Source organism: Triticum aestivum, chromosome 1D, assembly GCF_018294505.1.
Source record: "Triticum aestivum cultivar Chinese Spring chromosome 1D, IWGSC CS RefSeq v2.1, whole genome shotgun sequence".
NCBI classification, from domain to species: Eukaryota; Viridiplantae; Streptophyta; class Magnoliopsida; order Poales; family Poaceae; genus Triticum; species Triticum aestivum.
The window spans coordinates 379,352,625-379,424,185 of record NC_057796.1 but is presented as its reverse complement, the minus strand read 5'-3'; the positions used below and the strand labels follow the sequence as shown (position 1 = coordinate 379,424,185).

General features: G+C 46.7%; 2 protein-coding genes and 1 non-coding gene across 3 annotated transcripts; 1 reads left to right on the top strand and 2 right to left on the bottom strand.

The window, feature by feature from the left end:
- Positions 1–28,768: 28,768 nt before the first annotated feature.
- On the top strand, positions 28,769–32,747 carry LOC123182215 (phosphatidylinositol:ceramide inositolphosphotransferase). The gene is made up of 12 exons (XM_044594716.1): positions 28,769–29,188; positions 29,293–29,382; positions 30,445–30,531; positions 30,626–30,694; positions 31,057–31,137; positions 31,216–31,287; positions 31,402–31,462; positions 31,546–31,648; positions 31,754–31,849; positions 31,931–31,977; positions 32,074–32,219; positions 32,415–32,747. Exons 1-12 carry the CDS (start codon positions 29,156–29,158, stop codon positions 32,496–32,498), a joined length of 969 nt encoding a protein of 322 aa, XP_044450651.1. The 5' UTR covers positions 28,769–29,155; the 3' UTR covers positions 32,499–32,747.
- Positions 32,748–33,681: 934 nt separating this feature from the next.
- Positions 33,682–37,076, bottom strand: LOC123182214 (uncharacterized). The gene is made up of 3 exons (XM_044594715.1): positions 36,615–37,076; positions 35,972–36,509; positions 33,682–34,427 (listed from the first exon to the last, which is right to left on the bottom strand). The coding sequence occupies exons 2-3, from the start codon at positions 36,487–36,489 to the stop codon at positions 34,205–34,207; spliced, it is 741 nt and encodes a 246-aa protein (XP_044450650.1). The 5' UTR covers positions 36,490–36,509; positions 36,615–37,076; the 3' UTR covers positions 33,682–34,204.
- A 9,708-nt stretch (positions 37,077–46,784) lies between these two features.
- On the bottom strand, positions 46,785–46,856 carry TRNAD-GUC (transfer RNA aspartic acid (anticodon GUC)). Its single transcript has one exon. It is a non-coding gene; the product is annotated as a tRNA-Asp (tRNA).
- Positions 46,857–71,561: the final 24,705 nt, after the last annotated feature.

Below are 71,561 nucleotides of genomic sequence, written 5' to 3'. Positions count from 1 at the left end.
CAAGAATAATCATAATCATAGGCTAGCTTCTAGGGTTTAGCCTCTACGATCTCGTGGTAGATCAACTCTTGTAATACTCATATTATCAAGATCAATCAAGCAGTAAGTAGGGTATTACCTCCATCGAGAGGGCCCGAACCTGGGTAAACATTGTGTCCCCCGCCTCGTGTTACCATCCGCCTTAGACGCACAGTTCGGAACTCCCTACCCGAGATCCGTCGGTTTTGACACCGACACTGGTGGCTTCGCCTCGGTGCCAAATGTTGGCAGGGAGGGGACCTCAGCTTCCCAGCCCGGCACTGCTAAGTCGTTCGGCTTTTGTCCCTGTTCTTTTTCTTTCTGGATCTTGGCCTTGGCCTTGCCTCATCCCCTTCTTGGTATCCAGATCGTCCGTCGGCGGACCAAGAGGACATAGACGCCATCATCGAGGATGTCGCCAAGGCCGCCGAGGCGGAGGCCGAGAAGATCGCCGCCAAGGGTGCTGTCGAGGAGGCCGCCAAGGGGCCTGCCAGGGAGCCCGGCAAGGCTACTGCCGAGGAGGCCGGCAAGGGGCCTGCCGGGGAGGCCGGCAAGTCCGCTGCCTAGGAGGAGGTGGTCGATGACCAGCAATCCTCCTCCGCCGCCTCTGGCTCCGGCAGGTACCTGAAGGTAGGTAATGACCTTTTCGTCCACCTTCCAGGGGCGTCGAGCTCCAGGGCGCCCGTCGAGGGGGAGGTGTTTGACGAGGAGGTGCTTGCCACCGCCGGGCTCGAGGTTGTTGACGAACCAAGCACCGGTGGCGATGGTTCTCAGGAGGAGCGGCTTCTCCAGGCCATGGGCGCCAATTTTCGGAAGCTCCAGGCGCTCCATCGTGCCTGCCTGGACAAGGCCAAATCCAGGATGGCAACAGTGGACAAGGTGAAGGCGGACCTCAAGGTGCGTGTCGCCGAGACGCAGACTTGGTTCCGCCAGGGTTGCGAGGAGCTGAAGGTCGCCCAGGGTGAGCTGGCCAAGCGCGACATGGAGCTCACCATGAAGCGGGCCGACATCAAGAAGGCACAGGAGACGGCGGAGAGCTTGGGTGCCACGGCCGAGGCCGCTCGGACCCAGCACCAGGCCGCGCTGAACTCCCAGGAGGAGGATCTTGCCGTGCGTGAGGAGAAGCTTGCCGCAACGCTCCGCGGCAAGGATGAGGAGGTGGAGAAGCTCGTCGTGTAGCGGACCCAGGAGCTGGAGCAGAGGCACAAAGAGGCGCTCGATACCCAGGCTCTGGTTCATGCCAGCAGAGTGAAGGAGCTGGAGGTGGAGCGGGATGGGCTGAAGAAGCAGGCCCTGGAGCTGACGGAGGAGAGGGACGCAGCCAAGGGCGCCTTGGCTGACGCGCAGGCCGCAGTCCTCGGCAAGGCCGAGCTGCTCTCCACAGCCAACAACTCCATCAGGGACCTGAAGCTGAAGCTGGAAGGCCTCGAAGGGATGCTCTCGGAGGCCAAGGCCCGAGAGGGGACCCTAGCCAAGGAGCTGGAGACCGAGAAGCAACTGCGGAAGAACGAGGCCGCCAACAACAAAGATTTTGTGGAGGGCGAGAATCGCTGGATCAGCCGTCTCGTGGACGTCGCTGGCAGGATCACCACGCAGCTGGCTACCATGGGTATGCCAAATGTGAGGTACGCCCCAGAGCGCAGCGGGACTACCAACGCCAAGCTGACCCTGTTCTTCGAGGGTGTTCTCGGGGCCCTGGAGCAGTTTCGCTCCAACAGGGCGGCCTCACTGGCTGATGAGGCCCGGCAGCTTTGCCGGGGTGCCATGACCAAGGTACTCACCAAGGTGGCGTACTGGTACCCCGACCTCGACTTCAACGCTGCACTGGAGAGCTTGCCGGAGGATGCTGACCTCGCGCCGCTCAAGGAGCGTATCAAGCCCGTCATCAGCAGTATCGACGGAATTCAGAGGGTGGAGGGCCAGCGCCGGGATTAGGCACCTCGTTTCTTATCGTCGCTGCAGGTTCATGACCAAGACAATTTCTATCTTTAGTTAGAGCCGCGGCGGCAATTGATGTAATATAACTCTGCAGTACTTTTGAATCAGTGCATGTTATTTTCCTGTCCGATCTTCCCTTTGTACGTTCACCCTACGCTAATCGGGTAGGCTTGCCGGCGCGTAAACCCAGGGCGGCACCTTGAGGACGGATCCCCAATGGCCTGCCGGGTGTGCTTGCTGCCGAGCGAACCACCTTACCGCTCTCAACGCGGCCGCTCGAACTATCGAGCTTGACTCGAGTCAGAATCGAGAGCGTTGCCAATTGCGGAAGACTACCCTGCCACTCTCGACGCGGCCGCTTGAGCTGTTGAGCGGACTCGAAACAGAACAAGGGTGTTGCCAATCGCGGAAGGGCCCCTTTGCGTGCAGGCTTTCATACATAGGGCAAGACCTTCGAGGACAATAACCTTATATAAAAAGGGAATTGCTTCAAGTTTCGCATGACTTAGCTTTTCTGTCGTCGCACGGGCATCCACCACATGCGCAGATGGTGCCGTCAAGCTCGATCGTCTTCTTCCTTGGAACAACGGCCGCCATGAAGCCCCCAGGTTCGATCAGACCAGATTTTCACAACTGCGCCCCCTACGTGGCGCGCCAAAGATGTCGGTGGGAACGACACCTATGGGATCACTGGAACCCCTTCTACGGTCAGCGAGCGTGGGGTTGTGAGAAGAGCAGGTCTGACAGAAAGCACACGGGTCGTTTACCCAGGTTCGGGCCGCGAGGATGCATAATACCCTAGTCCTGCTTTGGTGGATGTATTGAGTGTTCTTGAGCTAGCTACGGGGTGCAACTTGCCCAAAAGAGCCGAATCCCCCTCCAGTATGTCGTGGGCCTCCTTTTATAGTCGAAAGGGGCTGCCACACTGGCACACAGGAGGTGGAAAGGTCCACAGTGCTGCGAGCTTATCGCCCGTATTACAGGACAAGATGCATTTAATGCATCGCTTAGGTGTCCCTTAGCTTTATCGGGGACGGGGGCGAGGCCCGTCCCGTCCGTCGCCGCTCTCTCTCGCTTCAACAAGTGCCCAGGCCAGCGATGTGTGCGGTGCCATGTAGGCAGGCAGGCAGCTGAGGTGGCGCGGTGGTGGAGCCTTCACGAAGATCTGTATGCCACCATGTAGGTGCTTGCTGAGTTGGCCTGGAAGCCGCATGTTGCCACGCAGGTGCCTGCCCAGCTGGTTGGGCTGGCAGCTGCATGTGAACGGCGCCGGAGTCTTGGTCGACGCGGGCCTACCTGTGGCCCCGCTGATGTCCTCGGCAAGGGCCTTGCCGGGGGCCGGCAAGGGTCTTGCCGTGGCGTTGGAGTCGTCCCCGGCAAGGCGCTTGCCGGGGGTCTGGTGGATCTCCTCGGCTAGGATCCCGCCGAGGGTCGCCGTCTTCTGGTCCTCATCTGATCTCACGTGTTTATGATCTTGACAAAGATCTGCATGCCACCACAGAGGTGCCTCCTGAGCCTTGGTTCCAACGTAGTCGTTGGTGGTGTTTGGAACTCTTGGGCTCAAGGGTGGCTCACTCCGCTGGTGTTGGGCGAGCTGCCCCGGCAAGGCTCTTGCCGGGGTTGCTGAGGCTGCCCCGGCAAGGGTCTTCCCGGGTGAATTTGCTTCGCCCCTCTGCTTTTTGGGTTCTTGGTCTTGGCGTTGTCTTGTTTGTCTTGGGCTTCGGCTTCTCTTCGGCTCCCCTCCTCTGCCCTGCTAAGTGTGGCCGCGGCGCGTGGCTCTGACTGCCCGTGCACAAGTTAAGGGGACAAAAGGAGAGCCCCTATTTTTGTACACTAACACATACCCGTAGGATTTTTATATGTTCTATAAGCCCAAAGTGCATCATCTAATTTCTTAGACCAATTCTTCCGGGACCTATTGACAGTCTTTTTCAAAATTAATTTTATTTCTCTATTGCTAAGCTCAACTTGACCACTAGACTGAGGGTGATAAGGTGATGCAATTCTATGGTTAACATCATACTTGGCAAGCATTTTACGGAAAGCGCCATGAATAAAGTGTGAACCACCATCAGTCATTAAATATCTAGGGACTCCAAACCTTGGGAAAATAACTTCCTTAAGCATTTTAATAGAGGTGTTGTGATCAGCACTACTGGTTGGAATAGCTTCTACCCATTTAGTAACATAATCAACAGCAACCAAAATATGTGTATACCCATTAGAGGAAGGAAAAGGTCCCATGTAATCAAATCCCCAAACATCAAATGGTTCAAAAGCAAGTGAATAATTCATAGGCATTTCTTGACGCTTGCCGATATTACCTATTCTTTGGCATTCATCACAAGATAAGACGAACTTACGGGCATCCTTGAAGAGAGTAGGAGAATAAAACCCAGATTGCAATACCTTGTGAGCAGTTCTATCTCCAGCATGATGCCCACCATAAGCTTCGGAGTGACATTTCTGTAGGATTTGTCCATGTTCATGCTCAGGTACACAACGTCTAATAATACCATCTAGTCCTTCTTTATAAAGATGTGGGTCATCCCAAAAGTAGTGTCTTAAATCATAGAAGAATTTTTTCTTTTGTTGGTATGTGAAACTAGGTGATAAATATTTAGCAACAATGAAATTAGCATAGTCAGCATACCAAGGAGTATTATGAGCAACATTTATTGCAGCTAAATGCTCATCAGGAAAACTATCATCAATAGGTAGTGGGTCATCAAGCACATTTTCAAGCCTAGACAAGTTATCAGCTACGGGGTTCTCAGCACCTTTTCTATTAGTGATATGTAAATCAAATTCTCTTAGTAAGAGAACCCAACGAATAAGTCTAGGTTTACCATTTTTCTTCTCCATAAGATATTTTATAGCAGCATGATCGATGTGAACAATTACTTCTAAATCAACAATGTAAGATCTAAATTTATCACAAGAAAACACCACTGCTAGGAATTCTTTTTCAGTAGTAGCATAATTTCGTTGAGCACTGTCTAGAGTTTTACTAGCATAATGAATAACATTCAGTTTCTTATCAACTCTATGTCCTAGAACAGCACCAACAGCATAATCACTAGCATCACACATAATTTCAAAAGGCAAGTTCCAATCAGGTGGTTGAACAATAGGTGCAGAAATTAAGGATTTCTTGAGTGTTTTGAAGGCTTCTAAACAATCATCATCAAAAACAAAAGGGACATCCTTTTGCAAAAGGTTTGTAAGAGGCCTAGAAATTTTAGAAAAGTCTTTGATAATTCTCCTATAGAAACCAGCATGACCTAGGGGATCAATTGTAGCTCTTTTCGATAAGTAAGAGTGTCGAACCCAACGAGGAGCAGAAGGAAATGGCAAGTGGTTTTCAGCAAGGTAATGTCCGCAAGTGCTGAAATTGTAAGTAGCAGAATAGTTTGATAGCAAGATATTTTGTAATGAGCAAGTAACGATAATAGTAGCAAAAGTGCAGCAAGGTAGCCCAATCCCTTTGAGGCAAAGGACAGGCCAAAACGGTCTCTTATAATAAGCAAAGCGTTCTTGAGGGTACACGGGAATTTCATCTAGTCACTTTCATCATGTTGATTCGATTCGTGTTCGCTACTTTGATAATTTGATATGTGGGTGGACCGGTGCTTAGGTATTGTTCTTACTTGAACAAACCTCCTACTTATGATTAACCCTCCCGCAAGCATCCGCAACTACGAGAAAAGTATTAAGAATAAATTCTAACCATAGCATTAAACTTTTGGATCCAATCGGTCCCTTACGGAATAGCGCATAAACTAGGGTTTAAGCTTTTGTTACTCTCGCAACCCATCATCTAATTGCTACTCCACAATGCATTCCCTTAGGCCCATATATGGTGAAGTGTCATGTAGTCGACGTTCACATGACACCACTAAGGGAATCACAACATACATACTACCAAAATATCGAACACATATCAAGTTCACATGATTAGTTGCAACATGATTTCTCCCGTGACCTCAAGAACAAAAGTAACTACTCACAAATGATAATCATGCTCAAGATCAGAGGGGTATTAAATAGCACATTGGATCTAAACATATAATCTTCCACCAAATAAACCATATAGTAATCAACTACAAGATGTAATCAACACTACTAGTCACCCACAAGCACCAATCTATAGTTCCGGTAACAAGATTAAACACAAGAGATGAACTAGGGTTTGAGATGAGATGGTGGTGTTGAAGATGTTGATGGAGATAGCCCTTCCCAAGATGGGAGAGTTGTTGGTGATGATGATGACGATGATTTCCCCCTCCGGGAGGGAAGTTCTCCCGGCGGAATCGCTCCGCCGGAGGGCAAAAGTGATCCTGCCCAAGTTCCGCCTTGAGAGGCGGCGCTCCGTCGCGAAAGTCCTTCTCTTATTTTTTTCTAGGTCAAAATGACCTATATACCAGAAGATGGGCACCGGAAGTGGGCCTGGGTGAGCACAACCCACCAGGGCGCGCCTGGGCTCCTTGGCACGCCCAGGTGGGTTGTGCCCACCTGGTGGGCCTCCTCTGGTACTTATTTGCTCCAATATTCATCATATATTCCATAAAAATTCTCCGTGAAGTTTCAGCTTGTTTGGAGTTGTGCAGAATAGGTGGCCTGACGTAGCTTTTCCAGGTCCAGATTTCCAGCTGTCTGAATTCTCCCTCTTTGTGTATACCTTGCAAATTATGAGAGAAAAGGCATTAGAAGTACTCCAAAAGCATTATTATGCATAAAACATCATAAATAATAGTAAGAAAACATGATGCAAAATGGACGTATCAGCGCGCGGCGGGGCACAGCCAGACGCGGCTAGGGGTCGCGTGCGTGCAACCAGGGGCGTAGGTAGCACGGGTAGAGCCACGGCGACCGCGAGCTCATCGTGGGCTCGGGCACCAGGGGAGATTGCCCAAACAACAGTGATTCGTGATGGGGGAGAGGGAACGGAAGGGGGGCTCACATTGGTTCGGTTGGAGGGGCAGCGGGCTTGGGGACGGCGTGACGATGGCAGATTTGATGAGGTGGACGATGGCCGTGGCGGAGAAAGACGACGCGGGCGGTGTCAAGGAGGCTCCTCATCTTCGGTCCAGCGGCATGGGCGATGAGGACGACCATGTTGGTGCTCCTGGACGCCTTCTCGTGGCTCGGGGTCGACCTTGGCTGCGATGACGATGATGCCATGGCGGCGAGCAAAACAGAGAGGGCGAGGGGGGAGAGGAAGGTGGGGTTCTAGTGTGCTAGGGTTTCAGGGGAAGAGCGAGAGGGGGCAGGGGCTGCTCTTAACCAAGAGGGGGCCGGGGGGATGCACGTGGCAGGGGAACGGCTATGGCCGCGGCATGGCCGCCACGCCCTTCCCCGTCTCCTGTAGCGCGAGGAGGGAGATGAGGTGGGCTGGGCCTCCAAGCCCCACTTGGGCCTCCCCTTTTCTTTCTGACTTGTTCTTTTTATTGTTTTATTTTCTATTTTATTTAATTCACCAATGTTTGCATTTTTTTAAATACCATTTGAATCTTGTTCATCATGAAACTTGTCATTTAAATACTTCACCATATTTTGGAACGATACATAAAGTTTGAGGTCAACTGGAATTGTATAAATATTGGCTCCTTGGCAGGCTCTGGGTAGATGGCTTCGACAGACAGATCAACCTCTGGCAAGAATATCAGATGGTTGCGCGCAGATGGCTGATAGTTGACAACAGAGTGAAGCTTGATAAGGTGCATAACCCATGGAGCATAGAACTTCAGACCAAAGAGATCAGAGCCAGATGCAGCCAATTGCCTGATGAAGAAGTCGTGAGCATTGAAGCTGATGCCATTTAAGATATAGAAAACCAATGTCTTCATTGCTCCTTCAAGCTTCACTGCAGGAGAATGTCCTTTGACAGGTTGGCCGCGATCAAATGCCAACTCAATAGTGTGTGGCCTTGGAGGCGGTACAGGAGCATCGGCATTGACATGAGCTGCTAGTGGTACAATGGCTTCAGGTGCAATATTGACTTCAGGGGACACATTCACCTCTGGTGCCACATTTGCTTCAGCCATGACAACGTCATTGGCTTCAGTATTGGTGTTGGTGGCCGCCTCGGTATTATCAACCTCCACTTGAGTAGCTGGAGGGTCGGACACATTCTCCTCGAGAACAACTTCTTGGTTGGACGGGGGTGTAGCAACACGTTCTTCTTCTTGACGGGGTTCTTCTTGATCATCGGTTGATGCAGCCGGAATCTCTTCAGCAGCTTTGGCTTCAGACTCTGAGACGTTCGCAGTTGGAGTGGCTTCAGGAAATACTTGGCGTGATACTGAGTGGTGGTGCTCTTCTCCTTCTGGAACACTCGAAAGAGTGACTTGTGGCCGTGGTCCTTTGCGAAGCCTGCGAAATGCGGGCAACACTTGTGGAGAGGGAGTTGGCTGGGCCACAAAGTCGTCGTCATCAAGCACCGGAGTGGTGACTTGAGTTGGGGGAGTACGTGGCGATTCTTCTTGACGGGGGGAGACTTGAGGGTGATCAGCCCATGAATCATCCTGAGCAATTGGCGTCAAAGGACGACCAATGCTGATGAGTTCGTTGTTCGTGAGAACAGGCGATGATACCGTTTGGTGCTCAATCTGCGGAAGGACTTCATCATCATTTACATTGTCTTGGGGACCAATGTCTTCAGCTACGGTGTGGTCAACAGCTGGATCTCCCTCAGCTTCAGGAGCCTCTGTGGTAGCAGGCTCGTGAACTATTAAACGACGCTCTTGGTGTGCAGACGCAGGACGAGCAACTGAGATTGGCTCGACGACAAGGGGCTCTGTGGGAGCAGCCCGATCTTTCTTCTTTGTCTTTCTCTTCTTCGTCGGTGGAGCGTCGTCAGTGGTGTTCTTGGACTTGCGCTTTCTGGCTTCGGCTTCAGCTGCCCTTGTTTTCTTGTGTTCTGAAGCAACTGTGGGGACCTTAGGCTTCGAGCCTGTCATGCTGGCAGGGAAGATAATGCGAGGTGCTTCCTGCCCTGATGCTTCAGCTGGAGCCACAGTAGGCTTCTTCTTCTTGGCAGCCATCTTGGGGTCAATGCCTGGACGACCAAGAGCCTTGCGCTTCTCAGCCTCATTATGAGCTTGAACACATTTGGCAGCAAGGTGTTTCATTCGCTCTCGTGAACCTTTTGCTTCTTCACGGTTCTTGTGAAACGCCTCCTTGAGCTCATGCATCATTTGCTTGAAGTTTTGGACATCAATCACACTGAGCTTGGCCATGTGCTTCTTGAACTGGGCTTTTTCATAGTCAATTTTGTTCTTCAGTTCAACAATCCTCTGAGCTAGAGCCAACTCAGGAGCAATGGCTTCGTGGAAGGAGACGCTGAGGCCAATTGGGAGCTGAAGATCATCAAAACTGAGGTTTGGGCTGTCAAACCACTCATCAATGAAGTTATTCAATATGTCCATGTCAAAGAGGGGCAAATCATTGAAGATTTCCGCCTCTTGCTTGCTCTTTATCAGCAGCTCGAGAGCATCGTCGCCAAGATCTTCATCAGTTGACAGATCAATGGCTTCATTCTCATTCCTCAGAATGGCAGCTGGGGTCAGTGCTTGTCCAGAACTCTTGACAATTTTCTTCTGGGGCTTCTCTTTCTTCTTGGAGACGTGAGATAGATCTTCAGAATGCACACTTGGTGCAGGAGGAGCAGTGGCCAGAGGCTTCGCACGCGAAGTGCTTGGTGCAGCAGCAGGTTTCGAAGCCTTTGGTTTCTTTTGCTTTTGTGGCTTCGGCGGAGCAGGAGCTTCATCAAAATCAGCTTCATCTCTGGACTGATCCACTGTGGCCCTCTGAGCAGCGATGTAGGAGAGGAGACCATCAAAGTTCTTGAAGGGGCCGATGACATTGGGATTGGCATCACATGTGCCATCAGCCCGAGGAGCAGAAGGACCTGGATTGAAATTGCATCCGAGACTCTTCTTGTTCTTTAGGGCAGAATCCTTGGCAAACTTGTAGTTGCGCATGAACAAACTGTCTTCACGACACCATAACAGAGACGATGGGTCGGCATCAGCAGGTTGTGGTCCACGGACCATGCAAGGGTAGAAACCCTGAGCAATAGCTTCAGATTTGGTCTTGGGTTGAAGATTTTTATAGAGAATATCTCCCCAAGGACGCTTGATGGCATTCTTTTCAGCATATTCCTTGGTGACGAATCTGTACTTGAACCATTGCTCGGCCCAATATCTTCGAATCCATTGGATTCGTGTTTTGCGCTGACCATAGCTCTCTTCAGGACAGTTTTGTATAACTCATAAAGATCTCCAAGCAAATCCATTGAAGTGCCCCCACGGCGATGTCTGCCTCCCTTCCTTGCTGACTTTTCTGTGGCCATGTAGTTCAGACTGAATGGCTTCAAAGCTGTCAAAGGCTTCCGTCTGCTGGTCAGACAAGAACTAGCTTTGGGAGAATTGATGTGATGCTGTAAGAATTCTGCAAATGAATGCAGACTATGAGAACCAAGGGATTCTTCTCCCACGGACATGTACCTGTGACAGCATTAGAGATGCGAGGGAAGGGGAAGAGGTCATATGCATTCTTAGAAGATTTTGAAGATAAATCAGTTTTGAAGACATTGACCTCATAGCGCGAAGACATTCACTTATATGTTGGGAGTTGGTTCCAGATTTGTACGAATCCAAGAATAGGTAGAAGTGAGGAATCTAACTATGTGTGAAGCATAAGTGAACATACTAGGCATGTTATGAGATGCAGTACAGGATAGATCCAAATTTGTAGACACAGAAACCACTTTTGGTGGAGAAGGATGAATCTATCAGATCAAAAAGACAGTAAAAAGTGAGTTTTAATTACCACACGATGAACTGCTAGACGGAGCGGAGTAGGAGGCCGAGCAGTTCAATCTCCCGTGCCCTAACTTGGCGACGGAAGACACCTACGGCGGCGGAGGAGGAGACGAGGTCCGCGGCTGGTGTGAGGACGGCGTCGGTGAGGTCGCGGCAGCTAAGCGCTTCGTCGCCAGCGTCGTCAGGAGCTAGCGGTGGCGCTAGGGTTTGTCCGAGGTGGAGAGGTGGAAGAAGTATTTTTTACCGCGATGTGATGTGTATTTATAAGGAAAGGGACAGCACAGCGCAATTACGCAGGTGCCCCTGGCGGTTCACATCTGAGGGACACGTGGCGAACATGCAACACATTGGAAGTTGTTCCATGTTCCCATGCACGCCTAGACTGTCGGGTCGTCGTTCCGGCTTCTCCGGGTGTCAAGCAATAAGGATAAAGCTTTTAAAACAGATTCAATTTTTGTCTCTGTATCTTCTGCTGACAAGGACGCAGAGAAGACATTCGATGGTTTCAATAGAATGCATATGATTTGGATAGATAGAATTTGAGGTAGAAGCATAGAAGAGGTTAGGGTCCGATCACATTCACTTAGATCAAAAGATTCAAACAAGAAGACATAGCTATAAGTGAATGCTGTAGAGGACAGCACAATATGTATATTTTAGGATAAGACCAAATCAACATTGTGAAGATAATCATGAAGTCAAATCAATGTTGAAGACAAATCAAATGCGAAGACTTTGCAAATGTAACGCCAAAAGAAACACTTCAAACAAGAGTTTGGTGGTGGCGTTACCCACCGTATAGGAAGTATTAGACCCAGACACGGCGCACAATTATCGTGGCGCTCTGAAGTCAAATTCCGCATTAATGTATTCACACTCAGAGTGTAAGTCTTCATTGATTGAAGATATACATTACTTGTGTGTTGCACATCTAAGTCATCAACATGCATAAGTGTTAGGATGTGTGCCTAATCACAGGACATTCGAGGATTCCAAGATATTTAGCTCACACCGCAACTTGCAAAACCTTTTCTCATCCAAGGGCTTTGTGAAGATATCTGCCAATTGCTCTTCAGTGTTGACGTGAATGATATCAATATCTTCCTTCATGACATGATCTCTGAGAAAGTGATGACGAATTTCAATGTGCTTTGTCTTCGAGTGCTGAACTAGGTTGTTGGCAATCTTGATGGCGCTTTCATTGTTGCAGTAGAGTGGTACTTGTTTCAGATGGATGCCATAGTCCTTGAGTGTTTGCTTCATCCATAGAAGTTGAGCGCAGCAAGATCCAGCAGCAATGTATTCAGATTCAGCAGTGGAGAGCGATACACAGTTCTGCTTCTTTGAAGACCAACAGACAAGTGATCGTCCCAGAAAGTGACATGTGCCTGATGTAGACTTGCGATCCACCTTGTCACCAGCATAATCAGCATCCGAGAATCCAACTAGATCAAACTCTGAGCCCTTTGGATACCATAATCCTAGAGTTGGGGTGTAAGCCAAATATCGAAGAATTCGCTTCACAGCCAAGTGATGTGATTCCTTTGGTGCCGCTTGGAATCAGGCACACATGCAAACACTAAGCATTATATCAGGCCTAGATGCACATAAATAAAGTAAAGAACCAATCATGGAGAGGTATACCTTTTAATCGAACTCTTTACCATTGGCGTCGGGACTCAGATGACTTTTGGTTGGCATTGGCATCGTGTAACCTTTGCAGTCTTGCATTCCAAACTTCTTCAGGCAGTCTTTGAGGTATTTCTCTTGAGATATAAAGATGTCGTTGCTTTGCTGAAAAATTTGAAGACCAAGGAAGAACTTTAGCTCACCCATCATGGACATCTGATATTGCTCTTGCATCATGTGTCCAAACTCATCACTGTATTTCTGGTTAGTGCAGCCGAATATAATGTCATCCACATATATTTGGCACACAAACAGTTCACCATCATATGTCTTCGTAAAGAGTGTGGGATCCAGGGAACCAAGTTTGAAGCCTTTGCTCTTCAGGAAGTCTTTGAGTGTGTCATACCAAGCGCGAGGGGCTTGTTTGAGGCCATACAGTGCTTTGTTAAGCTTGTATACCATATCAGGATGTTTTGGATCTTCAAAGCTAGGTGGTTGTGCAACATACACTTCTTCTTCAATCTTGCTATTGAGAAAGGCACTCTTCACATCCATTTGATATAGAAGGATGTTGTGATGATTTGCATAGGCTAGCAGTATGCGAATGGCTTCAAGCCTAGCCACAAGAGCAAATGTTTCATCGAAGTCAATCCCTTCAACTTGAGTGTATCCTTGAGCAACGAGACGAGCCTTGTTTCTGACAACTTGACCATGCTCATATTGCTTGTTGCGATATATCCATTTGGTGCCAATGATATTGTGCTTACGAGGATCAGGACGCTTGACTAATTCCCACACATTGTTCAACTTGAACTGTTGAAGCTCTTCTTGCATAGCTTGAATCCATTCAGGTTCCATGAAGGCTTTAGCAACTTTCTTGGGTTCTGATATTGAGACAAATGCAAAGTGCCCACAGAAATTTGCTAGCTGTACTTCTTGGACCAGGTGCATTGATGCTATCAATTATCTTCTCAATCTATACTTCATTTGCAACACGAGGATGAACTGGACGAAGATTTTGCTCTTGCTGATCATTGTCATCATTTGGAGGATTGTCTTCAGGCTGAGCACTGTCTTCAGGTTGAATAGGTGCAGAAATGATAAGTTCCTCTTCAGCCCGAGCCTCAGAAGGTATGATATCTCCAGTTCCCATGAGCTTGATGGATTCACTAGATGGAAATTCATCTAGCACATTTGGCAGGTGCTCTCTTTGCGAGCCGTTAGTCTCGTCGAACCGCACATCCACAGTTTCAACCACTTTATAGTGAAAGAGGTTGAAGACTCTGTAGGAGTGTGAATCCTTTCCGTAACCAAGCATAAAACCTTCATGTGCTGATCCTTTGAGATTGCAACTCTACCTAGACCCAATACCTTGCTTTTACCAGTGTCAGCAAATGTGATGTGGCTCTTGTCAGATGGACGTAAGGTTGAGTCCATGAGAAGACTTCGATCACCAGTCATATGATTAGTGCATCCGCTGTCCATAATCCATTCTGAAGCATGTGGTGTCATACCCTACAGTACAGTTAGGGGGATAGGCTTCACCAAGAGTATTGTGAAGCATAAACATTTGACGGACAAGAGGATTATCAAAGCTCAAATCAAGGTTAGGACTGATAGGATGATTGGCAAGAGATTCGGGAACAAAATACATAGTAAGACCATTTGGGCATTTTATCTTGCGCCCCACAAGATGTTTTAGGTCCCCACCAATAGCATCGGACGCCTTTGATTTCCGGCTGGAGACCTTTCCCTGCAAAAGAGAGTTAAGTTTTCTTAACCACCCACATTTTCAGGGGTGGCTTCGAAGCAATGAGTCTAAGTGCAGCATCTGAGAACTTCGGCTTTGGAGCCCTAGCAAATAGCCTTGCAGGAGGAGAATAATACTCATATGAATAAGCAGAAAAGTTCTTAGTTTTATGAACATAGCGGTTTGAAGAAACACGCTCATATTCATACATCTGAGTATGATTTCCCTGCAAAACATTGGCGTTAGGGTGACTCGGGTGAGTCCTCTGTCTGTATGAAGCCTTTGGGCCATATGAAGCCTTTGGTCTGGTGTTTGTCTTCTTCCCTTGTGGTGTCATGATGACATTCATAGGAAGATTCTCAAGACAACTTTTGGGTACCCAGATCTTGTTCACAGGCGGTCCATTCCTGCAGTTAGTACCAATATACCTGGCAAACACTTCACCAGTCCGATTCTTAAACAGTTTATAGTTTGCATCAAAGGATTCATCAATGACAATTGGGTTAGCACAAGTGAAGCCAGATAAGGTGGATGGGTCCACTGAAGGTCCCTTCGCAGCAACCCATGTGGTTTTGGGGTACTGATCAGGCTTCCAGTAAGAGCCATCAACATTCATTTTCCTCTCGAACCCAACACCCTCTTTCCTAGGGTTTCGGTTCAGAATCTACTTTTTGAGGACATCACATAGTGTCTGATGCCCTTTGAGACTTTTGTACATCCCTGTCTCAAGCAATGTCTTCAACCTAGCATTTTCATCAGCAATACCAATGGCATCCTCAGCAGAGGGGTTAGTTACCACATCAACAGTTGAAGATATTGCAACAGTAGCACCAGTAGAACATTCAGCAACAGAAGTAGCGTTATCATGCTCAAGGCATTTTAGACATGGTGGTTCAAATCCTTCCTGAGCGGCACTGATCTGTTGAGCGCGAAGTGACTCGTTTTCTTTTTGAAGATCTTCATGGACTGCTCTCAATTTCTCAAGTTCTTGCTTCCTTTGAAGATAATCATAGGAAAGCTTTTCATGAGTTCCTCATACTTAATATGAAGATTTTTTTATGTCTTCAATTAAGGACTGAGATCGGGTCATTTCCGCGTCCAACAGGTCATCGCTTTTGTCTAACAGCTTTTGAATATGTTCCATAGCTTTCTGTTGTTTAGTTGCAATTTTAGCAAGTGTTTTGTAGCTGGGTTTGGATTCACAATCAGAGTCATCTTCACTTGATGTTTGAAAGTAAGCATCGCGTGAGTTTACCTTGGCACCACGTGCCATGAAGCAGTAGGTGGGAGCGGAGTCGTCCTTGTCATTAGCATCAGCATTGGTGACGGAGCCATTGTCGTCAGTGTTGAAGATGGACTTGGCAACGTAGGCTGTAGCTAGAGCCAGACTTGCAACGCCAGAGTCGGACTCCTCCTCAGACTCCGCCTCCGCCTCCTCAGAAGCAGACTCCTCCTCTGAATCCATCTCCTTCCCAACAAAAGCACGAGCCTTGCCAGATGAGCTCTTCTTGTGTGATGAAGACTTCGATGAAGACTTGGAAGAAGACTTTGAGGATTTCTTCTTCTTCTTGTCATCAGAATCATATTCCTTGCTCTTCTTCTTGTTGTTGTTCTCATTGTCCCACTGAGGACACTCAAAGATGTAGTGACCAGGTTTCTTGCACTTGTGGCATGTTCTCTTCTCGTGGTCATGAGTGGAAGCTTCATCATTTCTTGAGCTGGATCTTGAAGACTTTCTGAAGCCTTTCTTCTTGGTGAATTTCTGGAACTTCTTCACAAGCATAGCAAGCTCCTTTCCAATGTCTTCAGGATCACCAGAACTGTAGTCAGATTCTTCTTCAGATGAGGAAACAGCCTTTGCCTTCAAAGCGCGAGTTCGGCCATAGTTGGGACCATAGATATCTCTTTCTCACATAGCTGAAACTCATGTGTGTTGAGCCTCTCAAGTATGTCAGATGGATCGAGTGTCTTGAAGTCAGGGCGTTCTTGAATCATCAGGGCTAGGGTGTCAAACGAGCTGTCAAGTGACCTCAAGAGTGTCTTGACGATTTCATGTTTGGTTATCTCAGTGGCGCCGAGAGCATGGAGCTCATTTGTGATATCAGTGAGGCGATCAAATGTGAGCTGGACATTCTCATTGTCATTTTTCTTGAAGCGATTGAAGAGGTTGCGAAGGACACTAATCCTTTGATCTCTCTGGGTTGAGACGCCTTCGTTAACCTTGGAGAGTCAGTCCCAGACTAGCTTCGACGTTTCCAGAGCACTCACACGGCCATACTGTCCTTTGGTCAGATGACCACAGATGATGTTCTTGGCAGTAGAATCCAGTTGAACGAACTTGTTGACATCAGCAGGGGTGACACCTTCACCAGTCTTGGGAACGCCGTTCTTGACGACATACCAGAGGTCGACATCAATGGCTTCAAGATGCATACGCATCTTATTCTTCCAGTAGGGGTAATCAGTGCCATCGAAGACAGGGCACGCAGCGGAGACTTTGATTATCCCTGTAGTCGACATAGCTAAAACTCTAGGTGGTTAAACTGAATCACACAGAACAAGGGAGTACCTTGCTCTGATACCAATTGAAAGTGCTAGTTATCGACTAGAGGGGGGTGAATAGGCGATTTTTATGAAAGTCTTCAAAACATGGAAGTTTCGAAGACAAACGATAGAAATGAACCTATTAACATGCAGTGGAAGGTAGACTACACTAGGCAAGCCATAGTCAAGTATTCAATGAAGTGAAAGCACGAAGACTAATAGCAGCTAGGTAGAATGGATCAGGATGGAAGATAGTATGAAGCCAAACAACAATAGTCGTCACACAGTGAAGATAACAGATAATGCAAGCAGGCAATGACTTCACGAAGACAAACTCTAAGTAAAGAGAGGGAGAAGATAGAACCAGTCGCTTGGTGAGGACAAGGATTTGTTGGACCAGTTCCAGTTGTTGTGACAACTGTACGTCTGGTTAGGGAGGCTGAGATTCAACTCAGAAGACTGTGTCTTCACCTTATTCCCCTTGAGCTAAGGACACCTAGTCCCCGCCCAATCACTCTGGTAAGTCTTCAAGGTAGACTTCCAAACCTTCACAGACTTCGTTCACCGGCAATCCACAATGACTCTTGGATGCTCAGAACGCGACGCCTAACCGGCTGGAGGATTCACAGTCCTCAAGTGTAACAAGTCTTTAGGTTGCGCGGACAGAAAGACTTCAGTGATGCCTAACACACTTTGGGCTCTGGGTGTTTTGGGCTTTGTCCTCGCAAGGATCTCTCTCTCAAATGCTTCGGAGGTGGGTTGCTCTCAAACGACAAAAGCCGTGCACTAACTCTGAGCAGCCACCAATTTATGGTGTAGGGAGTGGGCTATTTATAGCCACTAGGCAACCCGACCTGATTTGTCCGAAATGACCCTGGGTCACTAAGGAACTGACACGTGCTCCAACGGTCAGATTTCAAACACACGCGGCAACTTAACTTGGGCTACAAGTAAAGCTGACTCATCTAGCTCTGGATAAGATTTGCTCTCATTGTCTTCGCTCGAAGACATAGGATTTGGTTGAGCATCACTTCAGTCACTCTGACTTTGTTCACTTGGAGCCCACTTAACAGTCCGGTGGTTCCTATGACTCAACAAAGAAGAAAAGGAAACTACGAAACAGCTATGTCTTCGCACTCCATAGTCTTCACGTGAATGTCTTCTCGAGTCATAATCTTCGTTGTGAATATTTTCACATGCCACCATTGTCTTCAATGTCTTCACACGTTTTTAGGGGTCATCTCCGGTAGGTAAACCGAATCAATGAGGGACTACTACGTGTGTTATCCTGCAATTCTCACAAACACATTAGTCCCTCAACCAGGTTTGTCGTTAATACTCCAAAACCAACTTGGGGTGGCACTAGATGCACTTACATCACTGCCTGTCGTTGCGCCACCTTTGCCTTCACGGCGCTACCGGATATCCATGCCCCATCGTTGGCTGACCATTGTCGCGCCGCTCCTCTGCATTTGGGTGCGCAGCAGCACGGTTTGACGAGCCGCTCGCCGCCGCAACGCTCCGAGTCGCCTTCCTGCCGTCCAACGTCATGGTACCTCCCCTGCCCGCGGGTGTGCCGCATGGGAAGCCTCTTGAGCCGGCCACGATCCAGTTACCACTGTCGGAGTTAGCTGCCACTGCCGTTCAGCAGCTCGCTGGCTCCCTGTTCGGCACTATCGGGGGGAGAGATGCATGTGTGTGAGAGAGAGAGAGGAAAAATATGACGCACTGACAGGTCTGTCGCATTTGTTAGGTTGGGTATCGGGGAAGTTGTATTCGGGATCTACTACATCACATCACCTGTGAAACCCAAAAAAAATATTGGGAGAGCACCTATAGGCACTTATAGGGAGAGATTTATTGGGTGGCTTCTAGAGATGCTTTAAGACATTAACAAAGTGGATGGTGAGGTTTGTTAGGTGAGAGGAGTGTGCCATTTGATAGATTGTTAGAGCGTACCCTGTTTGATGAATAAGGGCATCTCCAACATGGACCATCAAAACACCCCACAACAGTCTGGTCCCCAGACGCAATTTGCCATCCAAGGTCATACCCCCATTGGTCCATGGATGCGTTCGATTGTTCGAATTTCCATAAATCGGATGCAAAGGGGGGGAGGGAGGTTGCGGGAGTCTGGACCGTCGCGACATAGTATTCTGACACCCCCGACACACTCAAATCCCTCTCTCGGTCCACTTTACTTCCACTGTGCCCCTGCTCCCCCTTGCTTGTACCTCTCCGGTTCCGCTCAGGCATCCTCGGACATCCGCAATCCCCACCCACACGCCTTCCTTCCTTGGACTACGTTGTCGTATGGATCCATCCGCAGCAAGGTACCCCCCCCCCCGGGGGGGGGGGCGACGCCGACCATGGCGGACACCGCACCCGACGGGTGTTTGATCAAATGTCATTGTTCTTTTTTGTTTTCTATGGTAAAACGATGGCGGGGTACTCCATGATGGATGATGAATTATTGTGCGATGTGTGGAAGGTCATATCTGCAGACTTTGTGGGCATGATGCAAGGGGGCTTGACTTTTTGGCAAAACATGCATGCTTCATTTCATGAGCAAAAGCATGACACACCCTACAACTTGCACCTGATTCATGAACGCAATTCGAAGTCGCTAACACATCGGTGGTGCAGCATGTGCAACTCTGTCATGAAGTTTTGCAGTGCAATTGAACGAGTTGTGACAATGTGGCCATCGGGCTCGTCAACCATTGAGAACGTAAGTTCTGCTTCTTATTGTCCTACATGTTGGCCAATTCATTGATTCACACAATGTTGCAACTTGATAATATCAGATTGTGTAGCCCGGACGCGTTGCCATGATGTATTATAGGACCGGGGGCAGGCCATTTGTGCTCATACATTGTTGGATGAAGCACGAGGGGTATCGTACCTGAGATGACATATGTCGACTCTGACTCTAGTATCATTGTATTTGAAATCGATGAGCTCGAAAAACTTGTTGAACATCCGATTATCTCGGATGTATATTTACATTTAAACTATTGTTGTACTATGAATGTTTGCATATTATTTATGGATGAATTATGATATTTTCTGTAATAATTTTGAGTGTTGCGGACTTAAAAAAGCAAACATTTAGGGGAAAGGTTTGGATGACCGGCTTCAATATCAGTATTTGTGGACTAGTCCGGACGAATCCGCAGATAAATAGTGTGTTCGTTCTAGGGGATGGTGTACGAGATGGCCTGAGGACTGTGTGAGGCAGGGCAACAGATCACGCAGAGGGCTTCATCAGTTGGCTTTGATTAACGCCTTTTCTTTTTATGAAAAAGCAATAGGATTTAATTTTGTAACTCTCCAATGCTCCATCCAAGCACAACAAATCAAACAGCAAATGAGCGACATCATCTTGTTTCTCTTCTTATAATGGCTTGTTCATTCAGTGCGGCTTGCTTGCTGCTTTAGCAACAGCACTTTCTAAGCAACATCGTATAACATTTTTTTTTCTGAGGAGGACATCGTATAACATCTTGTTCTAGGCATGATACTCTATCCTACTACGAGTAGCTCTTTCCTTGAGACTTTTCAACAGGGGTACTACTAGCTTTTGAACTTTGACTTTCAAGGGCAATCATATGGGCATTCTTACCAAGACGACGCTGCACAAATTCGTTATTGCAAGTTGGGAACATGGAAGTTGACCATGTTTTCAGATCGAGTCGAAGCAGAGACTTTTCGCCCCGCCGCCACCACCCGGACATGTCAGACACCACGTCCACATGGCGAACTGCTGACTGGCATTTCGAGTTGACCCACCCAACAGCCGCGTCATGCCATGCCCACCAAAGACGGTCTTCTTTAGGCGCTGACAAGTCACAGATGAAGTGGAACGTGACACGCCAGCAAGGAGGACTCCCCGTGCGTGCGCCCATCCGTGCTCCCGCGTATGTGGCTTAAGTTGATGGGAACAAAATAAAGTCCAGCCCCACCCCTTTAAAATCAGGGGATGATTAAATTAGAAAGGAAAAAGAAAAAAAGACAACCGTTGGATGAAGTGGGAGCACGGACGAGAGCATGGGAGGAAGCAGGCAAGCCGGATCCAGCAAGGACGCAGTTCGATCGAGGCCACTGCCCACTGTTCACGACAGCATCACATGTGGCGGAATACGGTATTTTGCTTGTATTTATTTTTGCAACTAGTGCTGGGGCACGGGCTCGTCATGTCACTCGGGTCGGCGTCATCAGCTGCATCTACAATGGCCCGGATGGCCCGGCCGGGACCCACCCAACTGCCAGCTCCACTACGTCTGCATCTTGCGTCACCCAAAGATCTGACGGTTCAGTCTTGAAAAGATCTGACGGGAGCTCTTGTTTTCTTATCTAAGTTTATGGATCATTGTGTTACGCGGAGTGGACGCGGATGGATCGGATTCCATTATCTAAGTTTTCTTACACAGAGCGCCACTTGGAACAATGGCAATAGCGCGTTGTTTGAACGGGGGAGATGACATTTCCACGTGAATTTTGGGAGATATTTAAGGTGATTTTTTTGCAAGGACGGTCTAGAACGACAAGGACTACATACATGGACAGAAGGAAGGACATATCCTCAAAGCTCGTGTTCTCTTCTCATCTTGCCTTGAATTCCTATAACTTTTATGGGGTGTAAAAATGAATTGTTTTGAGAAAGAAAAAACATCAAAATATTCGTTCATGTACCAATCATGTTTTTTTTAGTTGGATGTACCAATCATGTTTCCACATTTTTATTCAATCCAAGTAGCGCCCATCAGGTTCTGCAAATTTGCTCCACCTATTTACCTACACAAGAACAATGTTGCTGGTTCCTTCCAAGCTTAGAGTAACTCTAGTCGATCAAAACCAAAGAAATGACTTTACGAGAGTTAAGTGGGCCAGTGGGAGGGCTCGTGCTCCGTTTTGAGATTTTTTAGGTCAACTAGGGTTTATGTCATGCTTAGAAAGACGACCTGAAAATGGAATAAGATTCTTTCTGCTTAGTCTCCGTCTTGGCAGTGCGTCTAGCATCATCAGAGGGTATGTGGAGGTGTGTCTCCGATGAATCTCATGGGATTCGTTCGGTGTTGGTCTTCAGTGGAACTCCATGGATTCAGTTTGTGTTCGTGCGTCGATACATTGGAGACTTCCATCTATACTTCTCTTCAACAACAATGGTTGTTGCTCTGATGCGCTGGTCCTACGGTCATAGTACGATGACTTTCACATTGTCTAGTACAACAAGTTTTGTCCGGCGGCGACGCGCCTTTGGCTCGTTCCAGTGATTGTAGTCGTCGCTAGGTGGTCTACGGACCTGGGTGTAAGTTTTGTTACTTCTGGTGTTCTTTGTATTCCAATGACAGTTGATGAACATATCGGAAGTTTTTTAGAAACAAGGTGGGGACAAAATAAACCCCTCCTCCCTCCCGCCCTCAAGATTGGGTTGAATCGCATGCACCCAAAACCCGTCCCGATAGCTTAATTTGCTTAATTTTTCAATGGAAGGAAAGTTTTCGTTTGTAACCATTGTTGGCCCCTCCAGTCAGGCCACCAGATGCTCTAATGTCCCCATTGTACCTGATCCCGCCCTCTTCGGAAGTTCACCGTTGTCAGAACCTCCGAGCAAGCCCACACCACTGTCGCCTCCCTCTCTCATCCCTACATTGTGCCTCGAGCTGTCTTCCAGCACGTACACATCATCTAAGCGCCATTATGTCGTCGCCCCATCGCCAGGTACTCATCGTTAGCAACCACGCTCAGCACCAGTGACAGTGTTACGGTCCAGGTGTGCCTAATCATACCGGAAGTCGGTCTGAATACGACAGCCATGCCCCCCTAGGTTGGTTCCCGCCTTGGACCACCAGGACGACCCATGGCCCTACAAACGGATGGAGACCGGAGATGTGGAGCATACAACAAGGCAACCGGAGTCTAGGAGGACTCCTCCAAACCAACTAGGATCGTATAACCCTAGACCCCGATATCCATATAAGTCATGGTCAGGATAGTTGATTAGACACAGAAACTCAGAGCTATTGCTTTGTCCTTCGATCTTTGTAACCCCTATACGCAAGCAATATATCTATACTCCTATATAGTGTACCAATTTTGAATCCAACTCAGAGTATCAATCCTAACCATTAATCTCATCAATCTAATGGCTCAGAGCTGAGGGTTTCGCAATGAACAGTAGCTTCTGTTGCCTCTATCATGTTCTGGAATCATCCAGTCTTCATTCCCCCAAAAAAGGCCCACGCATGCCTCATGGGCGTCATGGCCGCGTACCTTTTGAGCTGCAGCAAGTCTGCAATTCCCCCTAAAGAAAAAAGCAAGTCTGCAAGTGTAAAGGGGGTACATTTCTTCTGGCATGGACTAGCTTATCTTTGTTTATTTACATTAATTCAAATCTCTTTCACCAATAAATGAGGATTGCCCTTAAGTTCGTCCATCCACAATGTTCATTTGCTTTGATCATTTGTCAGGACACGCTATGATGTCAAGACGTGCATTGCACGTGTATGCAAACTAGTATGAGAAAAAGCACGACACGCCTGAGAACTTTTGGCAAAACATGCATGCTTCATTTCATGAGCAAAAGCACGACACAGCTGACAGCTTGCACGTGGTTCATGATCGCAATGTGAAGTCGATAGTGCATCGGTGGTACACCATCTGCAACTCTATCATGAAGTTTTGCGGTGTGATTGAACGAGTGAAGACAATGTGGCCATCGGGCTCGTCAACCATTGAGAACGTAAGTTTTGCTTCTTGTATTTCTACATGTTGGCCAATTCATTGATTCACACAATATTGCAACTTGATAATCATCATGTTGTATAGCCCTGATGTGTTATCGTGTCGTATTACAGGACCGAAGGCAGGCCATTTATGCTCATACATTACTGGATGAAGCTCAAGCGGTAGTGGTGAGACGACATATGCCGATTCTGACTCGAGGTTCATTGAATTTGAAATCGATGAGTTTGAAAAACTTGTTGAACATCCGGTTATCTCGGATGTATATTTACATTTGAACTGTTGTTGTACTATGAATATTTGCATATTATTTATGGATGAATTGTGATATTTTCTATAATAATTTTGAGTGTTGTGGACTTAAAAAAGCAGACATTTAGGGGATAGATTTGGATGACTGTCTTTTGTATCAGTGTCCGCGGACTGGTCCGGACCAATCCGCAGATAAATAGTGTGTCTGTTTTAGGGGACGCTGTTGGAGATGGCTTGAGGGCTGTGTAAGGCAGGGCATCAGATTATGCAGATGGCTTCATCAGTTGACTTTGATTAATGCCTTTTCCTTTATGAAAAAAGCAATAGGATTTAATTTTGCAATTGTCCAATGCTCCATCCAAGCACAACAAATCATCAAACAGCAAATGAGCGACATCATCCTATTTTCTTATAAATGGCTTGTTCATTCAGTGCGGCTTGCTTGCTGCTTTAGCAACAGCACTTTCTAAGCAACGTCGTATAACATCTTGTTCTAGGCATCCTACTACTACCAGTAGCTCTTTCCTTGAGACTTTTCAACAGGGGCACTAGCTTTTGAACTTTGACTTCAGAGGGCAATCATATGGGCATTCTTACCAAGACGACGCTGCACAAGTTTGTTATTGCAAGTTCGCAGCATGAAAGTTGGCCATCTTTTCAGTTTCAGATCGAGTCGGAGCAGAGACTTTTCTCCCCGCCGCCGCCGCCCTGACACGTCAAACACCACGTCCACATGGCGAGCTGCTGACTGGCATTTCGAGTTGAGTTGACCCACCCAACCGCCGCGTCATGCCATGCCCACCAAAGGCGGTCTTCTTCAGGCGCTGACAAGTCACACATGAAGTGGAACGTGACACGCCAGCAAGGACCCAGTTCGATCGAGGCCAATGCCCACTGTTCACGACCGCATCACATGTGGCGGAATACGGTATTTGGGTTGTATTTATTTTTGCAATTGCGTGGTGGGGGCACCGGGGGCACGGGCTCGGCATGCGGCCTGGCACCGTCGCTCGGGTCGGCATCATAAGCTGCATCTACAATGCGCGGCTAGCCCGGCTGGGACCCAACCAACTGCCAGCTCCACTACGTCCAGGCAGGTTTGCATCTTGAGTCACCCAAACTGCAGCTTTTAGAATTTTTCATTCTCCATTTTAATCAGGACGGTTCAGTCTTGAAAATATCTGACGGGGCTCTGTTCTTGTATCCTCGTGTGTTACGCGGAGTGGACGCGGACGGATCGGATTCCATTATCTAAATATCGATGAGCGGCAGCCGCGCCCACTCGGATTACATAAAGCGACACTTGGAGCAAAGGCAAATAGCGCATGAGTTTGGGTGATTAATCTTCCGTTGGAACTTCTGGACAAAGACAGTTTGAACGGAGGAAGCGACATTTCCACATGAATTTTGGGACATGTTCGGGATGAATTTTATGCAAGGACGGTCTAGAACGACAAGAACTATTATGAACAGAGGGAAGGACGTGTTCCACGTACAAAGCTCGTGTTTTCTTCTCATCATGCCCTGAATTACTTTGATTTTCTTTCCGATTTATCAAAATAAATCATTCGAGAAAATAACAAAATTTTCTTCATGTAGCAATCTTTTGCACATTTTTAGTGAATCCATGTATGCAAGCAGTTGCTGCAAATTTGATCGGACTATTTACCTAGAGAAATGGCCTCTTCCATTGCTCACCAAAGGCTCAAATAACATTAGAGCATCTACTACGGCTGGGCGCCCCAAATCCTCCTCATTGACCGGTCAAAGAAGTCCGACCCAGACGGGCGCCTCAAATGGCCCCAAACGTCCGGACTGACCGGCACCCCTCATATCCAACCCAAATTAAAGTCGGATATGGGGAGACTCGGGCGCAACCGAGCGTGTCTACCACGTCGGACTGACATTGGTCCCATAGGAAAACACTCTGAAACCCGGCGGTCCAAAACTCATCTCCTTAGTTGGACCGATGGCGCCGCGTGGAGCCACTCCGGCGGGCTGCGTAGTGCCCTAGCCCGGCTATTTAAGCTGATCGCCGGCATCGAAACCCTACCCATCCACATTCCCCTCTCCTGTCCATCGTCACTATCAGTTTCCAATCGCCTTCCGCCACCACTAGTATCCATGCCTCCATGCCGCCAGGTAAGGAGCTACCCATATCAAACGTCGGAACGCTGGCTGATCATCGCGGCTCCCTCCAACGTAGTGGATCCGGAGGAGGACTTGGAGGTGGAGGAGGAGGACACGGAGGACGCGGAGCAGGAGGAGGACGAGGAGGATGTGGGAGATGATGGGGACGCATATCTGTAGGCGAAGCAGCAGGCGAACCTCGATTCCCTCTGGTCGGATCAGAGCGGAGGCCAGACGCCGTCGTCTACAGGAGGCGGAGGCGGAGCACGTAGCGAAAGTTGACGAGATGCTTACATATACGGATGAGGAGGAGGAGCCGGAGCCCTTCTACATGCCCATCTACCCGCACGCTCGGCGCCGACATTGTGGACATCTCCGACGACGAAGCGTAGTTAGACTAGCGTGATGTGCGTAGTACGTAGGATTTCTTTTGTATTGTTTGTATGGATCTAGGGGGTTAAATATGAGAGACTCAGATGCATAGCACTAAGTATGAGGTGTGACTCGTAAGAACCTGCGGACGCGCCCGGTCGTGTCCGCGTGCGTTTGAGGAGCCGGATCTTTCAAGTCCCGTTGTAGATGCTCCCACCGTATGACCGCAAATTATATGTCATAGTTCATTTGCTGTTCTGACACATGTACATATATTGTACAGAGTTTTTCTTGAGGGGGTATATTCGGCGGACTACCACATTTTATGAGATGAAAGAGATCGTTGAATCTTTCGAGGGGTTCAAGTTTCTTTTCGTTCGTCGTCAAGCTAATGAGGTGGCTCATATAGTTCCGCTAAAGCTTTAAATTTTGATGTTTCTGTAATGAACTTTGATGTAATGTCTGGCTTCCTGACATGCATTTTGCGGCTAGATATGCCTTGGCCAATTGAATAAAGTGTCATAGGGCGAAGAGTTAAAAAACTAACGTCTAACAGGTTGCGATTTTTGTTTATGTAAACAAGCGTAATAACTTTTTTCAGTTGAAAAGGGTTAAACCACTCAAAACCTTTTTTCAAGATAATATAAATCATAATTACACCCAATAAAAATTGTCGAGGGCACGGCCCTTACAAGACCAGCATTACTAAAGCCGGAAATTAAACATAGGGCATGTGTAATGGCGAAGCTACGGCCCAGCAAGCCCGTGCTATGGCCCGCCCAACCCATTAAAGTCCCAATAGGATATGAGAGCAAATAATTGGCCCCTGAGAGTTAACTTGTTGGTCTTCCCTTCAATTTGGCCAGCACGGCTTTTCAAGTGTAGCATTGCTATTGGTCTAGGGTTATACCGACGTCGTCTTACTCATGCACTTAGCGGCGTCACCTAGTGAGCAAAGCTTGATACCGCCTCTGGATCGGAACACCCTAGAAGCCAAGGCTGCGACATAGCAGCCGAGAAGTGTTGGTCGAAGCCATAAGAAGTTGAGAATGGCGTACTAAGGACCAGATTGTTGTCCTAGAGAAGAAGACGATGAAGGGGGTTGGACAACCATCCCTCGTCTACCAGACAGAACCAGGGAGGCCTTACCTCACTAAATTCTTGATGCCGCCGAAGGCCGAATGTGCATCGTCGAAGGGAGAAGAAAATCAGAAGACCAAAACACTGTTCGTTGACGTCCACTTCGCCAAACAACGTTGTCTAAGACCACCTAGAATAAACATGGACAAAAAGTGAGGCACACGACCTGACCCTGACCGAAACTCCATACGCTGTCCGCTGACACCAATCATCATCACCCGGACGAGGACATGAAGGGAAGAACTTATTCCGTGTTGTGGATAACACCATCACCTTGCCAGCACCAGTTAGACACCTAGACTGAGCCATAACAAAAGTTAGGGTGACCCAAACACCACCTCAAACTAGGGTTTCCTGCACCTCGTTCTGCTAGAAGGCGTCTGGAGGCAAGGAGGACCAGTGGCGGCGACACTTATGCAGAAACCCTAGCCGCCTTTCTTTGGAGAGAGGTGGGAGACGATAGAAGAAAACATTGTACAACATAAGCTAAGAGAGTAACTCGGTGCAAACCTTTTGCTACGACATTATGCTGTAAATTGAACTCGGACTTTTTTTACAGAAACAACTTTCGATTCGAAGGCGCGCCACCATCACCGGTCCTCTTTCATCAGAGCCGGGAAAACCTCGTTGTAGTAGAGAGTCGGGGAGTCGTCAAGATAAGGTCCCAAAGAACCAACGCACCAGAACAACAACCACCGTCGATCAAGAGAAGCGTAGATCAGAAGAATTCAACATGTAGACACATGAACACACACTAACAAAGACTGGATTCAAGCAGATCCACCGAAGACAAACACTGATAAAATCTCGTGAGATTCGTCGGAGACACACCTCCACATGCCCTCTTACAATGCGAGGGGCATCACCGGGGCGGGGGCGAGGCGAAGAGAACCTTATTTCATCTTAGGATGTCGCCGCTGCCTCACCTTCACGAGCAGAACACAAACCCTAATCAAACTAAAAAAAACACCTAAAATCAAAGTGTGAGCCCTCCCACCGGCATGGGTCGGGATCCACCGCGCCTCCATGATTCTAAGGCCACAGGAGATGAGGCGGATCGGCAGTGACACCAATCGAGAGGCAGGAAACCCTAAACACCTAGTAGAAGCCTCCTTCTTTCTAGGGGGAAAGAAAACGACAATCCATAACTGAACCTGGATTTAATACCACTGTTTTTGAAAAGTTGTAAAGCTACACAAACAAGCTCCATTGAAACTTTCAAACTGGAAAGCCCGTCGCCGCGGCGGTCTCTCTCCGGGAAAAGAAGAAAGAAAAGCCACGGGCAGGCCAATATCACGTGCCCTCGCCATTTTTAACTAGACCGTGCCAAAAGGCGGTTGGAAAACTCCACGAGGCCACGACCCCCATCATCCCTCCCCCACCTCCGGCCCGCCTTTTCCCCATAAACCCCCTCGCTCTCCCGCATTTCACAAACTCATCATTATCTCGTTTCCCTTGATCTCCTCTCTTGAACTCCCTGCCGACTCCCAACTCCTCTCCCCCAGCCCCAGGTCTCACGCCGCCGGTCGCCGCCCTCCCGCCTCCGCCGCCCGCGAGATCCACAGAGCGACGGACTTTCAGCCTCCCCCATCCGGCCGTCTGCCTGCCGGAGGACTGGAGCCAGATTGCTGGTCCCGTCCCGTCCCCCCCTGCCTAGCGCCGTTCTCTGCTCCAGTCAACCGGCGACCCCTCCCGCGGACGCGGCAGGCCGAGGCGTGATGTGCGGATCGGAGCATGGACGTGATCGCCTCGCCCAGTAGAAGCTGCAGCAGCCGTCGTGGGAGCAGGGTGTGCGCCGTCTACTGCCATGACGATCTACCTAGCTCGGGAGGCTTCCAAGGTCTCCTCTCCGCTGGATTCGGCGATGCCTTCTGCCGCCTCCACCGCGTGTGCTTTTTTTGGTAGCTGCGAGGATTCACAATCCCTTCTTTTTGGGCTGTACAGGTATGGAGGAAGGTGTGCGCGGAGACGACGACCGAGCTGCCGCTACTTCGCGAGAAGTGGCCGCTACTCCTCGCTGGGATTGTGTTTCAGGTGAGCGCGCCCCGATCCAGCATCCCAGTCTACGTCGTGTGTGTGAACTTATTAATTTCGTTGTGGCTAGTGGTGCGCGTTTCAGTATTTAATAATGGCCTGTTAATATGGGTACTTGTCATAACAAATTTGCCCCTTTTGGTAACTTTCCTGCATTATCTAATTATTAATCTCGTTTCTTCCCTGGAATTGGGACGCCCTTAGGTTTGCAGGTTGTTAAGCATTTGTAGCAGTGTTTCCTGTTGCAGATTAGACTACATTCTAGCAGCTTTGCTGATCGGCAGAAAAATAGAGGGGAAATTTCTCTATGGAAACTGTTTTGCACCCACACATACGCCCTTTGAAGGACATATGCATTGGAAATATTTACCTTTTTACTGTTTAGTTTGAACCGCTGATACGATTCTTATGATCTGGTACGCCCCTGATAATTTGTCGCTTGCGTGTATGGCGGGAATAATTGATCGTCGAATAGTATAATGAGCGCGGGTAAGCATTTTGTTCAAATGTTTGTCGCTGCTGGAGCAGCATTGTTATGCGATTTATGTCGTGTTGTAGAGATGAATTGTCGTGTTCTGCATCGTTCTATAACTTATATGCATGGATAATATTCGGTTTGTCGACTTGCTGTCCTCTCTAGGTCATTCTCAAAATTAATTTAGATTTATGTTCCTGTAAAAAAACGCCTGGCATTGTGCATAGAAAATTAATCCTGCTCTGTATGTTGTGAATGTTCCATCGGGCTTTACCTTCTTCTCTGTGATTGCATTCGTTGAACCCTCCTTTAGTGTCAACAAGTTCTGCTGGTGTGTTCACAAGCTGCATATGTCTGCCAGAACCAGAATCATATCAAGTAACCTGCTTTGAGCATGCTCGGACTAACACAATTCCCATTGGTTAATATTTGTTTCTTCCCTTAGACTCCACTTACTATCTTTTCCTTTTTTAGTGTGATGGACATTTCATTATTGTCCACTTCAAATTTTTCTTCATTTAGTTATCTAGGATCACTTATTGTGTTATGATTGACAGTTGATTAACAATAATGTTCTTTATAATTAGTATATTCATGGGCTGGCTGCTCGAGGAGTGCATTACTTGCATCGGCCTGGACCACTGCTCCAGGACCTGGGATTTATGGCCCTTCCAGTACGTGGATTTCTTTTATCTTTTGAGAGTATGTCAATATGTCTATTAAGTTGATATAATTTCATTACAGTGTTTTTGTACTGCTTTGTTTTAGGAGCTTGGACAAGACAAAAATTATCTTAGTGAATGCACATTTGTTTTCATCTTCTTCTCCTTTTTTCTGGTAGGTAATTCTTATACTCTACTACTTGTTTTGACTACTTCTGCCTACCTTATATCCCTGTATTCCCATGTGTTTGTTTCTTTCCGTATGTTTAGTTAATAGTTCATTACACATAACCTGAAAAACTCCAGATTAGTCATTATTTCCTGAGTTTGCCATCTATGATTCCAACAAAAGGTAAGCATTATGTGTTGTTTGATATCATTGTTTTCCAAAAAGGACTAGGTGGTTAATATCCTACTTGTGTGTCATTTGTAGTTCTTCCTTATTTTAGGCTTCTATTATGAATTTCCCCTGTTTTCTATGATGGTGTTAATCAAGGCGGGTATTACAAGGATCATGACATTATCTTTTATATGCAGTGGACCTTTCATCCTTTTATTTATCATAGCAAGCGCTTCTACACCATCCTAATCTGGCGCAGGGTGCTTGCTTTTTTAGTTGTGAGTGCATCCTCCCTAACCATGTATGTATGCAGTATTTTGCATGCCCAGATAAGTTACTAAATATTGCTTCTGCAGGCTTCACAGGTTTTAAGGATCATTACATTCTATTCAACTCAGCTTCCAGGTCCAAACTATCACTGTCGCGAGGTAGCCCTTGTTTCACCTTAGCCAATTTTCGCATGAGCTCTTTCTCAGCATTACGGCCTGGAAGAACCTATCGTTTAGTCATACATGGAGTCATCTATAGCTTTGTATTTATAGGGCTCGAATATGGCCACTCTTCCACCACCCAATAATGTGCTTGAAGTGCTCCTAATTAATTGTAAGTTCCTTTTCATCATTGGCTTGACATTTTGTGCAAGTTCCTCTAACTTACCATCCAGAACTTTGTATTGTTCGTTGCAGTTCCTCGAGGAGTAAATCTTGGGTGTGGTGATCTTATATTTTCATCCCACATGATTTTCACTCTTGTTTTCGTTCGAACATATCACAAATATGGCTCAAAAAGGTTATTGTCCTACCCATGCTTGGCTTGAAATTTATGAATTTCCATCTGGGAAATCCCTGGCCATGCCCGAATCATAGTTGAACTGGTGGACCTTGTATATTGCAGGTTTATTAAGCTCCTTGCCTGGGTCATGGCTATAGTTCAAAGTCTTCTCATCATTGCCGCTCGCAAGCACTACACCGTGGATGTTGTTGTTGCCTGGTATGGTTGGTAGCTTACATTTCACCTATCAGCCATCTGGCTACTACACTACCTCTCTTTTAACAGTTGCTTTGCTCACAGGTATGCCGTTAATCTAGTTGTCTTCTTCGTGGACACCAAGCTCCCAGGTACTGTTTTTTATGCAGGCATATAGTATATGATTTGTTGTGATTTTCTATTTTTAGACACTTTGTAACAAGAGTCTTTGTGGACATCTTGTGCAGAAATGCCGGACCGTACAAACGGGTCGCCCTTGATTCCGCTGAGCAACAAAGATAAAGATGGGAGGCCAAAGGATGAGAAAGACGTGAGGCTGAAGGACGAGTTCCATAAGCTGTTGAACGGGAACCATGGGGATCCAACTGATCGGGTACGGCATTGGCTCTCAGCACTGAACACTAGATTTTTGAGCTGTTGATTTTATCGATCTTAAATTCGAACTTTCTTAAAATTTAAAACTCGTACTGTTGTTTATCTGTTGCGCTTGTACCCATGGAGGCACGCCGGACTGCCTGTACTCTTTCTGTCGCCACCTTTGGCTGACGCGTCTGTCTGACTGTTTCAGCGGCAGCGGGTGCAGATGAACGGGAGGCACCCCGAGGAGGACATGAGCATGCTGTCCGACGCCACACCCAACGGCGGCACATGAGCGCTTTTCCAGTCCGCCACCGGGAGTTTTGTCCCGGCGCGCCCGAGGAGAATCCTGTGGGCGGGCGACGGTCCAAACTGCCCGGCCCGTTCTGTATGCATGCATGCCGAGACCGAAGAAGCCCCACCCGTCGTTCATTGCGATGGCCTTCCCTTCGACAACACCACCAAAAAGATTGATGAATGTGGGTGTACATGTATATATCGTCCGACCGACCGGCTTAATTCTATTCTATTTTCTTTTTGCGAATCACCAGCTTAATTCTATGATCACCTATTGATGCATCCATATCGATTCTCCGGCCGCCGTTCATGCTTGTCGCGTGGCGCGGTTGGGTGGGTCTCGTTCCGTTGCGCGCGCGGGCAAGCGACGGGGCCCCTGCCGCGTCCCGTGCACGGCGACGACGTCGGCGCCGTATGGGCGGGCGCGGGTGCGGCACATGCGACGGATGCGTGGTGGCGCTCCTACGGACTATAGTAGCGTGTGGCCGCGAAAGACGTGCGGCGCCATCGAGTGCGCCGCGCAGCAGCCCGGCTGCCCATGCTCCCCATTGGAGTTTGCGTGTGATTTCCCTCCCCTCGCCTTGGGCCCAGAGATTCACCATTTCGTGCTGGGGAGAAGGGACCGCGACCACGCTGCACACTGCTGCTTCTCAGGTCTCAGCAACCAGCTCTGTTTCGATGTGTGTATATATTGGTAGGGTTTTCGCTTCTGCCCCGCACGCACCCGGCGCCGGCCATGGAGAGGACGCACAAACGCATGCAAGGGTACCTCTCAACCTGCATTTTATGCGCACAGCGTTTCAAAATTTTCACCGATCCTCGTTAGCATTTATAGCTGGCCCAGCTCGCGGCACAGTGCTGCCACAGCGCCTTCAAGTACGCTCTGCTACTACCACTGCATATCGTCGCGATTCATTGCGCGGTCCTGGGAATTCTGCAGCCTCATCTCACCAGATCCTATGCCTGCACTGCGCACCCACGATGCAAAGAGGCCAGAGCCTCTGCCCTGCACTCGCAGCGACCAAATTATGGCAGTGTGGGTCGTCGCCCATGTTGGTCCAACACTTGCAACTAAATATACAGCAACTGAACATATATCTAAAAAAACACAATTCTCTCCAAATAAAAACTCTAAAAAAAGAACACATGTTTCTATCATCGTTTCCATGTGAGCTCAAGCATTCACAACATTTTATCTTCATTATTTTCGGCAACATTGTTCGCAACTGAGCTGGCAGTACATTTTCCTTGCTAAAGACAGCTGCCACCTCGTCCTGTTTATCAGGACAATAAACACTGGAACAGAGGGTGGGCATATAGAAATCTGCACTGACTGCACACAGATCACACCAACTCACAAGGCAAAACATCAAAGCTAGGAAATCACAGCACTAACATAATCATGTTCTTCTTCAAACCAAGACAACAATAATCGAGGAACAAGCGAACAACACATCTTCTACTCTTCGCCGCTATCTTCACTCAAATCTTGGGGCGGGCGGGAGATCCTGATCAGGGTTCCTTTCGTACTGAACCGCGATCAGGGCAAATTTAAGGCCGCCGCGCCGACCATATATTTGTTTACCTCTTCACAGCTTAACTTCACCTTTTAGCCTGTTTCTCCAGATTTGTTGAACCTAACCCACATGTTTGCTGCCGTAATGGCCTTGGAGCTTTTTATTGAGGGACCGTCCGCTGCGAAACTCACCCCGGGACGTTGAAGTGGAAGAGCCATGAGATGACGAAGGCGAAAACCATGCATGCCAGAAGGAAGTTGAGGAACCGATGCCCTTGCCAAAATCTCCTGGTTTCGTTTGGAAATGCATGCCCGGCTGCTGTGGTGTTCGATTCGTTCGACTGCTCCACGAACTCCGGATCGCCTAACACAACCACGTTGCATGCGGTTGAGCTGCAGATCTCACAGGTCCTAGGCAAGGAAAAGGGGAGGGAAACACTTTAGGTTCATCATCCACATTCAAATTGCACATAGGTATCTTTGCACTGGAAAACGAAATAATTCTACAGGGTCATCATCAATGTTCAAAAGGTAATAGGTAGATGATGCTTAACCGTGCAATAGAACATGCTATTAACCGTAGGAAACCATAGGCAGATAGACACATCACTGAGCCTGGTCCTCTTATTCTCTTAACACAGGAACAACATAAAAGTTGCTAAATACTAGTTCACTACATGATCTGAAGTTCTCAAGATTGGAATGAAAAAAATCAACCCAGTAAGTTTTGATCCAGTTGCAATCACACAGCTATATAATTCCATTCATAAAACAATGGATTCTAAAATTGCCAACTCCTATTGAAAAAGTCAGCACTAGAAACTGAACTAAAATGATGAAAATGTTACGTGGCTAGCTTCACACGGTAAGCATTGAGTGCAATGATTCCTTGAGTGACAGCAACATTGTACGAGTATAGGGGAAATGTGCTGCTATGCTGTACTCTATATACCAATATGCCCCCCCAGTAGGTTACTCAAACTCCTCCTGTTAATGCCAATGTAATTAAGAAGCCACTAGTAATGTTCCTGTTGCCAGTTGTCCTCTTTTAAGGTAACGTACACTTGTACAGTGAGAACTCCTACAGCATAAATTGCATCGTTTGTGGAAATACCCCTATTAGCCTATTAGCAGTTTGCATAAATCATTTTACATCATATGATGAAGCTGTCACACCGAAGTAAAATTTTGAAAAATAAGCAAACAGTTAATTTTCTCTTTATACGAACTGATTCTACGACGAACGATCACCAGCCATTTGATAAATTTCATTTTCCATGATAGCTCGTACTGAGTGCCTTCTACACTTTGATATAAAACAAACACTTTTGTAGTGGGAAGTGTCACCTGACCTACACCACCAAACAAACAGAAACGCATGTCTCACAGACTAGCATCAGACCAAGTCAAACTAAAGGAACAAACTTGGTCAACACTCAACACAACAATTCACTGAGAGCAAACAGATGAGTTTCTGTGAGAACGACAGACTGAAGAACCAATCCTACTTTCACCCCCCTCCAATGATCTCAACATTTCCTAGCTCCTACAGCCCTCTATACATACCCCTACTAATCGATCCAGCACTTTGCCTTTTCCTCACCATCTGCCCCCCTTTACCTTTACCAATGTAATAAAGAAACAAAGAACTAAAGAAAACACCACCCCATAAGATTCCTTAACCATGTGTTCATCCACCCAAATGCACCGTCTTTCAGAAAAGCCAAGCAAAATTCAGTTCTTTACTGTTGTTGCACCGAATACATAAATCCCTGAAACGAAAACCCTGCCTGCAACTGTTCGAGCGTTATGCCTAATCCAGTTAACTGAACTTTAGTGAATTGGCAATTTATTCAAGTTAATTAGTGGGTAGTAAATGACTCGGCGCACTAACAGAGTAGCCATGGGGAGTGAATTACGGACAGAGCAAGCAGACTGACAGAGCAGGAGCTTACTTGTTGCCTCTGATCTTGAACCAGGTCTCGGCGCACTGCTTGTGGGAGTAGGAGAGGTCGCCCTTGCAGGAGCAGCCGAGCGTGATGCCGGCGCCGGACTCGGCCGCCGCGCTCTCCAGGCCGAGGTGGCAAATGCGGCAGTTCTTCTCGGCCTTCTCGGGGTCGGGGCTGCCCTTGGCGCTCTCGCCGCCGAGCCCGGCCTCCAGGTCGACGTCGTCCAGCGAGCACTCGGACACGCACGACGACTTCCTGAAGTGCCCGCCGCCGGCCTCGATGTCCGCGTCGCTGTCGGCGCCGCCGCAGGAGCTGGCGCGGGTGGAGGCGCACCGCGAGATGCAGTCCTCGAAGGCGGCGGACTCGTGGCGCGAGTGCGAGGGCCACGACCGGTCCTCCGCGTCCGTGAAGTACTGGCTGCCCTCCTCGTCGTCGTCCGCGAACTCGTCCGCGCGCCGCCGCTCGCCGAGCTCGATGTCCTCGACCTCCACGGCGCTCGCCGACTGTGCGCCGCCGCCGACCATTGTCCCTCTTCTCCCTCGACCTACCCAAAACAAAATCCCAAGAAACGGGGGGCGGAGCCATTTTCAGCCACCCACAAGATCAAATCCCACCAAACCCATCAAGAAACAGAAGAAGAAGAAAATACCAGCCAAAATGCCGCCGCCCCGAATCCCGCCGCCGGCAACGCGACGGAAATGAAACCAATCCGCGTCGAAGATCAGGAAGAGCGCATGCAATGCGATCGCGAGAAACGATCCGGCGAGGGCTGGGCCCCTACTAATGCGGCAACATACGGCTGAAGCGGCGGGGTTCTCGTGAGGTTTCTTGATCCATAACCGCAGGAGGGACACGCAACGAGACAAGGGCGGCCGGGGGAATAAAGAGTGAGCGGATTGTACTGGCAGTGGCCACGCCGCACAGTGAGGTGAGGTGAGGGGAAAAGAGGGAGGGGAGAAAGGAAAAGACGAGTTCTGTGCTTGTCGGGAGGAGGAGAGGGTGTGGACTGTGGAGGGGTTTGGCTTGGCACTATCAGCTCAGCTCACCGTGGTCTTATGGCCATGGCCATGGGTGATGGGTCTCATGGAGAGGAGTGCAGCTGAAGATTGCCTCCTCTGAATCTGTGGTGTACTGGTGTCTGGTCAGCAGCAGTTTTATTTTCTTTTTTCCTTTTTTTTCAAGGAGAAACCCTAGGCCTCTATCAGCCTGTCATATAGCATCTCCATGCACAAAATAAATAGTAGTAGTTGGATATTGCTTGGTGATGTGGTTTTATCATTACATGGTAAGGCTTTGCTAGGGCATATAATGGGACATGATAATTGCTTGTGAGATCAAACTTTGTTTTTTCTGGTAGACTCCATTTTTGGAAACATGATAAATAATTCAACAATGTTAGTTCGGTGTATAGATCTCCAACAAGCTCTCGTGTGGTCTAGCGTAATATATCGGTCTCCTCGTTGAGGGGTTATCTTAACCATTGACAATCTAGCGAAAAGTAACTATAAGGTGTAGTAAATCATGTTCTTCTTGAAATGGGGATGAGACAACTCAGTAGCACTTGTTTGAACATTAAAATGTCGTTTGATGTGTTTTACACATTATTTTCGTTTATCTCTATCCTATATTATATTTCTCGTATGTTCCATGAGTGGCTCGTAATGCCACAAGGTATAAGGAAGCAAGAAGCCGGAGATGACGAAATTTGTGTCCTAACATGGGTGGCAGTCTAGTAACATGTTATGTAGTTTCCAAAACCACTATGTTTAATGGTTTGTTGATTTTTCCGAAGTGAACTGAATTGTAATTTTAGTTGGATTTCATGACGCGGAAAAGAGAGATCGTAATATTTTATCGATGCCGCGTAATATGTTTTTCCTTCAAATGAATCATTCTAAGTTCTTCATATTCCATATTCTTGACTTTGTTACCATGACTCAAATATCGAAGATGTGTATCTTTTCTCCTTGTTTCAAACAAACCCTTTCCCATTGTGCAAAACAGTGCCCCCAAATTGCGAAAGGATAAGGTAGAATCATCCTTTGATTTTCTTCTTCTTCACAAGGGCATTGAGCTGCAATTGTAGTCACCTGGGTTCCACATGCCTAGAAAATATAAAATCATAGTAATATTTTTTTAGTACCACACATGACCTTTTTTCCTTGGAATGGATCTTGCTTGGTTGTCCTTTTTACCATATGTCTTCGGAGAGATTTTGTTACGAGGACTCAAAACATCCAAAACCCACATGTTTTCCCGTGTCCCAAATAAACCCTCTCCATGCCAAAAAAAAAACCTCTCCCATTCTGCAAAACACTGGCCGTGCAAATTTGGGAAAGGATAAGATGGAACCCGCCACTAATGCAGACGAGCGAAACATAGCGTTAAAGAAATATATCCACCGTGTCCTGACCCCAAGATTATCAATGATTCGGCAATGTCAGTGGCAGATGTTGAGTATTGGCTACTCCATCTCAGTTAAGTATAGTGTACGGGTCACTCCACGCTAGATCATCATCAATGATTCGCCAATTTTAGGGGCAAGTTATTATAATCAACGTCTCGTATTTTTTTGACTTTTTGTTCGTACGTACGTGCTCGATTAATTAACCGTACGTTGCAGAGCAGGTGTGTATGTATGATGGTCGTGTCAGGGTGTAGATGAGGCGTGCACCTAGCATAAATCATGGTGAAAGGAGCTCCGGGATGAACGATGAACGAATGAATGGCACGCCTCACCCATGATTTGTCTTGTTCCCGGAAGTGCCATCGCATGATCGATCTCGGCGAGGCCACACAGCCTGTTGAGGTTACTAATCTGGTGCGATAATGAAGGATGCTTTGCGTCGCACTGAAACCGTCGCCTGCCACTGATGCCACATTTGGGATGGAGGAGCTGATATCCGATTTTGTTTTCGCCAGCTTTCGCGTGGAAGTGGAAGTATCCAATCGGAGCATGACAGCCTTTGGTGTACGCAGTTCATGGGATTATTCCCTGCGGAGCCACTGGGATGCTCCCAGTCCATGATTGTCATGATCTGGTTTTTGGCACGCTTGAATCATATTTTTTTTTTCGATGGGGCAAAGCAAATATGTGCACCCCGTGTTTAGTTTTGGCAAAGGATGAGATGTGTAGGTTGCGTGAAAATTAGTTGGTGGGAATCTCTTAGGCCTTGTTTGATACTAGTGTATTTTAGAAAATTGGTGGGGACTATCCCGATCAAACCTTTAAATCCCTACATATGCCAAAATATCATTTGGTTCTAGTGTATTTAACATGTTTCATCCCCATATTTTCTCATAAATCCTCAAACTCTAGTGCATTTTTCTCAATACCCAATACACTACCTCTACCTAGTGGATTGGGGATAAATGGGGATTTGAGGAATTGGGTGAAGGTTGGGGTTTCACCCTGTCCATGTGGGGATTATCCCCATCAATCCCTTTAAAAAGCCTAGTACCAAGGCCTTATGGTTAAATTCCCGCAAAATATAAATTAGCCCAACCCTAAGAGCATCTTCAACAGCCGCGCCAAATAAGCGCCGCGCCGTAAAATTGCCCATTTTAGCGCACGCGCAACCGGTATAGTGGCTCCAGCGGGCGCGCAAAAACCGCGCACGGGCCGAAACTCCATCCCGCGCCGCTTATTTGCTGCGCCCGCTCCCGCGCGCTGAACTCTCGCGCGCTCGCTCACAACTCACCCCCCTCCAGCCACGGCGCCGCCGCCGCCCGCGCCACCCGGCGACCATTCCGACGCTTCCCCGGCCTATCCCCGCGCCGCGGCGGCTTCCTCCACCCCCCTCTAGTCACCGCCGCCCGTCGCGCGCGTCCGTCCTCCGACGAACAGCGCCCGGGCGCTCGCTGCCGCTCGGCACCCGCAAGGTGTTCGACAAAACGCCTGCAAGGCATGTATTGCTCAAACTTCATGAATTTGGTGCATGTTGATTGTAGTTTTTATAGCATAATATTGAACATTGTAGATGAGTTCGTCGTATGATTCTTTCGAAGAAGAATTTGATATGAAAGAGGAGGAGGATCTTGCAATGATCCTAGCTATGCACATCAATAAAAAACCGAAGCACGGTGGTTCGGTTATGGGTCGGCAGAAAATTTGGAGGGATAGGATCGATGCCCATAACAGATTGATGAGGCACTATTTCATGGAGAATCCCACATACCCAGAGTCGTAATTTCGTCGCCGGTTTAGGATGAGCACTGAGTTGTTCAGGCGCATTGCAGAGAAACTGGCGAGCCATGACCGGTTTTTTCAGCAAAGAAGGAATGCCGCCGGACAGCTAGGCATAGCACCTTTCAGAAGGTGACAGCCGCTTTGCGTATGTTGGCATACGGTATCCCAGCTGATCTAGTTGATGATCACTTGGCTATGGGTGAGAGCCAAGTCATCACGTGTTCAAGCGCTTCGCAGTCGGAATTGTGCAAGTGTTTGCCCAGGAGTATTTGAGATCTCCCAATGCTGAAGACGCCGCAAGGCTATTGGAGATGACCAAAGCTCACGGCTTCCCTGGTATGCTTGGCTCAATAGATTGCATGCATTGGAGTTGGAAGAATTGTCCAAAGGCATGGCATGGTCAATTCCACGGCCAAAAAAAGGGTTCCACTATAATCCTTGAAGCGGTGGCCGATCAAGAGACTTGGATTTGGCATGCATTCTTTGGAATGCCTGGATCTTTGAATGACATCAATGTTGTCAACCGGTCACCATTGATGAATAAGATTGCAAATGGTGATTTGCCACCGGTGCAGTTTGTAGCAAATGGCCGTACATACAACTACGGCTATTATCTAGCGGATGGCATCTATCCAAAGTGACAAACCTTTGTGAAGCCGTTGAAAAAGCCGGAAGGTAAGAAAACTCTTGATTTCCACAATGCTCAGGCGGCGGCTAGAAAAGATGTGGAGAGAGCTTTTGGGATTTTGCAAGCCCAATCTGCTATAGTGAAAGGACCGGTTAGATTTTGGGATCAAAAAATGCTTTGGTACATCATGCACGCTTGTGTGATCATGCATAACATGATCATCGAGAATGAGCGTGGCCAAGATGTAGACTACTCTCAGTATGAGCTCTTGGGACATCCCATGCGAGTGCGACTGAGGGCTGAAAGGGTCGCCCGTTTTGTTGCCTCCTACCATGCCATTCGACGTCCCGTAGCGTATAATGATCTTTAGAAGGATCTTATTGAGGAGTGTGGAGCCACTGCTGCAGCTCTGCCACAGAGAGAAGATCGATGCGATCCCTCGTTCCCCTAGCGCTGGGAGAAGAGAAGGTGGCAACCGGGGGGCAGGTTTTCCTCAGGAAGACGGACCCCGTCACCACTTTACTCGGGTGGAAGATCATTATGTCCCCCCCAAGCTCCACTGCTCCAGGTCGAAACGATGGGTGGACGTGGAAAGGGCAGACCGCCATGATCCGTTCACCTGCTACGGCCTTTGCGTCGCACGGAAACATGGCCAAGGGCACACGTGGCGGTACTACTACTTGTTAGCCTGGCTTGTCCGGCTAATCGCCGTTGTCCCGTAGTTCTAACCTCAGTGTTCTATGCGTGTACGTGAGTCAGTGTTGACGTTTACTGGCGCCGTGTTGCCATCCACCGAGACTGCGAGAGCGCCAGATCTCATCGGCATTCCAATTATGGAAGGAAACGCGGCACATGCGTGTGGGTTTTCCGGGCCTCGTGATCTGCTTGTGTTTGTGTGCACCTTTTATTGGGCTGATCTCCTCTTGGACTTGTAAGACAAACTTGAGGGCAAGCACTTGTTTTCTCTGCTTTACACCGTGGTTTCCGCGACACTGATATAACCTTTTCGAAAGCGAGGCTTGGTGATTTGTTCAAGTGCCAAGGACGAGCAAAAAATGATGGATGCTTGTGAAAACTAGGAGATGGCATGGCATGCATGGAACTGGTTGAGTGTGGCAAGCACAACTGCCCAAGTGCTTGATAGTTAAATAAAAAAGAGCTAAAGTACGTAGCAGGAATCTAGGGAAATAATTCTTGCTACTCCTCTATACTTAACTACCCACAAACACAAAGCACCACCAGCTCGATCCGCTAATATCTTAGCTGCAAAGCGTGTGGTATTTTAAGCCGCTTCCTGCTGTCCCCATTCACTCCACCCATGCCCCATGGTCCCTGGAGGAGAGCTGAGTTCTCTATGTTATCATCATCATCTTCTCTGCATTATCCAACGCCGACGGCTAGGCCCCACCGGCCAGTGACCGCCCTAAGAAGCATCGCGCATGCGTCCATGCATCATCATCAGTTCAGTACTTGCTGTAAGTGTTGTGGTAGTAGTAGAGGCGTGTGAGTTGTGACTGTTGTTGTCAAACAAAATGCAACATGATGCTACTGACCACTCTCTCTCTGAGGCCATCGAGTACATAATGAGAGAGGATTAGGTGTCGCCATTGCACTACTGGCGGCATTGGCAAAGCACCAGGGCACATACTGCACTGGTATGCAAGCATCAATTAGTCCAGGGTGGTGTCAAAGCAAGTGCTTAGACTTTTCTTCCGGACAAAGCGCTTTCGGGGGCTTGAGACCTACTCCTACTCTTCAGCCCTGCCACCATGTTCGGTTGTTCTAATCACTGCTAGAATCCTCGATGCTACATGACAAATCGAAACAGCTAATAGCCTGTGTACACCGTGACAGAGAGCCAAGAGGAGCTAATGGTAAGAAGAAGAGGCGCCCAGTGTTCAGAGCAGCAGGATCGACCGAGTTATGTTGCCCAGGGCCGTGCGATCCATTATCTATGGCGTCAGATCAATGCATGGCCAGGAGAGGGAAGAACTCCTCCTGCATCTCCATAACTTCAGACGGCAGCAGGCAGCGGTTGGATTGGACCAGGCCAATTAAGTAGTGCAATGTACTACCGTCACTGTGGACGCAGTCTATAAATAATGGCTAGAGATTTTGCCAGGGAGTACCGAAGATTGTACTGCAAACAGTCTGCAGATCGATCTTGGATTCAGGACAAAGCATCACACAATTGGTAGTACTACTGGTACGAGCAGCGGTGGTACTGGCGAGCGTACTGCCGTCGAGATTAATGTCCCCTGACAGTGAGCATTGCCTCCCATTTATACTGTGCCCAGGATACGGCGTCGAGGGTGCAGGCTAGCGGAAGCGGATCGTATGGCAGCAGCGCATTAACCGCGAGCTGGAGCGAGGGGAGAGGAGACAGTAGAATCGCGGGGCAGGATTAGGCTGCTTCGTACCACCATAATAGGGCATGGCCACTAGTAGAAAATATGCCTTTAGTCCCGGTTCGTAAAGGCCATTAATCCCGGCTGTGCAACCGGGACTAAATATGCGCGACTAAAGGCCCCCCTTTAGTCGCGCCTCTTACGAACCGCGACTAAAGGCCCGTCCACGTGGGCGCCAGGAGTCCGTCGGGGCGGAGGACCTTTAGTCTCGGTTCTCGTGGCTAACCGAGACTAAAGGCCTCCTCCGCAGGTTTAGGGTTTTAGCCCCCCTAAACCTGGTTTCTTTTTAATTTGTAGTGTTTTATTTCTTTTATTTTTTATTTTGTGTTTTATTTTAATTTTGATGAAGTTTCAGTACACATATTCTACGCTACTATATACATGCATATGAAATTTCAAACAAGAAGAATTCAAGAGGAATATATAATATATATTCAATCTCGGGTGACCATATACAACTTCGAACAAGTTTCCATACACAATTAGGATGGATGACCATATACAACTTCGAACAAGTTTCAATCTCGGGTATGCATATAAATTTCTTCGTCCTCGGTATAGTGTTCTCCTTTAGGATTGATGACTTCCCTCATGAAAAATCCTGCTAATTCATCTTGAATTGGTCGGAAGCGAGCTTCTGGACTAAGCCTCCTCCGCAAGTTATCCGTCGCCTTTCGCACGCTATCCGATGCCTTCCGCTCAGAGGTGTGTCTCCGGATGTTCTCACAAACATAGTATCCACATAGATTGGTCCCCGGTGGCTGCTTATCCACATTAACTAACCTTCTAAAATCTAGCTCATGTTTGAATTCACCGACAATTTCTTCTGAGAACCGTCTCCAAACCCTACAGGGCAAAGAAAATTAAATGAACAAGGGAGTTATTAGTTACTTGATATTAGGAAATGAACGAAAAAGACCGATCGATATAGAGCTCAAATGATTGAAAATAATTACTTTTGCAACATTTTTCTCATGTCGGCCCAACGCTTTGGATCCGAATCCATAGAGTCCATGATTAGAACTCTGGAGGTGTGAAGTTCAATATTTAGCAGAATCCAGTGAAACCTGCGGACACGTTACATGCACAGTCATGCATAACTCATCGATTAGACATACCATGCATGGAGTAAACAAAAGAGAATGGGCACAAGAGAGAAACACTTACCCAAAATGGTAAGGAAATAGAATATGACTTTTGAGTTGATGCTTTCTAAGAAACTTGTACAAGTCTTTCTCCATGTCTTCGGGGTGATTTTGTAACACATGTCCATTAACGATATGTGGGTCAATGAACCCAACATCATGGATGTTTCTTATTTTGCATTCCCAAATCTTCAATCTGCATAATAGCGTACGCAACAATATAGTTAGGACAATATATATATATATAGTGCAGGCAATGAAGAACGAGATGAGGTAGAAATAAATCACTTACAGAACGTAGCAACTCAGGATAGATTTGTCGAGCTCGCGCAGATTGAACAGCTGGAACAATTCACTCATATGAACTTGTACAGAGTACCGTTTGGTGTGATGCTCCTCTGTAACATCCGCATAAATATATTCTTTGTCGGCCCATGTTATGAATTGCTTGTACCAACGTAGCAGATTTCGCATTTGTGGTGGTAGACTCTTTTCCCGCGCAGGCTCGACGAGAGGCCCATTCCGCACATATTGTAATGCTATCTCACATACTGGCGCATCCTCAAGGCCTAAGAAGGCACGAAGAGTCAAACCCATCTCGGACGCTTGTTTCATGGCACTCGCTACAGTCAATCCAAGTGCTGCCGCAGCTGCTATGATCTCGGGGTCCTCTTCCGGACCGGCTTTCACTATGAGCGGGGGATCGATTGTTTATTCTGCATCCCGAGCTGGTCAACTTGTTTCCCGCTTTTTTTACTTTCTTCTTTCTCCTCCTTCAATATTTTTGCTTGCCTACGAAGTTCATGTCCATAGTCGTCAGGCATATTCAGCTCGGCTTGGGACGGTGTCGTCAAAAAAATCCTTAGCCCACTTCTTTTGCTTCTCAGTGAATACTTGCTTGGGCTCAGGCTCTTTTATCACCTTCGTATCCGCCTTCCATTTCTCATAATGAGCAGACGCGGCCAATTTGGTTTCAGCTTCACTAAGTTCCCAAGGCCTTGGGAGGAGAGGCTTCAGTGATGGCTCCGGTACCCTTGTGGTCTTAGGTACATAAGGGTCCGGGTTAATAGTTCAGGAGCGGGTTTCCTTGCTGTCCGCCTGCTTCTGGTTCTTCGCCAGAGATGGATTGGGGGGCGTCGTACCCGCCGGAGGAGGATTGGGGGGCGGCGGCTGCTTACCCGCCGGAGGTTGTGGATCGGGGGACGGCGTCGAATGGCGTGAAGGAGGTGTAGGTGAACCACCACGACCACCACCACCGCCGCCACCACCACCACCACCATCGGAGGGGGGGGGTGGACTTGTTAGCCTTGGCGCCTCGCCTGGAAACACTATGTACTTCTTTTTCCATAGAATGATCTGGCGCTTGACATCTCCAAGTCTTCTCTCCCCTTCAGGTGTAGCTTTGTCAATCTCCAGGTCCTCAAACTCTTGGACTATGTTTTCCACCGTGACACGAGCATAGCCATATGCAATGGGGTTGTTGTGGTGGAGTGCTCCAGGTGTACAGGGTCAACCGCAACTAAAGGCCTTCGGGCCAGCCTGAGGACCTTTAGTCCCGGTTGGCCAGGCCAACCGGGACTAAAGCCCCTCCCGTCCGCCAGCTGTCGACCGAGCGCGCTGGGCCCAGATAGTTGGTCGCGGGTCTCCTCCCGAACCGCGACTAAAGACCCCTTTGATCGCGGTTCGATTATTTTAGGGACTAATGGGGGCGTATGAAAGCCTCTGTTTCTACTAGTGGGCAGACGCTGTGGAGAAGAGTCTAGCAAGGGGCCAGCATTAAGACTCTACTAACGGCGGCATCCGTGGCATGCACGTGCCATGGGTATGCGCGACGCGGCACATGGATTCTCATGTCCATCTTGCTCCTCTGTGGCCTGTCTAGAACGCATGATTTCTGCGAGAGCTCTCGCAGCGCAGAGTAAATGACATAACCTGACAACCAAACAGGCAAACACGTATACTTCTGTTTCTTAGTTGATCGGGAATTGGTTATTATTGGGTCGGCAATTAGACGTTTAGTAAGTAATATTTGCAGTAGTAGTGCATAGCTCATAAACAGTCTGTGGATCGGCAATTAGAGCGAAGCATCATGAAATGGTACGAGCACTTGAAAGTGCACGGCAAGGTCGATTCATTTTGCTGACGGAGACAGTTCAATAACTGGTCTTTTATCTTTGATCTGCATATGCTGCAGAGACACACCATTCATCCCTGTACAAGCAATTTTTTTCATGACCTTCATCATAAGTCACGGAAACACTTACAGAAGCAATCATGTGCGTACACATGAGTGTGGCGCAGTCGCAATAAGTTACGGAAACACTTACAAAGAGAAGCTATCTAATTCTTTTTACTGGTGTGACAGATACAAGGATTTTTTTTCCTCAAAAAAAAAAAAGCTACAAGGATGAACCAGAAACGTGATACACACAGAGAGCAACAAAATTTGCGCCGTTGCCGGGGATCGAACCCGGGTCACCCGCGTGACAGGCGGGAATACTTACCACTATACTACAACGACTTGACAGATTAATACAAAATCTAACACCTACTGAACGGATGCAGGAAAAACCAAGGCATAACGCACACCAGGCTGGGCCGCAGAAGCCTCGATCAATAATCAGGTCTTGCAAGAAAGCCCACCTCCTCAGACTGAAAGCCCCATGGTGGCTTGCCCATCATCTCCGTACTACGGGCTCGCACGTGTCAGAAACCGCGAATGGTAGGTAATTCCCATTCGTTACACCAGGCTGGGCCGCGAATGTTTGCTTTATCCTTTTTTCTCCAGCTCAGTGTGTTTTGCTCGGGTTTTCTTTTCGGTTTGCCCAGTCTATTATTCTTCATCATCTCATTTTTTATTCTTTATATATTTATATATTTTTTCATTTTCATTTATCCTTTTCCTTTTTTCTTTCATTCCTTTTTGTCAGTAAAAATACATTTTCTTGTGTGTGTATGAATGTTTTTTCTTCTAAAATATATGGTGATAATTTATTAAAATGTATGGTGAATATTTTTCAATACACTAGAAGTTTCTTCATATAGGTTATTTCACATAAAGGTTGCATTTCAAGGCCTACTGAACCAACAAAACACATAAGGTTGCATTTCATATAACATTTCATATTCACACCGTCTCTAGAATATACTAATTTGATGAAAAAATAGTTGCGTATTCGCCCCTCGAGTCAACACCATGGAGAAATGACGGTGCTACGGGAGCTCCCAGTGTTTCTAAAGCTTCCTAACCATTAGATCGTGGAACCAATGGTCATCTCTGAAGATTTTGGGACTGGGCATAATTAAGGGACTCCACCCGGAGGGGGGGGGGGGGCACAAATTTGTGTGAGATCTCCTTGTGTCCGTTCCATCCACGATTCGACTAGTAGGAAGGTCCTGGAGCATGGGACCTCCCATAGCACCAACTATTCTCTCTCGACATCACCTTCCCTCTATTCCACATAGTTGATCTTTCAAATGCTAGTATGCTACCATGTCCTCCTCCCTTAACACCATAACCCCACCATCTATATTCATCTCCAAGATAAAAATTCTCAGGATGCTCTATGTTGTAAGGGAATGCAAATATATTGTGTTTCCTATCATCGTGTTTCATTCAATTGACATAAACGTGTTGGCACCGATATGTACCTCTCGGATCCTCCGATTCTTTTCTTACTCACACATGTCTTGGAATATTCCTATACCTCTCCATCACCTTTCTCGATCCACCGATTTGTTTGCTCAAGCCTCCCAACACGTTAATGCATATATAGATGGATTTTGTGTGTGAACATTCACATGTCTTGCAATGAGGATTGTGTGTGTGTAAAAGCTATTACATCACCTCTATTGCTGCTAGATAATGCAACGATCTTTCTCTTAATTTTATTCGTTTTGAATTGGTGGTCAACTTGGGTGGTACAATTGAACGGTATTCTTCAAGTTAACTTTTGGTTGATCATGCATTACGGCCCTCCATGAGATGGGAATATTCAAGGATAAACCTATGCAAAAAAACTAGTGGGGGGCCAAATGAGCTGAAACTTCACGAGGATTTTAATGGAATATTTGAGAATTTTTATGGAATATTTGAGAATTATAGGAGCAAATAACTACCTGAGGGGGCCCACCAGGTGGGCACAACCCACCTGGGCGCACTAGGGAGCCCAGGCGCGCCCTGGTGGGTTGTGCTCACCCAGGCCCACCTCCGGTGCGCATCTTTTGGTCTATATGTCATTTTGACCCAAAAAAATAAGGGGAGGACTTTCAGGACGGAGCGCCGATGTCTCGAGGCGGAACTTGGGCAGGAGCACTTTTGCCCTCCGGAGAGCGATTCCGCAGGGGGAACTTCCCTCCCGGAGGGGGAAATCATCGTCATCATCATCACCAACAACTCTCCCATCTTTGGGAGGGCAATCTCCATGAACATCTTCAACAGCACCATCTCATCTCAAATCCTAGTTCATCTCTTGTGTTCAATCTTGTTACCGGAACTATAGATTGGTGCTTGTGGGTGACTAGTAGTGTTGATTACATCTTGTAGTTGATTACTGTATGGTTTATTTGGTGGAAGATTATATGTTCAGATCCAATATGCTATTTAATACTCCTTTGATCATCAGCATGTTTATCATTTGTGAGTAGTTACCGTTGTTCTTGAGGTCACGGGAGAAATCATGTTGCAAGTAATCATGTGAACTTGATATGTCACTGGTGCGCGTCGGTCCTAAACAAACGGTTTTTTACCCCTTTCCGCGACGGCATTTGGAACCGTCGCCAAGTGAGTGTGGGTGATAGGGGGGGGGTCCTTCCCACACGACCCAGAGACCGTCGGGGATATGCCCTCCTGGCACACACGTTCGGCAAAATGAGGTCATGTGCGACTGGCGAGCACTCAAATATGGAAATACGTATAGTAGAGTTAAAAAAATACAATTATATGGCAAAATTGTTTCCGGTCGCAAGTACATCCCACACAGTCAGTCCCCGCTAAACGTTTCCGTTCGTATGCACATCCCACACAGTCGCTTCAAGGAAAACGTTTCCATTCACAGGTACATCACACACAATTTTCCCGTTAAATCGTTTGCGTTATTGAATGTAGCACACATGGTCCGTAGAAGAAACTGTGTGGTAAAGGCTGTCTATGACACAGTTTTTATGTGGTAAACGTTTGCGCAAGGTGGCCTAACACAAACAGTTTTCAAGAGAAAGTCGTGTGTGATTGTTCATTGATCCAACACGGTTTATTCCTAGAAACTGTGTGCGTTGCCTGATGTCATCGCCCAAGGTATTTTTTCAACAACCGTTTGCAATATCAAAACCCAATTAGCAGGCTAATTCGCCATTAGCAGGCTAATTGCCCTATTATTAATAATCCATTTATTAATCTAATTGACATTCATATTAAGCACACAACTTATTTCATTTCCATATTAAGGAAGCAGAATTTCATAATTGAAATAGATCAGAGTACAACATGATATAGCTTCAACACTCAGCTACCCCATTACACAACTGCACCAACAACAAGTTCCACATGCAACATGTAGAACCTTTCGAAATTAGCATCATAGACGGTATATAGACAGATGCATCTCATCTGGAAAACTGCTGAAGCGGAAGGCGAATATTGAGCCTTCATTCATGTTGAAGGTCCTTGCAACTTTAGGCCAGTGCCTGTGGATGATTGACCATCCGTCCTTCGACCTCTTCAGGAACACTTCAATATTGAATCGTGGGTGTTGTATGAAAACCTTCCTCGCCTCCTGACCATAGAGGTGGTTTGAGAGGTAATCATCAGTGAACTGCTTTGGAAAGGCCTGAAAACAAGGATATGCATAAATATCTTCTCTATATTGGAAATGGGGCAAAGGAATAAAAAAAGGCAACGTATAATAGTTAGTACCATCTTGTAGTGAACTGATGTCTTCTTCATTGTGCAGACAAAGATCTTGTTGTTTTTTGTCACTAATTTCTTTGTCCTAACAATCTTTCTGAGTTTCTTGATTTGATTGATATTCATGGACAACTCATTTCCCCATATGCAAAAAGGGTCGAACAGTGGGTCAAAACCTCTGACAGCAGGACCTACATGTGCAAAACCAAATTGTTAAAAACCAAAATATTAGAATGGTTCCTGCAATTGCACAATAATGTGCTATTAGACAACCGACCATGCACGTGCTAACCTCGATTGTAAACCTCGGTGCTTCCCATTGTTTCCCTGTAACACATATAAGGTAGTTAGTCATCAGGTTAAGTAAGGGTTCGCATGCTATCAGTAAAATATGTTGATGAAAAATAAGCACATTGCAGATTCATCAGATTAATTGAAGCCACACAGAAAACCCATTTACCCAAACCAAGCATGATTAAGAACTAGGAAATATAGCACTTGTATATGTTTCTCATGTATTAAGTGCAGCCAAATTTGATTTATTCCTCACATGCACAACAATACAAAATTCTACCCACGACAATTGGACATCGCATTGCAGAATTGAACCAAGCAGTTAACTAAACACCACAACAAATGAACCAAACATTAACTGAGCACCACATTGCAGAATATAACATTGAACCAAGCAGTTAACTAAACACCACAACAAATGAACCAAACATTAACTGAGCACCACATTGCACAATATAACATACTCCTAATAGAAGATCAGAGAGTTAACCAAACAGTTAACTACAACCAATTGTACAGCCAGATTCAATTTATTCCTCACATGGTATACAATAACAGAATGCACCCACAATTTTGTAAAGATAAATTAGATTTATTTCTCACATGGAAGACAATACAAAATTGCAGCCTGAAGAATTGAACATCACATTTGAAGAATTGAACCAAACATTTAACTGAAGACGACAACTAATTAACAAAATAGTTAATAAGTGAGCACCACACTGCACGACATATAGAACATATACACTAGAGCATCAGATTGCATGGTGAAATTAGATAGCACAATTCACTAGATTTTGTGAAGGAAAGGCAGGAGCAGCACACGCAACGGGTAAACCGAGCATGCTTAACCGGCGTAGCTAGCAATTGGCAAGGTGCTCCTCCAAGATCTGGGGGTCGGCACGAATGGCAGCCATCGCGACCTCATCCGCGCGTGCGGCCGCGATTTGCTTCTCTGCTGCCAAATGCTCCTTGAGGTCCTGGCTATACTGCGTGCACCATGGCTTAGGCCGGTGCTTATTTGGTGGAGGGGTCGGTGATTTGGGTGGAAGGTGTCGCGCTCGCGCCGGCGGTCGGGGCATGTGGGATGTGGAAGGAGGAGGAGGATGGGGGTCGGGTGTGGATTACCTGCCTGGATAGAGGAGGCCGAGCAGCGTGAAGGAGGGTCGCCGGTGAGGAGGCGGCGGCGCTTCAAGCAAGGAGTGAAGGTTTCAACTTGGAAAGGAAGGCAGAAAGAGGGGAAATGTGGCTTTTGGTAAGGGGGAGGGGGCGGGGAGGTAGATATTTCCGCAGAAGCTGAAAATTTGGAATCGCTTCAGCCAAAAAACTGGCGTGCAAAGTGTCATCAGACACGGTCCCTTATTCAGAACTGTGCACGATATGTGGACATCACAAACGATTCAGATAGCTTAACCCGTGTGTGATGAGTTTGAGCGTCAAAAGTTTTGGTTCGAATTTCCATGGTTACAGTGGTCATCCACGTCATTGCATAATTTGGGTACACAAAGGAGACTATAGCACACCCACACTTCTTAGTCGAGCAAGTTCAGCAATTAAACAGAGCTAGCTGACCTAAACATTACTCTAACAAATTAAAGACCGGCGCTCTTAATTAAACAAAACATAGAGTACTACTACGGCTGGTGCTCGTCGATCTCCGCCGCCGCCTCCATGTCCAGCTCGCGCCCGACGGTCTCCTGGGGAAGGGGCTCCATGGCATCCATCGCACCATACTCTGCAAGCATCTCGCCATCCACGTCCGCCATCTCTTTGGAAAAGGCCGCCACGAGATGGGCGTGGGCAGACGCGATCTGGGCTTGGACGGGCTCCATCGTTGCAAGGTATGTGGCGGAGGAATGGACGGCTGCTCGAACGCTCTCGGCGATTGCCATCTCTTCGGCCGTGGGTTGCCGACCGTTGTCAGAGAAGCTTCGTTCGATTTGTGCGGTGACCACCAGGAGCTGGGCGTGGGCAGCCTCCATCAGGGCTAAGGCCGCCGCTGCGGAACGGACAGCTGCTGTGCTGCTCTCGCCAGTTGCTATCCCCGAGGCAGATGTTGCTGCCGCCACCTGAGAAGCAACAGCGGCCGTTTGGGCGGCCTTTGCCGCCTGGTCGCAAATTGCGGCCGCGCTCATGCACCTTGTTGGCACGCGCATGGCGGCTGCGGCCGCGCTCTCGCCGGAGTGGGCCACCGAAGTTTCCCTCACGACGCGGGTCCACGTGCCCATCTTTCACCGGCGACGATTGAACAGTAAAATGATATTTGGGGAGCGAGCTAGTGTGCTTGAGACGCCGGCTGTGGACTCTAGCCGACGCACCTTCTCGCGTAAGCCATAGGCGTACTATACCCCGACGGTGCTCCAAGATATTTTGTACTACATCTCACACGGTTACTCATAATAAACTATGTGCGATCTACTTGATTTTTCATCTTGATTTGAATTACATAATGGGGTCACAGCGGCAATGGACGGTGTTTGAATTGCTAGACCTTTTATCTGGAGTGAACATGCAACTATATGTGTGTCATAAAATAATTGGAATTATTCATGGTTTGTTTGAACATTTTATACATTAAATTGGTTTTCTAGCCATTTCAGGTGAACAATTCAAATTTGAACTACATGCACATGCTCCAGTGCGTATAACTTGGTTGAAAAATCAAATCTGTGTCCTTGGGTGCATGCTTAGGTCCCATGCAAGAAATGGGAATGAATTTCAAACACCAGGGCACCGTTGATTGCCGGCAAAACATTGAGATGCCTGGTTTTTAAATTCTAGTAAATCCAAAACTCGTCTGAAATTCATGAAACTTGGGATGCTATCATGGAGTAGCATCAACATGCCGTGGTACAAATTTTGCCCCATTTGGGGGTAGGTTTGGGTATATGCTTCTCACAAACCGGAGCTTCTCACAACAAGCATGATGGTTTTCGGTAGGGAACATCCCACCTTTGTGGACAAAACGATATCCATTTCCTCTTATTGCTTTCAATTTTTTTCTCGTGTCAACATAGAACAACAGGAGTGTTGTGTGATTTTTTGTGATTTTTCGGTGTTCGTTTGGACATTTTTATGCATTAACTGAGTTTTCAATGCATTTTATGTGCATAATTCAAATTTGAACTACATGCACATGATCCAGTGCATATAAATTGGTTGAAAAATCAAATCTGTGTCCTTGGGTGCATGCTTAGGTCCCATGCAAGAAATGGGAATGAATTTCAAACACCGGGGCACCGTTGATTGCCGGCAAAAAACATTGAGATGCCTAGTAAATCCAAAACTCATCTGAAATTCATGAAACTTGTCATGCTACCATGGAGCAGAATCAACATGCCGTGGTACAAATTTTGTCCCATTTGGGGCAGGTTTGGGTATATGCTTCTCACAAACTGGAGCTTCTCACAACAAGCATGATCGTTTTCGGTAGAGAACGTCCCACCTTTGTGGACGAAACGATATCCATTGCCTCTTATTGCTTTCACATTTTTTTCTTGTGTCAACATAGAACAACATGAGCGATGTGTGATTTTTTGTGATTTTCCGAGGTTCGTTTGGACATTTTTATGCATTAACTGAGTTCAATGCATTTTATGTGCATAATTCAAATTTGAACTACATGCACATGCTCCAGTGCATATAAATTGGTTGAAAAATCAAATCTATGTCCTTGGGTGCATGCTTAGGTCCCATGCAAGAAATGGGAATGAATTTCAAACACCGGGGCACCGTTGATTGTTGGCAAAACATTGAGATGCCTGGTTTTTAAATTCTAGTAAATCCAAAACTCGTCTGAAATTCATGAAACTTGGCATGCTACCATGGAGCGGCATCAGCATGCCGTGGTACAAATTTTGTCCCATTTGGGGCAGGTTTGGGTATATCATCTCACAAATCAGAGCTTCTCACAACAAGCATAATGGTTTTCGGTAGGGAACGTCCCACCTTTGTGGACGAAACGATATCCATTGCCTCTTATTGCTTTCAAATTTTGTTCTCGTGTCAACATAGAACAACAGGAGTGTTGTGTGATTTTTTGCGATTTTTCGGGGTTCGTTTGGACATTTTTATGCATAAACTGAGTTTTCAATGCATTTTATGTGCATAATTGAAATTTGAACTACATGCACATGCTCCAGTGCATATAAATTGGTTGAAAAATCAAATCTATGTCCTTGGGTGCATGCATAGGTCCCATGCAAGAAATGGCAATGAATTTCAAACAAAGGGGCACCGTTGATTGCCGGCAAAAAACATTGAGATGCCTGGTTTTTAAATTCTAGTAAATCCAAACCTCGTCTGAAATTCATAAAACTTGGCATGCTATCATGGAGCGGCATCAACATGCCGTGGTACACATTTTGTCCCATTTGGGGCAGGTTTGGGTATATGCTTCTCACAAACCGGAGCTTCTCACAACAAGCATGATGGTTTTCGGTAGGGAACGTCTCACCTTTGTGGACGAAACAATATCCATTGCCTCTTATTACTTTCAATTTTTTTTCTCGTGTCAACATAGAACAACAGGAGTGTTGTGTGATTTTTCGGGGTTCGTTTGGACATTTTTATGCATTAACTGAGTTTTCAATGCATTTTATGTGCATAATTCAAATTTGAACTACATGCACATGCTTCAGTGCATATAAATTGGTTGAAAAATCAAATATGTGTCCTTGGGTGCATGCTTAGGTCCCATGCAAGAAATGGGAATGAATTTGAAACACTGGGGCACCGTCGATTGCCGGCAAAACATTGAGATGCATGGTTTTAAATTCTAGTAAATCCAAAACTCGTCTGAAATTCATGAAACTTGGCATGCTATCATGGAGCGGCATCAACAAGCCGTGGTACAAATTTTGTCCCATTTGGGGCAGGTTTGGGTATATGCTTCTCACAAACCGGAGCTTCTCACAACAAGCATGATGGTTTTCGGTAGGGAACGTCCCACCTTTATGGACGAAACGATATCCATTGCCTCTTATTGCTTTCAAATTTTTTTCTCGTGTCAACATAGAACAACAGGAGTGTTGTGTGATTTTTTGGGGTTCGTTTGGACATTTTATGCATTAACTGAGTTTTCAATGCATTTATGTGCATAATTCTAATTTGAACTACATGCACATGCTTCAGTGCATATAAATTGGTTGAAAAATCAAATCTGTGTCCTTGGGTGCATGCTTAGGTCCCATGCATGAAATGGGAATGAATTTCAAACACCAGGGCGCCGTTGATTGCCGGCAAAACATTGAGATGCCTGGTTTTTAAATTCTAGTAAATCCAAAATTCTGTTAACCATTCACGTGACGCCACATGTCTTGGTTTTAATGGCTGTAGGAGGTGCCGTGCGGACAGCTGCTTGACCTTGACTGAATGGGAGGCGTGCGAGCGCCATCCGGTGCGGAGGCTGACCGAGAGGCGTGCAAACTGTCCTTGAGTGCGCAGGCTCACCGGGAAGCATGCGAGCTGTACGCTGCGCATGCTCATTGGGAAGCGAGCCCTTTGACTTCCATGGCCGCCCGCCTTGCTCGCATCCTCTCCATTAATGGCTCCCAAGCCGGAGTTTAATTCTCTTTTTAAATATAAAACACTAATCGCAAACGTTTTAGTTAGAACACCCGTATGTAAACCGACAGCTTCTCCAGGAAGCCAAGAGAAAATGTGCCGAGCAGGATTTCTGCAGCTCTTGATCGCAAACGTTTTAGATAGAACACCCGTATGCAAAGTGAGAGCAGCACAGGATTTGTGTATCCCTTCAACACAAACGGTTGTTTTGGATGACCCGTGCGGAACCACGTACAAACAATTTGGTAAGATTTGTCAATCCTTCTAACACTGCGATTTGTCAAAATATGAAGCTAAAAATCACTAGCAATATTTAATTTTTGCAACTAAAATTCAGTAATTAAGCATAGATTTCATTCATAGATTAAGCAATAGTTCTTAATTTATGCAAACACTTCAACTCGACAGCTGAACCGACCAAACTGTTCCCCAATTGTTGCCAACCACGTACTGAAATAGCTAGTTCAACTATATATACTAGCTAATTTTAAGTATGTTATACAGTTCCACCACACCTATAGTCAGATGAACTGAACAAAATAGCCCCTAAATACTACCACTACTACTGCGGAGGGGCTTTGTACTACTTCCGGCTGCCTCTCCTCCGCCGAGCGCGCTCAGTAAGAGGCGGAGGAGGAGGAGCCTACCGACGAGCTGGGCAACCGCAATGCGGTGCCTACCGCTAATGCAGCTTCAGCGACGCTCGCCTCGAACGCCCTCTGCCGCTCCAGACGACCCCTCTCGAAGCGGTGGTTCTCCTCGTAGATCTCCTGATTCCTCGCCTATGAGGCGGCGTGTGCCGCTACCACTGCGGCGGTAAGGCTCTTTGCGTGCTCGACGAGGCGCTCCTCCTCCTCCCGCAGGAACTCGGTGTAGCGCGCAAGGTCGCTGTCGCACATGCGGGCATCCACCTCCGCCTCCCGCCTTCGGGCGCCGGTGGCGGAGCGGGTGATGACCCCGGCAGTCGATGGTGGGATGGCGGCCACGCCGGCCGACGACGGGGTGGCGGCCACAACCACCACCTCCCGCCTTCGGGCCGCGGTGGCGGAGCGGGTGATGGCCACAGTGGCCGGCAGTGGGGTGGCAGCCACGACGGCCATCTCCCGCCTTCGAGCCGCGGCGGCGGAGCGGGCGATGGCCCTGGCTTTTGACGGTGGTGTGGCGGCAACGGCGGCCGTCAACAGCTGCCGACGGGCACCGCCGGCAAACCGTGTTGTGGGTGTTCCGCGCACACCCAACAAGGACGCCACGCGCACTACACTACGCCGGGGACTGCGCCGCCGCCGCGGTGTAGCCTCCCAGCTGGAGCTGTCCTCTGATGACGGCGGAGTGGCTGAGCGACGATGACGGAGCGGTGCCATTGGCGAATGTGGGAGAAGCAGACGAGATAAGCTACAGGGATGAAGGGGAAAATGCGATGCAGGACTCGCCGGCCGTGTTTTTATAGCAGGACGGTAAGCATTGGGAATTTGGGGGATTTCACCGAGTCGGGAGGGAAGCTTGCGCGGGAACCTGCAAGGTTGCACAGGAACGGGCTCACCGACGATTCATTGGCGCCACCGTTTGGCAAAAAGAACGCCCCCGCGCGCTGCGCAAGCTTGCGCTGTAAGCCGTCTGCGGCAACGGGGTGACAAGACGTGCGAGAGGAGGACGAAAGGCCACGTACACATACGGTTAATAAAAAACGTTTGCGATTTAATTACCTACTATACCACCGTCCTGGTTTATAAGTATGATTTAACTAATAAAATACGAATGCATGTCGCCAAAGATTATATAGTTGGATTTGTATTTGAACATAGTTTACAATTATATAATTTTTAAAACATGCATTAACATTTTGTTGGTTAAATTTGAGGGCAAAGTATGGCACAGAATATAAAGTAGACTATAGACTAGACAGAGGTGGTACCACACGGCCGCTCTCTACGCAGCGGCGCAATTGTCGGCCGGCTTGTAGGCGACCATTTGCTGCGTGTTCAACTGCTCCATGCGTGTGGTTGCTTGCGGTTCAAGTGGCCGCGGCGCGCTCTGCTCGCGTCCCGCCGCGCGCGCTCTGCTCTCGCATCCCTCCGGGTGCTCTGCCCTCGTCCCTCCATGCGCGCTGCCAGTGTTTTGGGCTGGCACACGATCACGCATGTTCGTGTGCAAGCGGTTGCGCCGGGCGCGGCGCGATGATGCAGTTACCCGCTGCAAAAACTGCCATGCGGACGCGCCGAGAATCCACGCCGCCCGGCCCCCTTTTATTCCTGCGGCCATTTACCTTCATCTCTCGTCTCACATGTCACAATAAGCACACCCATGAGGACACATACAGAGAGGACATCTAGCAGTTCCAACAGCGCTCCCCGTGGCTCCAATGGCGCTCCCAGCGGCCGACGACGACAACGGCGGGCAATTCACCGCGCATCACGTAGTGGACACCCACGTGAGGGGGAAGGCCCTCTCGGTGGTGTACACGAATGAGCCGGTCTTGGTGGAGAGCTCCATCCAAACTATGGAGCAGTTCCTTGCCGAGGACAAGTACCGAGTGGTCGGCTTCGACCTTGAGTACACCATCGGTCGTGCCGGGCACAATCAGAAGGTTGCCGCCGCCCAGTTGTGCGTGCGACATGACGTCCTCGTCTACCACTTCCACCTTGCCACAAGGCCTTGCGAGCGTTTCTCCAGGTTTATCAAGAGCTCCGACTACAGTTTCGCTACGGTGGACACCACCAACGATCTAAAAACGCTCAAGGTTTCGAACTTGAAATGCCCGAATCTTTTCAACATCCAGCACCACTACAAGGTCTGTGGCACCGACAAAAGCAAACTGAAATCCCTGGTTGACCTCGCCTTGGCCATTATCGACCCCTACTATGCGAAGATGAAGCAAGAGAGCAATAAGGACAAGAACACCTGGCACAGTGTGTGGCATAAGAGACTGGATGAACAACATGTCAAGTACGCGGCCATGGACACAAGCTACGAGATGTACAGGCGGATCGTTGACATGAGGAACTGTCTTCTTCCTGACCCAGACGAGGGATCGAGCCACATAGCAGTGGCGGGAGCATCACAAGAAGTAGATGACTAGACGATCGTTTCTCCTACTTTAGAATGCATGCAATTGTTTATTGAGGTGTGTGTGAATGATCTGTATAGTCACTTATGTAATTGGATGTTTATTTTAGTTATATATATATATACATACATTTTATTCTACTGTAGACAGAGCAATTCACACGGCTTATTAGCAGCAATCGTCTGTGTTATTATTGGTCTTCACACACATTTCAGATTACGGACCTGCTTGCCGCGTATCACACACATCTTGTTCAGTTAAACCGTTTCCATTGTGTTGCCTAATCACAAACAGTTCATCCGAGTGAACCGTATGCTGTGTATCGCACACGCCTCCATCTGGCTGCCCGTTTCTTTTGTTCCTCCTCATCGCAAACAGTTCATTGAACTGAACCGTATGCCCTTCATCGCACACGCAACTAAAACCTGAACCGTGTTTGATGCATCCGTCATCGCAAACGTTTTACACATTTCTGACGGTTTTCATACAACACCGTTTGCGATTATGGCATCGCACACAGTTTCTCGAAGGGTCTCTGATCATAGTGTCGCGTTTGGACCATCCTGCAGTAGTGTGTGTTTGATATTTTGATAGTATGTATGTTGTGATTCCCTTAGTGGTCTCACGTGAACGTCGACTACATGTCACTTCATCATATTTGGGCCTAAGGGAATGCATTGTGGAGTAGCAATTAGATGATGGATTGCGAGAGTGATAGAAGCTTAAACCCCAGTTTATGCGCTATTCCGTAAGGGACCGATTGGATCCAAAAGTTTAATGCTATGGTTAGAATTTATTCTTAATACTTTTCTCGTAGTTGCGGATGCTTGCGGGAGGGTTAATAATAAGTAGGAGTTTTGTTCAAGTAAGAACAGCACCTAAGCACCGGTCCACCCACACATCAAATTATCAAAGTAGCGAACACAAATCGAACCAACATGATGAAAGTGACTAGATAAAATTCCCGTGTACCCTCAAGAACGCTTTGCTTATCATAAGAGACCGTTTTGGCCTGTCCTTTGCCTCAAAAGGATTGGGCTACCTTGCTGCACTTTTGTTACTACTATTGTTACTTGCTAGTTACAAATTATCTTGCTATCAAACTACTCTGCTACTTATAATTTCAGCCCTTGCAGACATTACCTTGCTGAAATCCACTTGTTATTTCCTTCTGCTCCTTGTTGGGTTCAACACTCTTACTTATCGAAAAGAGCTACAATTTATCCCCTATACTTGTGGGTCATCAAGGCTATTTTCTGGCGCCGGTGCCGAGGAGTGAAGCGCCTTTGGTAAGTGGAATTTGGTAAGGAAACATTTATATAGTGTGCTGAAATTTATTGTCACTTCTTACTATGGAAAACAATCCTTTGAGGGGTTTGTTCGGGGTATCTTTACCTTGACCGGAACCACAATTAGCTACCCCTCAACGTACTGCACCTACTGAAAATATTGAATATGAAATTCCTTCGGTATGATAGAACAACTGCTAGCTAATCCTTATGCAGGAGATGGAACCGAACATCCTGATATGCACTTGATATATGTAGACCAAATTTGTGGATTCTTTAATCTTGCAGGTTTACCCAGGGATGAAGTTATGAAAAAGGTTTTCCCTTTATCTTTGAAGGGAAAAGCATTGGCATGGTATAGGATATGCGATGATATTGGATCTTGGAATTGTTTGAAATAGGAGTTCCACCAAAAATTTAACCTATGCATCTAGTTCATCGTGATCGGAATTATATATATAATTTTTGGCCTCATGAAGGAGAAATTATCGCTCTAGCTTGGGAGAGGCTTAAGTCAATGTTATATTCATGCCCCAATCATGAGCTCTCAAGAGAAATTATTATCCAGAATTTTTATGCTCGGCTTTCTCGTAATGATCAAACCATGCTTGATACTTCTTGTGCTGGTTCTGTTACGAAGAAGACTATTGAATTCCGGTGGGATCTTTTGGAAAGAATTAAACGCAACTCTGAAGATTGGGAACTCAACGAAGGTAAATAGTCAGGTATTAAACTTAAGTATGATTGTGTTAAATCTTTTATGGATACCAATGCTTTTCAAAAGTTTAGCACTAAATATGGACTTGACTATGAGATAGTAGCCTCCTTTTGTGAATCATTTGCTACTTATGTTGAACTCCCTAAAGAGAAGTGGTTTAAACATCACCCACCTATTAAAGAAGAAATTAAAGAACTGGTACCGGTTAAAGAAGAAACTATATAATGTTGATCTAGTTGTTCCTTCTGCTTATATAGAGAAACAACCTTTCCATGTTAGGATAAAGGAACATGCTAAAGTTTCAACTGTGGTTAACAAAAGCTATATTAGAACACCTAAACCTGATGAAAAAATTAAAGTAGAACCTAGTATTGCTATGGTTAAAGATCTCTTAGAAGAAGATATGGATGGGCATGTTATTTACTTCTGTGAAGAAGCTGCTAGAATTGCCAAACCTGATAAAAAGGATAAACATAGACCTGTTGTTGGCATGCCTGTCATCTCAGTTAAAATAGGAGATCACTGTTATCATGGTTTATGTGACACAGGTGCTAGTGTGAGTGTTATTCCTTACACCTTATATCAAGAAATTATGAATGACATAGCACCCGTAGAAATAGAAGACATAGATGTTAGTATTAAACTTGCTAATAGAGACACTATATCACCAATTGGGATTGTTAGAGATGTTGAAGTCTTGTGTGGGAAAATAAAATACCCTACTGATTTTCTTGTTCTTGGTTCCCCACAAGATGACTTTTGTCCCATTATCTTTGGCAGACCTTTCTTGAACACCGTTAATGCTAAAATAGATTGTGAGAAACAAACTGTCGGTGTTAGTTTTGGTGATGAATCTCATGAATTTATTTTTTCCAAGTTAAGTAGAAAGCTTCATGAAAAGAATTGCCTAGAAATAATGAATTAATTGGTCTTGCTTCTATTGTTGTACCACCTACTGATCCTTTAGAACAATATTTGCTAGACCATGAAAATGATTTACATATGCATGAAAGAAATGAAATAGATAAATCTTTTTTGAACAATGTCCTCTGCTTAAACACAATTTGCCTATTGAAACTCTAAGAGGTCCTCCTCCACCTAAAGGTGATCCTGTGTTTGAATTAAAACAATTGCCAGACACTTTTAAATATGCTTATCTTGATGGAAAGAAGATATATCCTGTTATTATCAGTGCTAACCTTTCAGAACATGAAGAAGAAAGATTATTGGAAGTTCTAAGGAAGCACCGAGCTGCTATTGGATATACTCTTGATGATTTAAAGGGCATTAGTCCCACTCTATGTCAACACAGAATTAATATGGAACCTGATGCTAAACCCGTTGTTCATCACCAACGTCGGTTAAATCCGAGGATGAAAGAAGTGGTAAGAACGGAATCATTAAAACTTCTCGAAGCAGGTATAATCTATCCTATAGCTGATAGTAGCTGGGTAAGTCCTGTTCATTGTGTCCCTAAGAAAGGAGGTATTACTGTTGTTCCTAATGATAAGAATGAACTTATTTCACAAAGAATTGTTACAGGCTATAGAATGGTAATTGATTTTAGAAAATTAAACAAAGCAACTAGAAAAGATCATTACCCTTTGCCTTTTATTGATCAAATGCTTGAAAGATTATCTAAGAAGACACATTTTTGTTTCCATGATGGATATTCTGGTTTTTCACAAATACCTGTTTCTCAACCTGATCAAGAAAGACCACTTTTAATTCTCCCTTTGGAACTTATGCTTATAGACGTATGCCTTTTGGTTTATGTAATGCACATGCTACCTTTCAAAGATGTATGACTGCTATATTCTCTGACTTTTGTGAAAAGATTGTTGAGGTTTTCATGGACGACTTTTCTGTTTATGGGAAGTCTTTTGATGATTGTTTAAGCAATCTTGATCGAGTTTTGCAGAGATGTGAACAAACAAATCTTGTCTTGAATTGGGAGAAGTGCCACTTTATGGTTAATGAAGGCATTGTCTTGGGTCATAAAATTTCTGCAAGAGGTATTGAAGTGGACAAAGCTATGGTTGATGCAATTGAGAAAATGCCATGTCCTAAAGATATAAAAGGTATACGTAGTTTCTTAGGTCATGCTGGTTTCTATAGGAGATTTATCAAAGACTTCTCTAAAATTTCTAGGCCTCTTATGAATCTTTTGCAAAAGGATATTCCTTTTGTTTTTTATGATGATTGTCTAGAAGCCTTTGGAACACTCAAGAAAGCCTTAATTTCTGCTCCTATTGTTCAACCACCTGATTGGAACTTGCCTTTTGAAATTATGTGTGATGCTAGTGATTATGCTGTTGGTCTTGTTCTAGGACAAAGAGTTGGTAAGGAACTTACAATATTTATGTGGAACTAATCATATGGCCTATTTTTGGAGAACATTACCCAGTTAAGCAAGCAGATAAATATTGGACCAAAGTGAACACTAAGAGGTTGTGTAAGTGTAACTAATAAGCCTACTTTACAAACTAATTTCGAAATGAACTAACACACCAGGATATACATCAGTTGAATGTGAGTAAAGGAAATAATCGTCTACTATGACCTAATTTTGGAGACCATGAGTCGGCTAAGCAAGCAGATAAATATTGGACCAAGGAGTAAGCACCAAGAGATTGTACAACTGATAAGGCTGCTTACCAAATTAATTTGGGAAGGAAGTGAACATATCAGGATCACAACATGAAGCCACCCATCACCTTTAGTGCTTACAGATGCACTACAAATTGTTGGAAATAGTCACAGGAGATGACTCACAAACTCAGGTAAGTCATTCATTTTTGGTATTATTATTTAGATTCAATACATTCGATATGCTAATGGTAAAGTCAAATCTAATCTTGTGGAAGAACACAAAATTAAGTGTATGGCAACATATTTTCAAGACTGAACTATTTTTTTTTACCTACAGCCGTCCCAACATTACGCCGAACACTTGGTGGGCGTTGGAGTAGTGGACGTGTGGGGTGGTGGGCAGCCACGCCGAGAGCAATGCTCGGGACACGGGGAGTTCCTCCACGCACAGGCAGGGTCAATAGAAAGCCACCAGAAGAGGCCAGAGAGGCCTGGCAGCGAGGGACAGACCACGGTCATCGATGCCCTCGATGGTTCTCCGACATTGACATGTGGAGCTCCACCGGTTGTAGCAGGGACAGGGGAGTCCAGAGGAACGGAGCTATGCACGTGCAGGAGACAACGGTGGAATGCCGGCGTCCGTACAATCTAGTCCCGTGGCAAGCCTCCGCACCATTCAATCATACGAGCACCCTCTCTGGTCCCTGCCGCCACCGCAGCATGAAGCATAGAACTCATATGGCGCCACACATCAGGATGGGGGTAATCGACGGTCATGGCGGCTCCTCACCTTGGCACACACCAACTGAGATGACCCAAACCCGTCCTCTGTCAGCGCCTCTTCCTCGAATGTGAGTGTTACATCACTCACCGGCTTCAAATTCCTCACCTCAAGCAATTGATTCCGAGGATAAACCTAGCAAATTTTTAAGAGGGACATGGATTCATCTTTGGTGTAGGTGACTGGAATGAAACCATGGATTAAAAGGAGGCCTGCCGCCTATTGGGGAGAAGACAAATAGGGGAAACAGAAATCCATCGGTCGGGAAATAGTGGAGGAGATGAAAAGGAATGATTAATTCGGTTAAGAAGATGTAGAGACAGGCAGAACCTTTCGATGGGGAACTGAGGGGACGACAGGTCTAGATGGAAACATAGACGTTTCATTTTTTAAGCTGGCAACTGGACACATGTGGCATTATGCATGTAATAAGAACTGCTCATGTGGCAGTATGGGCCTACTTGATGAGGTGGACATGCTGCATGTCAAGAGAAATAGCTTAGTGGGGATGAACTATTTAGGTATTATAGATAAGCACATGGCAACCTCTGCTTCCTTCTGCGAAGGGCCTATCTTTTACTTTTATGTATTTTCTTTTATGCAAAGAGTCAAAGTTTTCCTTCTATTCCTTTTTTTATTTTTCTCCTTTGTCAAGCATCATGTGGTGAGGAAAGATCTAGCACATATGTCCAGTTGAATATAGATAGCATGAGTTATTATTGTTGACATCACCCTTGAGGTGAGTACGTTGGGAGGCGAAACTATAAGCCCCTATCTTTCTATGTGTCCGGTTGAAACGTTTTGCTCATGCGTACGCGGTGAGTGCACTACAAAAAAATACACTTCCGTGATGATACGTGTTTGTCACAGTAGGTCGCGTTTTTTGTCATGCATGTACATCCATGACAAATTTATGATAGAATCAAGATAGTCATACCTGTGCTGTCGTAGAAGTGTTCCATGACATTACCAAAATTATCATCACGGACGTGTCCACTTCCATGACGATAAATCGCGCGTCACAGAAGTGCTTTCGTCAAGGGTGACCGACACGTGGCATCCACCATAACGGAACGCCCTTAAGCTATCGGGTCGGGTTTTGGATCCGATAACCCGTTAACAGCCCCGACCAATGGGGATTTTCCACGTGTAAAATCATCATTGGCTGGAGGAGACACGTGTCAGGTCCGCGTTGGCACAGGTGTCACTCATCCAATGGGCGAGACGCGCCTATGATATGTTGACACGTGGATCGGCCCATCAAGTTTAAATGGGCCGGCCCAACTGAAGGCCCACAAGATTTTGCGGACCATAGTGGGCCGGCCCAGCTAAAGGCCCACGAGATTTTGCGGACCATAATGGGCTAGCCCAGCTAAAGGCCCACAAGATTTTGCGGGCCATAATGGGCCGGCCCAGGTAAAGGCCCACAAGATTTTTGTGTGCCATAATGGGCCAGCCCAGGTAAAGGCCCACAAGATTCTTGCGGATCATAATGGGCCGGCCCAACTAAAGGCCCACGAGATTTCGCCGACATTAATGGGCCGGCCCAGCTATAGGCCCACAAGATTTTGAGGACCCTAGTAGGTCGGCCCATTAACTGGCTGCCATGTTTTGGGCCAAATGTCGGCCCATATTTGATCCGGTCCATTAATGGCCTACCACGCTCCGGGCCTAATAGTGGCCCATATGAGATCCGGCCCGTTAAAAGCCTACCATGTTCTGGGCCAAATTACGGCCCAGATCAGGTCCAACCCTTTAAGAGGCTTTGGGCTCAATTATGGCCCATATCAGATTCGGCCCGTCAACTGGACACTATGCTTTTCGGCCCACTTGCTAAAGGCCCACTTAGTAATTCGGCATGATATTAGTTTTGGCTTGTTAAGGGCCCGTTTAACATTTCGGCCCTATATTAATTTCGGCCTGTTAAAAGCCCGTCATATAGTTGGGCCTAACTACGGCCCGGTTTGCATCCGGCCTGCTCGTAGCCGATATCTGATTGGGCCAAACAAGGAGCGAGACAATTTTGGCATGTTAAAAGCCCGTGATTTGATTCGCACAATCATGGGCCGGGGTTCATTTCGGGCTGCTGCCGGCCTGTGAGTTGTTCGGCACGTTTCAGGCCCAACCTACATCGTGATTGCATGACGGCCCGATTATGTACCGTAATTTTACGGTTTGGCCGGTTTACTACGAAGACAGGATATATATACAGTAAAATAACTGCAGCATCGTGAATAAGAAAAAACATAGACTATACAATAAAGAAATTACGGCATATTACATCCACTGGGCATCAAAGTTCGCCACTATGATAATAAAGCACAAGCAGACAGCATATTACATACACTGGGCATCAAAGATCGCCACCAGTGCAAATAAACATGCCGACAAAATAATATACAAAACCGACAGCACTTCAATAGAGTTCAAGAAAGGTTAGCCCCGCTGGGGAGCTGCAGCGCAAGCAGCTGAGCAAGATGATGGGACTGCGCTTGTTCAACACTTATATCTTCCTCACTCTGAAAGATAAACAAGCAGACATATGACAGGTTTTGCACATAAAAGTATCAGTGTTGACAATTCATCACATTTCTTACTGACGAATAAAGTGACACAGTTTAAAATTGCATTAACACAATATGGTATTGTTCACGTCAAGACATGGCAGGAAATGACATTGTGAAGGAGTTGGCAGCTTCACGACACCACTGGATTACAGATCAAGAACTCATAAGTATCAATGGTTAGTGTGCTGTCAATTTATACCATTTCAGATTGGCAAATAAAGAGACGGTTTAAATAATAGCAGAATGATATGACATTGTTCATAGTTAAGACATTGCAGAATATGACATTGTGCTGTAGTGGGTAGGTTCACCACACCACTAGATTACGGATGAAGAACAGAAGCATACATGCAGTGCAAAAGAAGATCACTTGCTCTGTATAGTTTAATTTACATGGTATGAAGAAGGAACTTGGTTGTACAACTGAAAACTTAAACTGAGAAAGGACAAACTTTTGTTTATGAACTACATAATAAACTTTAAACAAGCAATTTGATGCAAGCACCAAAAATAAACAGCTGTTGCAGTCATGCCTAACCAAATATATACAACAAAGTTTGAAGGCTTGAGATGGACAAACTTACATTATTGGTGAAGACAGGCTCTATAAAGGCCTTGTCCATGCTGATGGGGGGGGGCAATTCAAGAAGTTTACCACAGAATCTTCTTCAAAAGCATTGCCTTTATTCTATATTTTGTTAAGAGTAAATATAGATGTGATAATATACGAAAAATGGAGAATATTTAAGATAAGATGAAGAGTGATGCTACATAACCAAGTAGCTATAAATGTAAGTGCAGCGATACAGGCAAAAGGTACAGCCAAGAGCAATGCACAGCTAAACTTCTTCAGTACCAACCTTATGGTAAGATTAAATATAGATCTGATGTGTAGAAAATGGAGGGCAAAGGAAAATAAGCTGCAGAGTGATGGTACATGAACAACTACCTGTCATTATAAGTACACTGATAAAGGACAGCATGTACTTACAAGAACAATGCAGAGCTAAAAAAACATTGGCGTTGGATATATTCTACACTAATGTAACCATTCATACAGATAAGATAATTTGGAGCGAACAATTGATAAGCAAGCTATCATGCATACTGCTGTCACATAATGAACCAGGTATGTATGCAAGTATAGTGATACAGGACAACAGGTACTAACAAGAGCAAAGCAGCGGGCAGCATATTTGCGATATCCTGTCGTTCTTGTCAAACCGGAATTCTTCTTCGAACAGATTTCCTGCAAAAAAGATCCGTAAGGCACATGCGGAAAAGTAGAAGTTCAAATTGTCATGTGATTTCATAGACAGTACCTCATCCTGGGAACGAGACCAGTGCATAACAAGGTTTTTCCATTCAATGTCTTCTAAATTTAGCACAGGAGACTTCACCGGAAATTCGTTTATAGACTTGCCATCAAAGTGTGATTTCCTCAAGTAACACCGATACTGCTGCAATGCTTCCTTGAAAAGCACAAGCAAGCTTTGCTCGTCATGACTATCCAGATTGACCCTCGCCTAGTTACAACAATGTAATGTAAATCATTGATGTGTTCAATCAGCAGAAAACAGAAAAATAATAACCATGAATAATAGCACTTACACGTAAGTTGGACAGGAAGATGTGAAAATGGTGTTTGTCTTCACAATAATCTTCCCATGATGGGAATATATGCACGTCGTCCCTAACAACATTGAAAGCATTGTCTTTTAAACTGGGAATAAATGGGGTTCCAATCTGCAGGAATTGGCCGTCTCTGCAGTTGGGATAGGTCTTCGGCCGGTGGACTTGCTGTACTTTTTGCTGGAGTGGGATTTTTCTGTGGTACAGCTGGTGCTATGGCAAATGAAATCGGTATACCTTTTGCTAGAGTGCAGGTCCTGTGTGGTGGGGCTAGTGGTGTGGCCAGTGAAGTATGGGTACAGTCTGCTGGAGTCGGTCCTACGTTTTGTGTCACTGGTTGTACAGCCAATATAAGTGGGGTGCTGTCTGATTTCTCCGGCACCACCACGTTTTTCAAGGACTTTGCTGGTGCTCCTTCAGGTTCGGCAATCACCCTCTTCCTTTTTGATGTCTGATGCACAAGAACAACATTTGAGTGGAAAAACATGGTATGATGACAAATGGAATATGTATTGATAATGGATGGGCATGGCATCTCGACATATATGATGAGTAAACTAAGCAGATGGCGGTGCAACAAAGTAGAAGAAATGCAAGACAACATATGCAAGATACCCGCAATCAATAAAACATTGCCAAATTAGAACAGGCACCTTGATGGGTGAACAGGACAGGCCATCTGCCTTTGACTCCTCGAGGTTAGAATAGTCATTAGGATCATATTCTGAACAAGAATCAACAGGTGGGGAGCGTATGCGTTTCATTGCATCCAGAATGGCACTCAATGCCTTGGTGCCAATTTTGTAAGTCATTGCAGTATTTAGCTTCAAGAGTGGACTGCTGCTAGTGCGACACAAAGTAGCTACACAGATCATAGTGTAGATATAACGGGAAAACCTTAAGCATCAGAGTAAAATCAGCAAAGTGGAACTTGCTGGAATATATGTGCTAGTATTGCCGGTACGGCTAGAAAGGCTTCGGATACCAGCTCTCTTCAAGTGAAGGTGCGGTACCGTTAATATCAGTGTAACTCTCAAAGGTGACATAGCTCCCCGCATTTCCTTGCTATTCTTATAGGATTCAAGTGGGCAGGCCACTACAAATCCTATTCCTATGTTTACAAGATCCTACGAATCAAAGAGGCTCAAAGTGTCCATCACAACCGACCGTATAGACCTCTACACTGCAAATGTCCCTGCTCATCTTCAGTACAAGGAACATACTGTACTACTATCATACTCCCTCCTTTCCAAATATAATTCTTGGTAGAGATTTCCACTATGGATCACATACAGATGTATCCAGATACATTTTAGAGTGTAGATTCACTCATTTTGCTCCATATGTAGTCCATGGTGGAATCTATACAAAGACTTGTATTTAGGAACGGAGAGAGTCCATATTAAAGAAGAACGGAAGAGGAACATGGTAAAGAAGAGCAAGCAGATTTTGGATAATAAAATGTTGGTTGCGCAGTGCCCACACATGATGAACCAGAGCGCATTAAGAATGCAACTCCCAGCTGTCTCTCGACCATTTCAGGCGGTTGGATGAAGATCCTACGTCTCCTAACCCTTCTTCTTCCTCGTCTCTGATTCTTCCCATACAGAACACCGCACGGGCCGCCAGACGGACCACCGGCCCCCACCGCCTGTGTTCCTCCGCCACCCCCACCCCCACCCCCACCCCAACCCCCACCCGCGTCGAGTTTTCTTCGTTCGGCGAGGCCCCACAACCACCCGAGCCCCTTCGATCGCACCGGCGAACTCCGGCGAGCTCTGAAAAATTGACTGACCCAATTTTGAAATTTAGTCTACTGTGATTTAACTAGTGTGGAATATAAAAGGGGAAAACCATAAGCATTGGGAGTATAGTGTTGAGCGTGCCATGGCGGATCTGAAGGTGCAAACCGGACAAAGGCAACTTCGCAACCAAGACAAGAAATCAGAGTAAAGCAGTGGCGATCTATTTTCTTGCTGCAATAAATAAGTTGAGCAGATACGAAAGAGTACCGCCTCTGGTGCGGCGTCGTGTACGCATCTGCTGAGAACTTGACGGTGTTGCGGTAGCGATGGCTGTCGGCGGCGTGGAAGCAGATCTAGGAGGGTAGACGGTGGCGGCGGGGCGCGATGGACGAGACGGTCGTAGGAGCGGCGCCGACAAGGTGGACGACGGCATGGATGAAGCGAGAGGACGGGATGCAAGGATCCCGGTCCGAAGCCGTGGATGAGAGAGGTCGATCTCTTGTAATGGACGGCGGCGTCGGGGTATCAGCTCCGGCATGGTGGAGGAGGACAACGGTGGATGGGGTGGCGGACGGCGGCGGAGGGAGGTGTAACACCCCGAGAATCATGCTACAGTAACTCTCTGTGATTAAGCTAATCATGTTGCTAAACCGGGCTTGATCACATTTGAATCACATTTCTTTTCAAACTCCTAATTCAAACTTCAATTAAATTTAAAGTGGAAAATAAAAGTTTTCAAAAATTTAAACAAAAATGTTCGGGCCATGCCAGATATTGCACTGATAATTATTGTGGAGAAAACACATTTTTATAAAATGCCTAAATACTTTAAATGAAATAAAACAGAAAAGAAAATAAATAAATAAAAAGAAAATACAAAAGAAAACAGAACAAACAAAGAAAAAAAAACAAAAAAGAGAAGGAGAAGGCCCCCCACTGGACCCCTGGCCCAACTGGGCCGACCCCCAGACCCAGCCGGCCTAGCCCACCTCTCCCACTCGCCCTCCCCTTCCCTGTTCCCCCGACCGGGGTCGGAACAGGGCAGGTCCCCGCCGCACCCCCTCGCCGGCGACGGGG

Excerpts from the sequence above, each read along its gene's own strand:
- LOC123182215 (XM_044594716.1), top strand. The coding sequence starts at position 29,156 with ATGACGATCTACCTAGCTCGGGAGGCTTCCAAG. Across the intron at positions 29,383-30,444 it reads TCGCTGGGATTGTGTTTCAG|TATATTCATGGGCTGGCTGC; the intron begins GTGAGCGCGCCC and ends CTTTATAATTAG. Across the intron at positions 31,978-32,073 it reads CGTGGACACCAAGCTCCCAG|AAATGCCGGACCGTACAAAC; the intron begins GTACTGTTTTTT and ends CATCTTGTGCAG.
- LOC123182214 (XM_044594715.1), bottom strand. The coding sequence starts at position 36,489 with ATGGTCGGCGGCGGCGCACAGTCGGCGAGCGCCGTGGAGGTCGAGGAC. Across the intron at positions 34,428-35,971 it reads TTCAAGATCAGAGGCAACAA|GACCTGTGAGATCTGCAGCT; the intron begins GTAAGCTCCTGC and ends TTCCTTGCCTAG.